Source organism: Lontra canadensis, unplaced genomic scaffold (assembly GCF_010015895.1).
Source record: "Lontra canadensis isolate GAN:19392208 unplaced genomic scaffold, GSC_riverotter_1.0 scaffold3, whole genome shotgun sequence".
In the NCBI taxonomy this organism is placed as follows: Eukaryota; Metazoa; Chordata; class Mammalia; order Carnivora; family Mustelidae; genus Lontra; species Lontra canadensis.
This window is the reverse complement of record NW_022630997.1, coordinates 36,711,031-36,781,120: the sequence shown is the minus strand read 5'-3', so window position 1 is coordinate 36,781,120 and position 70,090 is coordinate 36,711,031. Positions and strand designations below refer to the sequence as shown.

Below are 70,090 nucleotides of genomic sequence, written 5' to 3'. Positions count from 1 at the left end.
TGTGGGAGAGGACAAGAAATGCCTTGCTGGCCCTGCCTATAGGGAAACTGCCTACAGAACTTCCTCCTAGCAGATGAGGCCTTTATCAACACTGTTCATCCAGCAGGATGGGCTGGTCTGTTTCCTACTCTAAATGTTCCCTAACACAGACCAAATCAGTTCCAATCTTGATCCTACTACCCCTTACTTTATGGGAAGAAAACAGTTCTGTGGAGACAATATTACAAGATCCAATGGTGGTCAGGAACAGCTTTTTTGATAGAGAGAAAAGAGCTCTAACTAAGCCTCCAGAACTGGACCACCAATTCACCATGAAACCGTGGGGTCTTCCATTTCTAGGCCCGTTTCTCCATCTGTACTGCATAGCCACAGGCCCCACAGTTTCTTCATCAGGACCAAACCTATAGCCCAGATCTCTGTGTTGTTTTTCTGTCCTCCGTGGGATCAATGCATTGGACATTCCAGGAAAGCAAGGAAGTGTTGATCTTCTTCACTCCAGTTTCCCCAGCTATCACGACAGAGCCTGGTGCTGAATAAATAATAGAATTTGGATGGCATGACAACGATAAGCAAAATCAAAAGACCAATAAACTATTGGGGAAAAACCATTTAACTGGAGCCTAACCTGATGCCCTTTTATCAGAATCTAACTGACCCAGGAAAGAGAAATACAGTAGTCCTCCTTATCTGTGATTTTGCTTTCTACAGTTTCATTTACCCATGGTCAACCACAATCCTGAAGCATATGATCCCCCTTGTTACCTATCATCAAATGGTCAACAGTAAACCAATGCTATATCACATGCCTATGTCAGTGACCTTACTTCATCTCATCGTGTCAGTATTTTATCATCTCATGTCATCACCAGAAGGGTGAGTAGAGGGCAAAAAGATATTTTGAAAGAAAGACACCACATTCATATAACTTTTGTTACAGTAGGGTGTTATAATCATTCTGTTTTATTATTAGTTATTATTGTTAATCTATTACTGTGCCTAATTTATAAATTGAGCTTTATCCTAAGTATGTACGTAGAGGAAAAAACACAGTATATAGAGAGTTCAGTACAATGCACGGTTTCAGATATCCACCGGGGGTCTTGGAACATACCCCCTGCAAATAAGGAGGGACTACCATATCTAACTCCAGCAGGCTCTCGCTTTCCATGAGCAAGAAGGGAAATGTCTAACCACGACCCACTGTGGCCATCCTGTGTCATTTATGGGGGTTGGTGAGGGTTCGGGGACCTTAAGTAGCACTTGTGCGTTCACAGGCCAGAGGCACAGGCTCAATAAAAACCTTATACTTCATCACAGGACTATAGAGCACAGTCCCCTGCCAACACACACACATTACTAAATTTTATCACCATATCACTAAAGGGCTATTACAGCAATTCTTTTACCCACTACATCCTGTCCAGCCATCAAGAAAAAACTACAAGGTATACTAAATGGCAAAAGTCTAGGTCTGAAGAGGCAAAATGAGCATCAGGATCAGACTCAGATACGATAGGGATGTTGGAATCATCTGACTGAGAATTTAGAACAATTACGATAAATATGCTAAGGCTCTAATGGATAAAGTAGACAGCATGCAAGAACAGATAGACAATGTAAGCAGAGAAATGGACATTTAGGAAAGTTTAAAAAAGAAAAACTAGAGATATAAAACGTCGCAATAGAAATGAAGAATGTCTCTGATGAGCTTACTAGCAGACTGGACACAGCTGAGGAAAGATTCACTGAGCTTGCGGATATCTTGAGAGAAACTTTCCAAACTGAAAAGCAAAGCAAAGAGACTGAAAGAAATGGAGCAGAATATCCAAGAACTGTGGGACAAGTAAAAATGAGGTATAACATAGGCACAATGAGAAAGTATACAAGAAAGAGAAGAAACAAGATAACTATTTCAAACTATAATGACTGAAAATTTCCCCCAAATTATTGTCAGACACCAAACCAGAGAATCAAGAAACCCAAGGAAGACAGAGCAGGATGGATGGCAAACAAAAACCACATAAACAATAACAAAAAACCTACAACTGTGTATATCCTATTAAAATTGCAAAGCATCAAAAGGAAAGAAAAATCAGAGGGAAATACCTTACCTATCAAAGAACAAAGATAAGAATTATACCCCACTTCTCTTCAGAAACCTTGCAAGCAAGAAGAGAGTGGAGTATAATTTTTCAAGGGTTGATGTAGAAAAATACCACCAACCTAAAATTTGGTATCCTGTGAAATTATCCTTCAAAAATGAAGGTGAAATAAAGACTTTCTAAGACAAACATAAATTGGGGGACTTTTTGCAAGTATGTCTGCTTTAGAGAGAAGGAAAATGACATAGATCAGAAACTCAGATCTACAGAAAGGAAAAAAGAGCATCAGAGGAATAACTGAAGGTAAAATAAAAACATATTTCTTATTCTTAATTGATCGAACAGATAGGTTTGTTCAAAATAATAGTAACAGTACATTCAATTATATATGCTTATATTTATGCTTATGTATAAGCAAAATGAATGACAATAATGATGCAGCAGATGGGAGGGAGGAATTAGGATTATTTTGTTATTATAAGGTTCTCACAGTGTTCATGAAATAGTGTAGAGTTATTTGAAACTGGACTTGTATGAGTTGCAAATGTATACTTCAAACTCTAGGGCAATCACTGAAAGGAGTAAAAAAAGGAAGAATAACTGATATACTAGGAAAGAGAAAATGGAATCATAAAATGATCAGTTAAAAAATCACAAAAGACAAAAAAAGTGAAAGTTCAAAATAGGAACAAGGACCAAAAAAGCAACAAATATGATAGATACTAATCCAACTGTATCAATAACCACTTAATTTTTAAAGATTTTATTTATTTATTTATTTGAGAGAGAGCACGTGCACGTGCACACAAGCGGGGCGGGGGTAGAAAAATGTGAGAATCTCAAGCGGGCTCTGTGCTGAGTGTGGAGCCCACTGTAGGGCTCCATCTCACCACCCTGAGATCATGATCTGAGCTGAAACCAAGAGCTGGGTGCCCAACTGACTGAGCCAGCCAGGCACCCCTATCAATAACCACTTTAAATGCAATGGTCAAACTCCATCAAGAACAGAGATTTTCTCAAGGATGGCTCTGTATCTGTGCATGAAAAGACAAGACCCAACTGTATGTTTTCTATAAGAGACTCACTTTAAATATAAAGACACATATACATTAAAAGTAAGTAGTGGGAGAAAGACATATTATGCTAACATGATCCAAAGAAAACGAAAGTAGCTGTATTAATTTCAGACATAGTAGACTTCAGAGCAAGGAGAGTTATAGGGATAAAGATGGGTATTACATACAATACAGGCATTCCTCTCCAAAAAGTCAAAAAATCCTAATGTGTATATGTCTAACAAGGGAGCATCAAAACACACGAGGCAAACACTGACAGAACTGCAGGAGGAATAGATGAATTCACTATTAGAGCTGGAGACTTCAACACCTGTGTGTCAGAAATAGACAGAACCTGCAGGCGGAAAACCAGTAAGGACATAATCGAACTCAACGATAATCATCAATCAATTGGATATAATGAGCATCTATAGACTGCTTCATCAAACAGCAGCAAAGACACATTCTCCCCCAGCTCACATGGAGCATTCACCAAGATAGATCACAGCCTGGGGCATAAAACGCAACTTCACAAATCTGAAAGAATAGAAATTATACAATGTCTGGTCTCAGACCACAGTGGAATTAAACTAGAAATCAATCACACAAAAATAGCTGGAAATCCCACAATACTTGGAGATTAAGCAACACGCTTCTAAATAACATATGATCCAACAAAGAAATCTCAGGAGAAATATGAAAATATTTTTAGTTAAGTGAAAGTGAAAACTCAAATTATTAAAATTTGTGAGATGCAGTGAAGGCAGTGATTAGAAGAACTTTATAGCACTGAATACATATATCCGAAAAGAAGATGTAAAATCAATTAATCTAAGCTTCTACCTTAGGAAACTAGAAAAGGAAGAGCAAATTAAATCCAAAGTAAGCAGAAGAAAAGAAATAAATATTAGAGTAGAAATCAAGGAACTCAAAAACAGAAAATGAATAGAGAAAATTAACTAAACCAACAAGCTGATTCTTTGAAACGATCACTAAAATTGGTAAGCCTGTAACCAACCAGACTAAGTAAAAAAAGAGAGAGGACACCAATTCCTATCATCAGAAATGAAAGGATGGACATTAATATAGTCCCTTTGGACATTAAGAGGATAATAAAGGAATACTATGAACATCTCTATACCCACAAATGTGACAACCTACATGAAATGAACAATTTCCACCTAACACATAATCTGCCAACACTCGCACAAGAAGAAACAGACAATTTGAATAGACTTATATTTATTGCAGAAACTGAGTGATCATTAATAACCCTCCAAAACAGAAAGCATAAGTTTCAGCTGGGTTCACTGCTGAATTTCTACCAAATGTTTAAAGAAGAAATTATACCAATTCACTACAATCTCTTTCAGAAGGTAGAAGTAGAGTGAATAATGCCTAACTCATTCTACAAGACCAGAATTCTAATACCAAAACCAGAAAATATATTACAAGAAAAGTACAGTCAAATATCTTTCATAAACATAAATGTAAAAATGTTTAAAAAAAATTAGCAAATTAAATCCAACAGTGTATACCAAGAATTATACATCACAAACAAGTGGGATTCATCATGGGTGTAGAAAGCAGTTCAACATTCAAAAATCAATTCATGTAATCCATCACGATAGGCTAAAGAAAAAAAATTACATGAGCATATCAATAGATGCAGAAATAGCATTTGACAAAATCCAAAACCCACTCATTATAGAAACCCTCAAAAAAAAAAAAAACCAAAATCCTAGTAAATAGGAATAAAGGGGAACTTCCTCAACTTGATAAAACAAATCTGTTAAAAAAAAAAACCCACATAGACAACCACGTCATCAGCTCTCTACTCTGTTCCACTCATCTATATGCCTTTTTTTTAATGCCAGTACTATCCTTTTTTGATTATTATAACTTTGTAATATAGCTTGAAATTAGGAAGTGTGATCCTCTAGCTTTGTTCTTTTTCCTTAGGATTTCTTTGGTTATTCAGGGTCTTTTGTGGTTCCATACAAATTTTAGGGCAGTTTTATCTATATCTGTAAAAAATGCCATTGGAGTTTTGATAAGGATTGCACTGAACCTGGAGATTGTTTTGTGTAGCATGGACACTTTCACAATATTAATTCATGGGATATCTTTCCATGCATTTTTGTCTTCTTTGATCTGTCATTACAGTTTTCAGTGTACAGAGATTTTGCCTCCTTGATTAAATTTATTCCTAAATATTTTATTGTTTCTTGATGCTACTGTAAATGGGATTGCTTTCTTTTTTCTATTATCATCCTTTTATTTCTGAAGTTCATAATAATGGTCCTTCCCTTATTTATGATTTTAATAATTTGAGGTTTTTTTTCCTTTTCTGCATGATCTTGCATCCTGTGACATTACTGAATTCATTTATTAGTCCTAGAAGTTTTTGGTGGAGTCTTTATGGTTTCTTATACCATGTCATCTGAAGAGATAATTTTACTTCTTCTTTTCTGATCTGGATGCCTTATTTCTTTTTCTTGCCTAATTGCTATGGCCAGGACTTCCAGGACTAAGTTGAATAGAAATGGTGAGAGTGGGTGAGTCTTGTCTTCTTCTTGATCTTAGAGGAAAGGGCTTTAACTTTATGCCATTGAGTATGATGTTAGTGGCAAGCTTGTCATATATGGCCTTTATTATGGTGAGGAATGGTCCTTCTATACCTAATTGGTTGAGAGTTTTCATCATGAAATGACATTGAATTTTGACAAATGCTAAACATACTTCTTTCCATTAGTATAAAGGGAGCCCCTGGCTGGCTCAGTCAAAGGAGCATGGAACTCTTGATCTTGGGGTTGTGAGCTCAAGCCCCATGTTGGGTACAGAGATTACTTAAATACATAAAGCTTAAAAAAAAAAACCCAAAAGATATAACCTGAAAGAGGAGCACATCAATTTTACTTACATCCCATTGGTCAGGCAGGACTCAGGCCTGCACTTAACTGCAAGGGTGGTTGGGAAATGTAGTTTTTCTCAAGGATGGCTCTATATCTGTTAAACTCTGGTGACTCTATCCTTAAAAAAAGAAAATAGAATGGATTTGCGGGTTCAACCAGCAGTGTCTGCTGTAACATATTGATGGGATAAGACTTGAAAAACTGGTAACAGGGATGCCTGGGTGGCTCAGTCAGTTAAGTGTCGACATTCAGCTCAGGTCATGATCCCAGTGTCCCGGGATCGAGTCCCACATCGGGCTCCCTGCTTGGCAGAGGAACCTGCTACTCTGTCTGCTTGTGTGTGTGCTCTCTCTCTCTCTCTGACAAATAAATAAATAAAATCTTAAAAAAAAAAAGAAAAAGAAAAACTGGTAACAGTATTTGTCTCTAGGAACAGAGTATGGTGGCTAGGGATACAGGTGGGAGGAAAATGTCCCTTTTAAACTCTCATTTGTTCCATGTGAATGCATTGACTAATTCAACATTTTTAACAATGTACTGAAAAATTTTTGCAAAGTACTGAAAAAGCACATAGTACCCTACGTGCTTAGTAAACCTCAGCAGCTGGTTCACTGACCAGAAGTTTCTGTGCCCTTGCCCTCACCCCCTCAGAGAGGGTTATAGGTGTGGTGTGAAAGTCAGGCCACAGCAAACTGTACAAAATTCGTATGGTTTGAGGAGTCGGGGAAGCCCCATTGGCCTGCACAGGCAGAGGCCTGAAGAGAAATGCAAATTCAGATAAACATGTGGGAGAGCTGCTTTTCTGGAGCCAGTAGACCTAGTTGGCACCCAGCCTTCCTTGTACCTTTCCTGACTGTGCTAGTCTTGCTTAGGGGAGAGAAGCCCAGTTCTGCTGCCAACCCCTTCCCCAGCACTGCTCATGCAGGGAGGGAGAGGGAGACCAGCACCCTTCGGGCTTGAGGGTTGGGAAACTGCGCCTGGAGACATGGCCAGCTCCTAGCGTAGGCAGTGCAGCTTGCCCTTTGAAGCAAGGAGCTTCCGAACCTTCTGCCAGGCAGAGGTCTCAGCTGCCTTTATCTGGCTCTCATCTCCTCCTCAGGCTTCTTGACTCAAGAGAACCATGGAGCCGACTTCAGGGCTGCATGGGGTGAGGTCTGGGGGCGCCACCAGCAGTGAACCCTTCAACTCAATCCACGGCCCAGCTCCTCCCACTGGTCCCAGCTGGGCCAGGTGGCACAGCACAGGACAGACATCCTCCCATCCCCCAACGTACAGACAGTACAGGTCCTGCTCCCTCGACTGGCTCCCAGCACCCCATGCGGCTCCCCACAGCTGTTCTTTAATGCCCAAGGGGCTCCGTGCACAAAGAGAAACACATCTAGCTCTTGTCTAATGTGCCCACCTTGTCTAATGTGCAATGGAGGAAAATGGAAACAGCATATTTTTACATATTCCCATTTGGACATACCTCAGAGATACTGCAGATTTGGTTCTAGACTGCATAGTAAAGCGAATATCACAATAAAACAAGTCAAGTGAATTTTTTGGTTTCCTGGTGCATATAAAATTGTTTACACTATGGTTTATTACTTATGTCTATGAAGGGTGCTACAGCATTATGTCTAAACAAACCAGTGTACATACCTTAATCAAAAAATACTTTATTGCTGGGGAGTCTGGGTGGCTCAGTGGGTTAAAGCCTCTGCCTTAGGCTCAGGTTGTGATCTCAGGGTCCTGGGATCGAGCCCCCGCATCAGGCTCTCTGCTCGGCAGGGAGCCTGCTTCCCTCTCTCTGCCTGCCTCTGCCTACTTGTGATCTCTGTCAAATAAATAAATAAAATATTTTTAAAAAATTCTTTATTGCTAAAGAACATGAACCATCATTTGAGCTTTCAGTGAGTTGTAATCTTTTGGCTGGTGGAGGGTTTTGCCTCCATGTTTATGGCTGAGACTGATAAGGTGGGGCAGCTGTGGCACCTTCTTAGAACAGGATGACAATGAAGTTTGTTACACTGATTGACTCTTCCTTTCACCTGAGCACTTGGAGGCCATTGTAGGGTTATTAATTGGCCTAATTTCTTTCTTTCTTTTTTAAAAAATATTTTATTTATTTATTTGACAGAGAGAGACATAACAAGAGAGGAAATACAAGCAGAGGGAGTTGGAGAGGGAGAAGCAGACTCTTTGCAGCACAGGGAGCCTCATGCAGAGCTCCATCCCAGGACCCTGGGATCATGACCTGAACTGAAGGCAGACACTTAACGACTGAGCCACCCAGGCGCCCCTGGCCTAATTTCAAGGTGGTTGCATCTCAGGGAACAGGGAGAGTGAGGAGAGGGAGAGAGACAGGGGAATGCCAATGAGTGGAGTAGTTAGGACGCACACAACATTTATCAACTGAATGTTCTGTCTTATATGGGAGTGTTTCATGGTGCCCCAAACAATGACAATACTACCATCAAAGATCACCAATCACAGATCAGCCTAACAATCACATTAATAATGAAAAACTCTGAAATATCCTAAGAATTACCAAATGTAACACAGAGGGTGCAAGTGCTGTTGGAAAAATGGCCCCAAGAGACTTGCTCTTTGCAGGGTGGTCACAAAGCTTCCATTTGTAGAAAATGGAGTAAATGCAAAGCCTCACAAAGCAAAACGCAAGATGAGGTATGCCTGTATTATTTCTACAACTAATAAATTGAATTTTTATAATTTTAACAAAGTAGATTTCCCCGAAAACTTAAACATTACATGTAATCAATTATGCTCTTCCTAATTCTAATGATTCAGTCTCATAAATATTTTAACTGCCTTTAAATATCGACTAGTAAGAATATAGTCATCACAAAACCGGATCTGCATACTCATACTAAGACTGGTTACAAAATGTGAATGCATGCATCTAAATTTATTATCTGTAGTCAGCAACCCTAACAGCAGACAGGGTAGACATGTGCCCATATGCCACGCATCACTGCCCTTTCTTGGGGAATCCCAGCGAGCTGGCATGTTATACCTCCCGTGGGAGGCCCCTCACCAGATCCCCATGTCACAAACCGTCCACCCTGGACACAGTGACTGGGCCTGGGGTGGATCGTAGGCTCTAAATCAGGACCTTATGGGCTGGCCAGGCACCTACAAGACTGGCACAAAAGTTCTGCCCAAGAAAGGATGTGGGTGGTGACAGCTGACTGATGCAACAAGCAACTCACTTGGGGAAACTGCATGTGCCTCTCAGAGAAAGGAAGGGGGCAAAAGCCAAAGACAGAGGAGGCAGTGGGCAGAAGCCAGGCAGGAGCCCTGGGCAAGCTGGGGACCAGCTGGCCAGCAGCAGCGTGAGCAGCAGAAACAAAGCAAGACATCAGGATCCGAGTTGGAATGATGCTCTGGGAGCCAGTGATGTGGAGACCTATTCTGAAGAGCCCAATTAAGGGACTAGCCTGAGGGGTTTTCTACTTCCTGCATCTTCACACAGTCAAAGGGAATGGACAGAAGGAGTTCTGAGCTGAGTTGATGACATGTGTGGAGGCCAGGCACATTGGAAACAGAAGTGGATCCAGCAACTTGTGGGCAGGAAGTGGGGGGAAGTGGGATGGGGTATATAGTATGGAGGGGGTGAACTGTGAGGCCATTCCAAGAGAAGCCTCAACTGACCTGGTGCTGAGGCAGGGGCTGGGGTCACTCTTCAGTTGTCCGGAAGTGAGGAAAGGGGGCTTTGGTGAACATTGGGCCCTAGAGCCCGAGGGGAGGCTGCTTCCTTCTGCCAAGGGCAATTCCCTCCTGAGCAATCAGATCCTAACACCTGATCCTGAATGCTGGTGTGTGTGGTCACCACCACACTGGAGGTGGCAGGCGGGGTCAGTGAGTGTGAGGGCGGCCTGTGGTCAGAGATGTGGTCACAGTGACCAGACCTGGTCAGTCTCTATAGAACATTCAGTGAAAAGAACTTCTAATGATTTAGGGGAGAGGGCTGATGGGATCAGATTGTCATTCTAGACAGTCTAGCGGCGGCAGCTCAGGAGAGAGAGCAAGACTGGCAATAAATGTGAAGTATGGCCAGTGTACAGAAGACCTGGAAAGACACAGGAGTGGCTGAGACCTCACAGAGCCTGTAGAGGTGAGGGGGCAGGGGGAAAGGGCTCAGTACAGTCCGGAAGAGCAGCAACCCTTATGGGGCTATCAGGAGACTCTAAGGAGTTGGGTGTGCAATATGCGGTCTTTCCTGGGTAGGTAAATAGGAGAGCCAAGAGAACAAAAGCTCCAGGAAGGAAGGCGGCATCCCCATTGTCAGACAAGGATTGAGAAGCCCTCCTGGCCAGGTCCAACATACACACCCAGCAGTGGCTGGATAATCTCGTTTCAGCCAACTGCCCCTAGATGGCAGTGTGAGCACATGGCAGGAATTGCCCAGCAAAACTCCCCCAGGACAGCAAGTCCCCCCCACCACTCTCTCGATCTCGCTCTCTCATGGGACCAGCAAAAAGCTGTGACAGAGACCCGGAGGCACCCATGATGGCTGCTGCGTCCACCTATGCTCTGCTCTGCTTCAGGGGGTGTGTAGGGGTACCTCTCTCTCCCCTTTCTGGGGTTGGGGGGGGAAGGGTCCTATCAGGATTACTCCTGGCTGGGCCTGAGCATAGAGGTCCCAGGGATGCAACAGCCCCCCAAAGCCCTGAGTTTATGACGCCCTGGGGGCACAGTCTTGGGTGGAAGGTTGGACGGAAAGCTGATGGTTCTGGTTCTACCACTTAGGGCTGCGTCACTCCCTGGGACTATTTCCCACGTTTGTTTTATAAATGCATGGCTTTGTGAAGGTCAGTTCACATGAGATTATTCCCGAAGGAACACTTTTTATACTGTCAGGTGACTTTCACTTTCTGTGTGCGTCCCTTATTTCCAAACTTCCAGGGACAGAGCTGGGGGCTGAATGCAAGCAGTCTCATGGGTCTGTGTCTTAATCTCTCTGATCTGTTCCCTCCCTCTCACGTCTCATCTGGCCACATCAGGGGGCTTCCTCTCGGCAAAACCACCTTCTCTCATTTGAAGTGATTAAGGTATGGGTGACTCACAGAAGGGCAGGGCTGGAAGGGCACGGGAAGGTCACCTCCTGGACAAGCTTCTCATTCAGGTCCCAGGTCTATCCTGTAGGTCTGCTCTGGAGTTCTCTCTACTGTCCTCCTCAGAGCCAGCTTCTGGTCATAAGACGGCTGCTCCAGCTCTACTTCCCACATGCATTCCAGACAGGCAGAAGAGCAAAAAGAACTGAGCAGAAGCACCTGTGTTAGGAAAGCGAAACTTTCCCAGAAATCCCCACAGCTACCTGCTGATGTCTCCTTGGCCAAGTCAGGTCACATGGCAAGTCTTAGCTCCAAGGGAGGCTGGGAAATGTAATTCTGAAAAATTGGAATTTGCCTGGGACTGCGAGATATGTGTAAAAGACCAAGGCGGAATTCTGATAAACACAGACTTGGAGAAGATCAGGAAGAGAAAGAGGACAGGGACCAAGGAGACTGAAAGAGCTGCCGGGGAGGTAGAGGCAGAGCCAGAAGCCAGAACCAGTCAAGGGCGACGGACGTTTCAGGAAGGAAGGAGTGATCCCCAGTTCCCAGTACTGTACTGTGGAGCTCTGACTGGACCTCACCCTGCTTACCTTTAGACTTCAACACCAAGCCCTGCTTCTGCTCAAGCTGCTTCCTCCCTCTTCCCCGCCTGCAGCTGGTCCACAGAGTTTCGGCATGGAGTCCAGGAAGAGCAAAGGCAGCCCTGGGACCAAAACCGGAACTCGACCAAGCCAGAGGGGTAAGGAGGACGTCAGGAGACAATTAAGACCAAGCTCTGCCACTTAACATTTTATTTACAGGTTCAGGAACAGGAGAAGAAACTCTCAGTGGCTTTTTCTTCCTTCCTGCGCTGGTTTTTGTTCCCACAATCCATATCTCAGGCTCGTAGTCTGCACTATATAATTCAGCTGTGTTCTTGGTAATTACGGTTCCAGGGGCTGGTCTGGAAACTAAGTCCCGGGTTATAATACAGCCAGCCCTTTTAGGAACTGGGGCTGTCGTTCTCTTGATTCTTTTTATTTTTTTACACCAGGAAAATAAAGTGGGCCTGCTCTGCTTTGAGTATCCTTGAGGCTCCAAAGCCACACAGATTGCTATAAAATGGGTCAGGTAAAGCCTGGTGGGTCTCTTATGGCAGCTGGGAATGGCATAAGTAACTGTCAGGTGAGGCCCGGTGGGGGCTGGAGGAGGCCATGGGGCCTCTGTGGGCATTTCCTTCACCCTCTTTTTTTTTTTTTTTTTTAAAGATTTTATTTATTTATTTGCTAGAGAGAGAGGGCACGCGTGAGAGAGTGAGCGAGAGCATAAGCAGGGGGAGCGGCAGGCAGAGGGAGAAGCAGGCTCCCTGCTGAGCAAGGAGCTTGATTCGGGACTCGATTCCAGGACCCCAGGATCATGACCCGAGCTAAAGGTAGCCCCTTAACCATCTGAGCCACCCAGGTGTCCCTTCTTCACCCTCTTCCTCTCCTGCTGCAGCGTGGCCAACTTGTCCACAAGGGGGCGGTCTCTCAGAGGCTGCTGAGGCTGGCAGGAGCTCCACGGCTAGTCCATGATGCATCATGGTGGCTTCACTCTCTCCTTCCTCCTGGCTCTAAGCTCAGGACCTCCTTCGCATCTAGAATTCAGCAGATATCATCAGGTGTGAATGACTGCCTTTCTAAGGCCGACTTCACTGGAAACATCTCTGCCTCCATACCCCACTCAATAACGGTGGAGGTGTTCCTCATCAGAGATGTCCTCTCCATTGCGGTCCATGCCCTTCTCCCTTTTTTCAGAGTCCTCACTCCTGCCTTCCATCCTGGATCATCCCTATCACTCCATAAACTTGCTCTAGTAATTTCCATATTTCAACAAACCCCTCAGGATTCTAACAAGAGTTAAAGCCAAATATGGCTACTGGCATCAGAAAACAGAGGATTAAACAAGACAGAAATTTCTTTCTTTGCTAGACAAAGTCAAGACGTAGGTATCCCAGAGCCAGTGTGGTGGCTCCCTGAACATTAGGAACCCAGATGTAGTCTCACTGGTGGCACTAACATCCTCAGCATACGCCGTCCACTTCGAGGTCTAATATGGTTCCTTGAGCTCAGGCCACATATTCATGCTCTCCAGTGAGCGGGGAAGAGCAACAGATGCGGAGAGAGCACCGAAGCCCTTTATAGCTAGTTCTCAGATGCTGTTCGTGGACGCCTCCCCTTACTGCGGGATGGCCGGAACTAAGTCATATGACCACACCCAGCCGCAAGGGAGTCTGACAACTTGCTTTTATTCTAGGGAGCCATGTAGCCAGGGGGAGAATGGCTATTAGGGTCATCTAGCGATCTCTGCCAAAGTCTCCTGTGAGTCCACATCCGTTTCGAGCCCCATCCCAGTTTTCTTGTTCCCTGTTAGACAAGCTGGCCAAACACGATAGTTCCACCATGGTCTGGCTCCCCGTCCCACTTCTCCTGGAACGCTATCCTTTTCACAGTCACCAATGTCCTTCATGTTGCCAGAGTCCACGGATCGCTCCCTGTCTTCATCTTGTCTGAGTTCTAAGTAGCATCTAACACAGCCGGCCACTGTTCTAGAAAGTCTTTCCTTTCTCTGTCTCTGGAATATAGCAGCCTCTGGTTCTCCTCTTGCCTCCTCAGCCTCTCTTGCTCTGTCTTCTTTCTTGCTCTGGCTCCTTTGGCTCCTCGGGATTCCTCTTGAACCCTCTCTTCTGCAATTATGGGCTCACCCAAGTAACTTCCTCAGCCTTCCACAGCCTTTATCATCTGTAAGATGATGCCTCCCAAAGCCCCACCCCCAGCCCAGGCCTCCCTTCTGAGCTCCTAGTCTCAACAATTGAACTGGGTCCCTGATGGGCATCTCAAAGTCAAGGCGGCTAAAGCAGAATTCTTGATGCTTCTCCCTGAGCTCTAGTCCCTTTCTTCTAGGTTACCTTATCCAATCAATGAGGCCCTGTCCACCAGCTTCCTCCAGCCATAAATTTGAAAGTTATCCCTTTCCTCCTGTGACATCCATTCTACCAATAATGTCCTGTTGAGTTCATGTCCAAAATAACTTCTCTCAACTACTCATCTTACTGTGGCCACAATTTGGTCCAAACCAACATTATCTTTGGCCTGGGCTGCCACAACAGTCTAATTGTCTTTTTGCTTTTCTTTCTGCCTGCCACCCACCCAGTGTATTTTTTTTTTTTTTTAAGATTTTGTTTATTTATTTGACAGAGATCACAAGTAGGCAGAGAGAGGCAGGTGGTGGTGGGGGGGAGCAGGCTCCCTGCTGAGCAGAGACCCCCCCCCACAATGTGGGGCTCGATCCCAGGACCCTGAGATCATGACCTGAGTCGAAAGCAGAGGCTTAGCCCAGTGAGTCCCCCAGGCGCCCCTGCCCAGTGTGTTCTTCACACAGCAGTCAACCAGAACATGTTAGTCTTCCGCATAAAACCCTTCAATGGTTTAATAAAAAGCCTCCATCCCCAAACAGTCTCGCATGCCCTGCCCACCTCCCCACTTCATCCTGATCCTCCTTCACAGGCTTGCTCTACAAGCTGCACTGTTTTCTGGCAGCTCCTTCTCACGCCCGAAGCTTACCTTTTTCAGGGCCTCAGCACATACTGCTCTCAACCTGGAAGGTGTCTGCCTGGCTTTCCCCCAGGCTGTCTCCTCATCCATTTGACTTCAGCGTCTCCTTCTCAAAAACACTCTCCCTGCCAGCTCCATGGAAAGTGGCTCCTATTCTCTATCCCAGCCCCTTGCTTTTGTTCCAGCATTTATCTCAACTTGTAATTGTCTTCCCTACTAAAAGTAAGCTTTATGGAACAAGAGGCTTCAGCAGTCTTGTTTACTGTTGTATCCTCAGCATCGTATAGGACCTGGCACAGATGAGGCACTCCATCGAGCACTCAGTTATCTGCTTAAGGGTGACTGAATGGACAAGTTCACCAGGAGGTCCCGGAGCTGCCTGGGATGTCACAGGCAAGCTGCCTTCCTCTTAAAAACAACGGGGAATGGACCAAACAGTCTGCATTGCAAGATCTCCTCCTTGAATACGACTCCACCTGTTGGTTGCTTGTACTAGAATGTGGCTACTTTCCTGTGGCCCACCCAGCTCTTTTCCCCCTGGAAGAGTTTTAGAGTCAGAGTGCGCCTGTGTCTCATTTCAGAGGCGGGAGGAGACCACTGAGGTCCGCCAGTACCTAGCCAGCTGCCTGACCACCCCTGTGCAAGCTAGTGATACTTGGAGTCTCCCATGTTCCTCAAGAGTGCTTTCAGCCATCTCCCCAGGACAGATCTTAGGAACAAATCTCAGCAGGCAGTCCAAAGAAAGGTTGTTATTTTTAGCACCAAGGCAAGAAGGAGCAGGTCTTTGCTGCCCAGTGTGCAAAGAAGTGCAAAATATTAACTTACCGCCCTTCTCTTGAAGCATCCCCCCTCCCCCTCCAGGCCAGGCAGAAGCACCTATTTTCTCTCTCTCTTTTTATTAAGTAAGCTCTATGCACAACGGGGGATTTAACTGAAGACCCCCCCAAGATCAAAAGTCGCTTGCTCCACCGACTGAGCCAGTCAGGGGCCCCGCCTCCTATTTTCAATACGGCCATTTTTCTAATCCTTGTCTCGCCCCTACCCGTCACCCCCGTACCCCTTGAGATGTGGCCTCCCCTCGGCCCCCACAACTCAGGTTTCTTGCAAGCTCGGGGGGATCAGCCGAGTCGTCCGCAAGGCAGTCGGGACCCTGGGGGGGGCACACCTTCGTCGAGCGCTCCCCGCGGCCCCAAAGCGAGACAAAAGGGCAGGCTGACTACCAGGCCCCGCCGCCGCCGCCTCGGCCGCATCTCGGGCGGAAAGGCCAGGCGGCTTGGGGGAGGGGCGAGCCGGAGGCGGGAGGGGCGGGCCCAGGGCGTGGCCTTCCGGGGGTGGGGCGGGGGCGGGGGCGGGGCCCAAGGCGCGCGGGGTGGCCTGTATCGCGCAGGGAAGCGGCGCTTTTTTCTCCGCGGCCCCCCGGCCCCGCCCCTCCGTGCCCCGCCCCCATCTCTCGGACGGCCCGAGTCGCGCCCTCCCACCCCGCGCCTCCGAACTTGCTCTAACTTCCTCGGCCGAGCCGGGCCGAGCCGCCGCCGCCGTCGCCGCCGCCGCCGCAGCCGCCGCCGCAGCCGCCGCAGCCGCGCCCGGGTGAGTGGAGCGCGAAGCCCCCGCTGGAGCGTCGGGCCCTGTCCCCCTCATTGTCTGAGGCAGACCTCCCCCCGCCCCGCCGAGCGCCCTCTGGGGACTAGGACTGCTCCCCAGGTTCGGGCTCGGCCCCTCCGGCTTCCTCGCCTCTGCCCCGTGGGCGGCCCCGCGGGCGGCGCTTGCTTTGTCTGGCCAGATCGCTCGCGAGGGGCTGGAGGCCTTGGCCGGGACCCCGCTGAGCCGAACTCCGGCGCCGGGCGGAGTGGGAACCGCGGCGGGCGACCAGCCTGGCTCTGGGGGTTCTGTCGCCCGCGTCCTGCCCGAGTCCGCGGACTGGTGCGTGCGGGTCCGCGCGGGGTGGGAGAGCTCGGGGAGAGAGGGGCCGGACCGCCGCCGCCGCAGCCTGTAGGGGCTCTGCACCCTGTCCCCGACAGCGAACCCAGGGAGGGGCACTCCTTTCGGCTCGGCCAGGGACCCTCGGTCCCCCCAGAGCTCCGGCCAGGGGTAGAGGGTGCTGCAGACCTGGGAGGACCGTCCCCTCCTCCGCCCCGGGGTGGGTGTGCACCGAGTGGTTCACTTCGGCTATGCGCCCCACTCTGTCCTGCACGGATTTGGGGCGGCCCGAGTTTGAGTAGGTGGTGGGTGAGCCAGCTTCTTCGTGTTGGTCGTGTGAGGTTGTGCCTGGGAGCAAAGCCCGGCTCCTGACCTAACTAGAGCTTCGGTGGAGTTGGGTCTGTGGTTACGGAGTTGTCTGGTCTCGCGCCGCTCCTCCTGCTGGGGAGGGGTGCTGGTGCGGGTGGGTAGGAAGTGTGTGTGCATGGAGGGGTGGTGGTGCCAGCAGGGTGTGTGTTTTTGTGGGTGTGTGTCTGTATAAGGGTGATGATGCAGTGGGTAGGAAGTTTGTGTGTCTAGCGGTGGTGGTGCAAGTGGGTAAGGTGTGTGTGTGTGTGTGTGTATTTGTAGGGACTTCAGTCCTGGCACCTCTGGGACATGCCTGGAGTTGGTCGCCTGCTAGAAGTGGTCCCTGCTGTGGGGATTCTGGGGGAAGGCATGGGCCCTGATACTGGCCTGGCCAATGGCTGCCAGCTGTGATGAGTGCCCCGGTTTGTGCAGACTCAGTGGCTGTCCCGCCCTGGTGGTGTCTGGGGGCTTCAGGTGTTTTTGGGGGGTGAGTGCAGGGTGTTACATGAGAGCCTCTGCTGGTGTGCTCTCTCCAGTGGTCTGCTCTCTAGAGGTCTTCCTTCCTGGATGGGGGTTGCTTGGGCTCATAGGAGTGGGTGTAGCTGCCTGCCAAATCCTAAAAAGTAGCCTTCCTCCTACCCTTTGACCTCAAAGTAGGGGAAGTTAATGCCGGCTGAGTGCTTGGGCCGCTCTTCCCTATTTGTGAAGGGAAACCTGGTGTCTGGGCTCTCGGAGCACCCCCAGCACCCCTAGATCCCTTCTACTTCCAACTAGCCCTGTGGTTGGTGGAGGCACCCTTCCTTCCAGGGATACTCCCGGGCCCTGGCACCCTTAGAATGCATCCTCTCCTGTCTTAGTCTCATAGGCCCTTCTAGCTCCTCTCTCAGTTCTCTCCAAACTTTGTCCCAGTCTGAGGATCCCTAGGGTCTGGGAGACAGGCCGCTAGAGGGATTTTTCGCTCCCTTCTTACTTCATCATCCTTTTTTGTCCCACCTTCAGCTGGAGAATTTCTTGATCTCTCCATCTTTGCATTTTTGAACCGCACTGCTTGGACCATCAAATGTGACCTTCAGGTCATTTAACAAAGCATGTTTGATAGTCTGTGGCATACGAGAGGGGCCAGCTGCTGTTCGCAGGTGCTGTTCCAGGCTCACGACTCCCTCACTGGCCCGTAAGCCCCCTGTGGTCTTGGAACCCAGGCCGGACATAGGTAGTAGGCGCTCTCTGGTGTTTTATTGATCTGGGCTTGATCTCAGCTTAAGCAGCACTATCCAGGCAAGCAGGACTCCAGACCCACTGGTGCTTCTGAAGGTGGCTGCCTCGAGGAAGAAAAGGTATGAAGGAGAAGGGCCTGCAGAGGGTTGGCTACCCAGGGAAGTTTCCTTCCTTTACCAGCTGGGGAGCTGTGATAATCTCTGAGGACAGGTGAGGGTTTCCCATGTTTGAGAATAGGAGGGCAAGCCTCGTGCCCCGCCCTGCAGGTCTTGGTGATAGTGGAGGCCAGGGAGTTCTGGAAGCTCTGGCTTCTGGAGACATTTTCTGAAGCCTTCCTTGGGTCACTGTGAGCTCAGGGATGTGATGGGTTTTCAGTTTGGCGGAGCCTACAGAGTACCATTGTGCCCGTCCTGGGCAGCCTGTGCTGCAGCTAAGACCTAGTGGAGGTTATGGAAAGTTTACAGCCATTCTGTGGAAGGTTTGAGAGTGCTGTAACAGTGAGTTTATTGAATCTTACTCTCTCTCTCTTTTTTAAAACAAGATTTTATTCATTCATTTGATAGAGAGATCACAAGTAGGCAGAGCAGCAGGCAGAGGGAGAGGGAGAAGCAGGCTCTTTGCTGAGCAGGGAGCCCAATCCCGGCCTGGATCCCAGGACCCTGGGATCATGACCTGAGCTGAAGGCAGATGCTTAACCGACTGAGCCACCCAGGTGCCCTGAGACTTACTGTTATGGACCTGTATACCAAGCACTATCCTAGAAGCTTTACTCACATTAACTCATTTAACTCTTGAACCGACATAATGTATCCATCCCATATGATAGAGGAGGACACTGTTGTAGAGAGGTCCCAGAGTAACTTGCTCCAGGTCTCAATGTGAGCTACTCTCGTCATTTCTAATGTAGACAGAGCCTTTGTATGAAAGGTGTTTAGGATGCTGCACAAGGCTGGCCCACAGTGGAGCTGGTAAGTCCTTCGGTGCAGGATCCTTTGATCCCTGCTTCTGAAAGCATCTCATCTGCCTGGGCATGCAGCCGGCATCCCTGACCCCCTGGTGAGGCACTGCTGATGTAGCTTTTGCCTCCCTTGGGCCAGGGAATGGGAAGCCCAGCACTGCCAGGCAGGGAGTCTTGGGGAGTGAGTTGTGGCCTCTGTCTGTCTAGATAGATCAGGGTTTGCTGTCATAACAATCCCCAAATCTCCGAGGTTTAAAGCAGCAGCAGTTTATTTACTGCTCACACTATATCCATTGCATATGTGCTTTCTGTTGTTCTCACTGAGAACCCATGCGGATTAACTGGAACATTCCAGACCCTTGGACAGAGGGACGGAGAGCGCTGTCAGTCTCACCCTGGCTCTTAAAGCTCCTGCCCAGAAGCGGCATTTCAGTGGCGGAAGCAGCCACGTGGACCTACTGACCCCTAGAGTGTGCGGTGAGGAAGAGGACTGGGGACATCTGGTCAATAGCACTGACTCCCTCCCCTCTGCCTGCCACCGTTCCTGCTCTGTGACTTCTTCCCCAGGCCCAGGCCTGAGTGTCACGTTTCTGCGTCATCAGAAACATGGGTCATGAGTTGAAGAAACACTGTTGAGGCTAACGATGAATTGGGGTTCCGTATTTGAAGGGCAGAGGGAGAGTGAGTGAGACTGTGGGTTGGGTTGGTAATGGGTAGTCTGCAGAGGCAGCCCGCTCTCTGACCCTGGGCAAGTTACCGGAGTTCCATGGGTCTTCTTTTGCTCATTCATGCATTCATTTATGGGCCCAAGGACTTGTGGTGAGTCCCAGGCTGTGGATTCTTACTAAGCACATGTTCAGCTCCTAGCCCAGTGCTGAGGGCTATGCACTGGGATGATGACCCCTGCTTTCTGTTGCGGGGTCCTGGTGGCCTTTAAAGAGGGATATTAATGCTGGTCGGGAGGGAAGTGGGCTCCTGCTCCCCCTCACTGCCCTGGCACATCAGCCCTGAAGTTCTTGGACTTCCCCATGCTTTATCCATAGATGGCTGGTAGGAGAGGCCATCTTTTCTAGAAGCAGGAACAGGTAGAAGCACCGCTATAGGCCTTGCTCTTCTTCTTCCATTTTGGAGACTCTGGCGCTGAGCTTGTAAGCCTGTAGGAAAGGTTAACGAGGTCACTAAAACGCATGGAGAACAAGATTGATTGAGTGTGGGACTGGGATGGTTGTCTGGCTGTAGAGGGGGTAGAACCCCTCCATTAATTGCAGTTTTCCACTTGAGCCCCCCTTGAGGCATATTAAAGAGCCAGCCAAGCTATGGAACTGGCTTTTGGGCTTTGTCACCTGCTTTGTCTCTGGTGACTTTCAACAGGGCCAGGAAACCCTAGTGGAGGTAGTGAGACCCCAGGTGCTTCTCTACTGGGTAACTTATTACTATGCTTATTCCTGATTCCTCCTTTTTCAGGTCCTCTCCACTTTCCCATCTGGAATAGGGGGAGAGGTCATGGGGGTATACAGCAATGGCTTCACTCTTGGCTGGTTGCCAGAGTTCCCGGGGTACTACGGAGACTAGTGCTTTGTGAATTTTCGGCCTAGGTGGATGCCAGTGTTCCTGGTTTGTCTTACCTTCTGTTATTGTGGTGTCCTCTCTGAATCAGTGTGGGGTATTGATCATGCCCCCACATTCATTTTCTACCAGACAGCATAGTTTTTGGTTCAGAGAAGGGCAGGCGTCTGTGTTGGAAGAGCACAGTCCCGGCTGGCGGTGGGAAGTGTTCGGTGCCTCTGCCGACCAAGCATGAAGACAAATGACATTGTCCGGCTTGTTGGGTAGACAGCGGGGAGGCCAGCTTTCAGGTCGTGCCCCCTTTCTAGCCCAAGGGACCTGGACAAGTCCTTGTTTTTTTTCCCCCTGCCTGGACTTGATTGTTCTCATCTGTAATGAGAGAAGAATCTGCCCTTTCTGTCTCTCACGGGGTTACTGTGAAGCTCTAGTACACATTTCAGGTCTGAAAAGCAGGACTGAGTCCCAGCGTTAGGCCTGATGCTCTGGTTTGGGACCGCTGCCATCACGTTGACAGCTCTCAGCAAAGTGTTCACCAGCAGCTGATTCTGGGAACCCCACTTCCTCTACTCTTGGGCTTGGTGGGGTGGGGTGGGGCTGGGCCAGGTTCTGCCATGCTGTGGTTTTCCTCTGGGAGGCCTGGTCAGCTGAGCTTCAGTGCGCCTGGGCAGGGTGGGGTTAAACCCTTCCCTTCTCAAGGTCCATTCTGCCTTCCTTGCTGAGAAGCCAGGGAGAAGGCTTGGAGTCCTGGTGTCCATCAGCTGGATAACTGAAGGAACTGGCACCTCTCTCGGTGGACTCTGCCAGCCCGCGCTTTATGGCCCAGCGCCATGGCAACTTGCTCTAAAGTGGCCTCTGGGATCCTGGGTGAGAGGGTAGCTCCTGGTGCTGCCTGAGACTGCGTGTTCTCTGGAATTTGGGAGAGCTGAGGCTGGGCTTTCCTGCAGGGCTAAGGTTTGGGGAGAGGCAGGCCAGGACAAGGGGCCGGGCAGGGCTTAAGCCTGAGCAGAGGTTTGATGACCTCTCTGGGTTTTCCCTGACGACGTGTACCAGCGGCTGGGACCTGTGCCAAGCTACTCTGAATTATTCCTCAAAGCCTTTTTTTTTTAAAAGCTCTCTGGGCGCAGAGAGCTTTTAAAAAAAAAAAGGCTTTGAGGAATAATTCCTAGTCCTTACACCTACGAAAGAGTCCCTAGCAACTGCTGGGATTGAATGTGTGTCCCCTGAAACTCATCTACATCGGGAGGTCTGAGTCCTGAGCCTGGGAGCGCTGAGGGCCACAGCATATCCGAGGACGTGCGGTCCCAAGGCCAGGTCTTGGGCTCACAGCCTTAGAGGGCCTTTGGGGTACCTGAGCAAAGCTGGGCTCGTCGGAAAATGGCATTAAGGGAAAGGGCCACTTCGTGTTCAGATTTGGGCTTCCTGACTCACCTGATGCCTCAGCTCATTCCACCAGTGACTTTATGCAGCAGGAGCCTTGTGATCCCCCGTCTGTGGCACCCTTGCTGTGCTCAGGACTTGGCTCATTCTGTGCCTCCGGCAGCTCTAGGGAGAGGCTCTGGTTGCCCGCTGAGTGGCCGTTGTCATGAAGAGACCTCCACCTTGTCTGGCCAGCCTGCAGATTGGCTGTCTTATGTCAGCCCTTTACCCCAGGGCCAGGCAGATTGCTCTGTCCCCGGGCCTTGGTGGGGAGGCCAGCCCCAGCTCCAGACCAGGTGGTTCCCACAGTTTGGGTCAAGGAAGACTTGGAGCTCTGTTTTGCTAAAGAAATAATTATTCGGACACTTGTTAAAGCGGTAAAGCGGACTTTCTGTAGGATTTGTGCAGTAGATAGGACTTCTGCTTTGGGGTTTTGCAGTGGGGAAGAGAGATTGGGCTCCACTTCAGATATAACCTGGAAAGTGGAGATTAATAGCTGAGGAGCGGAATGGAGGGAGTTGGTGGATGGAAAAGGGTAGGGGGATCCTTTGCTGACAGACCTCAGGATTCTGTCGGAGGCAGGCTAGGGTGATCCACTGTTACCCAAGGGTTGTTGGAAGATGAGGAGCTGGTCAGACATGGAGGGCGAGGGATTCTGGCCAAACGGACTCAGCAGGATTCTTGCTGAGACTGGACTCTGTGAGGCGGGGGGTGGAAGCCCAAGGTCAGGCCTGGCTGAGCGGAGGGCTCCAGAGACCCTGGCTAAGTCTGGTCAGGGAGAGAGACGGTCTGTCAGGGTTCCGAGGCTTACAGCAGCCTGCCTTCAGCCTGGTTCTCACACTGTCCTGAGCTCCTCACTGTTCACGCTTATTTCTCAGGATTGGTGGCTTGCCCCGTTTACAGAAACCTGTGTCCTTGTCTTTTCGGCATCTCCCGGCTTCTTATTTTCGGCCTGTTGGACTGCCCCTCAGCACCCTGGGAATAGTGTAGACCTGGGGCCTGGATTCCCTTCAGCCCCCTACCCTCGGCTTCTGTTGCCAGATCTGTTGGGTGCCAGACCACAGCCCCTTGATGCTGGAGGACCCTCCCTGTTTGACCCTTGTTTCTTGGCTTCTATACCTTGTATTTCTTGTTCTCTCCATCCTGGGCAAACCAGTCCAACAGCTTTGTGGATCTCCCTCCTCCTAGGGACTGGACTGCTTCATTTGTCTGAGCCTGGCCCAGGGAGGTACTGGATTGGGGGGGGGGGTCTCCTTCCCCTCCCGTGACTGCCTTCTGGTGGGAGCCCCCTAGTCTCCTTCCCCTGTTTAAGGCCTTCCCATCCCTGCATTCAGCCAACCAGGCGCGATGCTCCTTGTTTTCTCTCTGCCCCTCCTCTCTACGTGGACAGTCCCCACTGATGACCTTGTTCGGTGTGTCTTCTACTCCTGGGGCAGCTCCTGTCTCAACAGCCAACTTTTTAGGAAGGAGGCCACCCGCTGTTGTGAGACAGAAACGTGTGTGAAGAAAATCTGCTGGTTGTGGGTTGGGGCTCTTCCTCACTCCTAAAGACTGGAGGCCAGAAGCTGGCTCTGTGCCCTCATTCTGCCTGCCACGGTCACTCTCTCCTGTCTCCTAGGTGCTTCCTGTGAAATACAAGTAATGGTGTAAACACAGATACATTTTGAAGGGAGATACATGTTGACATGTGGTGTGGTGGGGTTTTCATTCCCCAGGGAGCAAGGAGGAGGGAGTGGCCCGTACCCACGTGCAGGAGTGGCTCAGGCCCCTCTGGGTTAGGGTAGCCTGAACTGCTGCCTTGTGGGAAAACAGATGAGGTCATGGGGCAGGTGCCAGCTGAGGTGCCCCAGGATTTGGTGTGTGGGAGCATCAGTGCTTCCTTGGGGGTGGGGTCCTTGCCCACTCATGCAGGAAGATCGTTCGAGAGGAGCCAGTCTTGGTCTGTGGGAGGGTTCAAGGATTCTGGGCAAGAGCTGCAGAGGGCTTGTGCCGGGCGCACTGAGAGGGGCAGGGACTTGCTTCCCAGCAGCTGAGGTCTGAGGGCTCCAAGTCAGCCTGATTCTCCCTGTTATGAAATCTCATTTGTGCTCTTTAATTGGGGGGGGGGTACCAGTTGAACAGCGAGTAGTCATCAGAGAGCATCTTATGGCATAGGGGAGCCAAACATCCACTCCCCCTCTTTCTAGCCTTCTTTCCCTGTGGCCTGGGCAGTCTGTGAGCTTGAGGTCATTAGTAGATCTTCACTGTGGTGGCCTGGGGGTGGTGGCACTAAGTGGGGGCCTGTTTCTGTGAGGTAGGGAGAGCTCCATTCATGAACCACTCCCTGTTTTCTAGATGGTCTCGCCCAAATGCTCTGGCCAGTCCTGGTTGTAACAGGCATTGTGTCATACCCCTCCGAAGCAGGAGAGGCTGGGGTGGTTATTATATGGCTCCTCAGGGGGAAGATCACTTGGAGGAAATACATCGGTGCTTCTGAGTGCAGAGTGTTTATTGACATGCAGTTAAGGGAGGCTTTTAAACAACACGTATGTATCCCTTTAGTAAGGAACAAAGATACAGACCCATCTCACTGACTCCATTTTGTAGTTCCCATTTCCCGAAAGGTAAAGACATGGGGTTTAGTGGCTAAGGGATTGGGGTTTTTGAGCTGGGATTTCGGAGAAACTGTTTTTAGCCTGTACTTGGAGTTGGGCCAGGCCTAGAAATCTGTTGAAATAGCTTTCTTTAGCTGCTAAAATTGGGATGGGTTCATACCACTAGGATCTTGAGCCTCACCAATGGCTGGGGAGGGCCCTGAGAAGGGTCCCTGCTGGAGGCCTGAGATGCTTGAGGCTCAGCCTCCCCCACACCTGCACACATGGCCTGAAGCTTGGGGGTCTTTCAGTCTCACCAGGGAGTAGACCTGTCCCCCGGGGGTCCTCCTTGTGAGATCACTTCAAGTTTCCTTTCTGCCTTTGGCAGAATCTGCTCTTGGTCTTCCTGGGAAAACTTCTATTTTGGGACCTGGGGAAGAATTGTGAGCAGGCAGCTCTCTGAGTTGCTACTCTTTCTTGATGACAGAAGCTGCCCCCCCACCCCCTATTTCTCCCCTGCCACCTGCTTAGGTGTTTTAGGGAGATACCAGAAGCTGCATGTGGAGAGTTACAGGTGCGAGTATTTGTGTGTATGCCTTTAGTCACAAACTTGAGGGATTTTATTTTATTTTATTTTATTTCATTTTTTAATTTATTTTTAAACACGAGGGATTTTAAATGTCAGTTTAGGTTTAACTTTTTATGAGATTGAGCGCTACCTACTGCACTAACGAGGCACCTTAGGTTTAACTTTTTAATTAAAAAATGTACACATGATTTAAAAAACACATAAAGATACATAGTGAAAATTAGCATTTCCACGCCTGACCCCTTCAGGTCTGCTCCCCTGAGGCCTCTACCACCAGATGCTGGGCGCCCGGTCACGTGTCTCCTCTCTGTACTCCCCTTGTTTATCCCCTTGCTAGTACACTAATTACTCTGTGCTGTACTTAGTGATTTTTACTCTAAAGCTTATCTTGGGATTGTTCCATTTCAGCTCACAGTTGAGTCCTTTCTTTTTAAGAGCAACACGTTCTTCCGCTGTGTGGTAAACCGTGATTCACTTTGTCAGCCTCTGTTGATGGACATCGAGGTTGCTTTCAGTACCAATTTTGTTTCTAGAAGCCAAGCTGCAGAAATGCCTTGCACATGCTGGTAGGCCTGTAGTAGACGGCTGGGAGAGGAGTCCAGGCATTGAGTGCTTAACGAGAAAAGAAGCACGTTGCTTTGATTCCAAGGGAGAGAAGGAAAGTTTCCAAGCTTTTCTTCCGGAGGGATCTTGTATTTATTTCTGCAGGCGGAGCCCCGAGCTGAAGGGAGCACACCGTGGTGGGGGGGCTGGTGGCCTGGTTCCCACCGGTCTTGTTCTGGTTCAGCTCAGGTTAGCTTGTCTCCGCAAAGCACCTGTTGTTTGCAGCTCTTGACTGTGCCCTGTGCGTACCCAAAAGTGTGATGTAAGAGGAGGTGACCGGAGCCAGACGAGGGCTGGGGAGGGAGGAGAGGCTTTGCAGATGGAGGTTTGAGGAGGCCCAGGAGCGTGCATGACTTGGGCAGGGGTGTGACCCGGAAGTCTTGGCTGAGAAACCAGCAGGGCCTGGGCATCCACTTTCTTCTTCAGTTTTGGGGGTTGGTGTGGGGGTTAGACCTCCTGTCCTGGCCTCCTCGGACCTTTTGTTGCTCTAGGATCCCCCGTCTCCAGGCCGCTCTTCAGCCCCAGCTGCTTTAGGCCACTTTGGGTGTGACTTGCCACCCTTATTTTAAATTTTTAAATTTATTTTTAATTTATTTTTTTTTTATTTGACAGAGATCACAAGTAGGCAAAGAGGCAGGCAGAGAGAGAGAGAGGAGGAAGCAGACTCCCTGCTGAGCAGAGAGCCCGATGCGGGGCTCGACCCCAGGACCCTGGGACCATGACCTGAGCCCAAGGCAGAGGCTTTAACCTACTGAGCCACCCAGGCGCCCCGCCACCCTGATTTTAAAAGCCTGGGTGGAAGGCACCTGGTGTAAATCATAGATGGGTTTTCTCAGGCGGCTTCCTTTCAGAGCAGAAGCTGGGGGTTGAGGGCAGCTAAGATTTTTCTCCTGGGTTGGGCTGGGGTTAGTGAGGGAGGAATGTGAGAGAGGGTCCCTGTGGGAGCCATCTCCTGGCATCCTCCTGGGACTTCTGGGAGCCCTCTGTCTGTTTCTCCATCCCCGTGGTCACTGTGTGCCTCGCAAGTGACCACAGTCTTTCCCTCTGTGGCTCTGGCTGCCCCTCGCCTGGGCAGGGCCAGAAGCAGGGGGATTTTTAGGGCTGGCTGGAGGATGAAAGGGGGCTGACAGGACCCTGAACTGGTGGTGGGTTTGATGCCTGTGCCTCTGCCCCATGTCTCCCACCATTGCCATCACTTGCTCCCCCTGTGAGAAGTCCAGAGCTTCCCATGCCCACAGCTCCGTTGTGTGGGCCTTGGGGCCAGGGCAGCACAGAGGTTACTATTGTGGCCGGGTGGCAGCTATGGCTGACCTGTAGGGCTGAGGAGGTGGGGCCTGGGGCCTGACAGTGGAGCTATTCACAGGCTCTGCCCTGGTTTCCTGCTGCCTCCCATTGTGGATTTTTGAGCTGGGAGAGGGGAAGGGGGGAGGGGGCGCCCAGTGTTGCTATTGTTGGTGGCGGCAGGAGCCCATTATGCTCCTAGAAGTCTTTTGGGAGACCGGTCTTAGCCACTCCAGGGCCCTCTTATGTTTCCTGATGTTGGGTGAGCTGCCCAGCCTGGACTTTGCCCTCTCCCAGTGCGCCCCCGCCCTTCTTGGAGATCTAGGTGGGCCCTGCTTTTTGTGGTTACCTCCATCAGGATCTCCCTTCTGCCCCTCTCAAGTCTCTATGCTGTGCTTGGAACCGCCCCCCTCCCCCCAAGAATTTAGAGCAGCGGGGCAAGGAGTGGGAACGCATGGTGCCTGTGCTCTCAGCCACCTGCCTGCCGCCTCTGTGCTGCCTGAGCTCTCCTGGGCCAGCTATGCTCTTGGGTGGCAGCCAGGTGTGTGCCTGGGATACTGTCAGCCTTGCAGGCTCCACTTCCCTTTGTACCTCGGTGCTCAGCCCAGTGTCCCTTGTTCCTGCCTGGAGTGCTCAGCTACAGAACGGCCTGCTTGCTGAGGGGCTGGCCTGTAGCCTCCACGCTGCCTGAGCCCCGGCCATTTTCCTTTGTTCTGCCGCGTCCGGACTCTTGAATTTCAGGCAGGCGGCAGGCTGGGCGGGCGGCAGGCTGCAGACAGCGGGTGCAGAGCACCAGTGGAAGCCCTTAGGACATGAATCTTCCTATTGAGCCAGTCCCCCGGCTGCTCTCCATTCTCCCAGCTATCTCCCCATCTCCCCAGGGTTGCTGAGGTCTCTCTTTGATTAGAGACAGTCATCCCCTCTTACTGGATCAGAATCCTGGTGACTTGTGCAGTGGGGACCTGGAGAGGTCCCACCTGTTTGTGGCCGTGGAGGAGGTGAGAGAGAAGGGAGGGGGAGAGAACACATAGCACCGTGGGAGCTCTAGCCTCTAGGTCTTTGACAGACAAAGCTACTCCCAGGCACCAGGTGTGGTCTTCCTTTACCTCCTGGCCCTCCTGTGTGAAGTCCATGGAGGATCTCTTGGCATGTAGTGGCAGGGGTGGCTGAGAAAGTTTCTTTTTATTTTGATCTCTGTATGGTTGTGGGAATTTTTCTCCCAGCTGAGGGGACCCATCCCCTGCTCCTTTGTCTCACCTCCACCGGTTTTTGGTGGGCGTAATGAGCTTCCTCTTGGGGGACCGATTTCACCCATGGGGTGGAGTTGCCGGCAGAGCTGAGCGCTACACTCGAGTACCTCTTTCTGGAGTTGAGCCTGCCCCAAACCAGAAGTCTCTTGCTTTGCTTTCTAAACCGCAGCCAGAATCTGTAATAGTCACCTGCCTTTGAAATAGAGTTGTTTTGCATGAGGACTAGTAACTTTCACTATTTTTTTGTGTGTTTAGCATTTTATGTTACCCATCCAAAACCCATCCATCTTTGAGATCAGCCTGGCTCATTGTAGGGGAGGAAAAATAATTTTCCCTCTGCCTTACTGGGTTCTTCACTGAGAGCTCCTGTAATAAAAGGCAGATTAACAGGAGGCAAACAAACAGAAGTTTAGTAACAGGTACACCTCCTGCATACATGGGACGGATGCAGGAGAGCTTGAGGAACTGCCTGAAATGGCCTAAGCCATCACCTTAAATGCGTGCTTTGGCTGGGAGGGAAGACCAGGAACCGGGATAAGGTTGTTAATGCAGATTTAAGTTGGGCTCTGGCTCCCTTGATAAGAGTTTCTTATGATTTAGTCTCATCCTAGTCTTCCTGGTATTGAGAGGAGACCGCCTTACAAGTGGAGACTCCCCCTTGTCAATGTAAATTTCCCTTCAGTAACTTCTCCTTGGTTCTCAGAACTTCTCCCCTGCCTGCTGTCTTTAAAAAATAACTAGATCGAGGTAATCTTTATGCCAGAGAGGTAGATTTTGGGGTGGCAGATTCCGTTCCCTTCCTTATTAGACAGGTCTCATGAATTGAGACCCCTGGACGGGGTTGTACTTTGGAGTGGTGTCATTTCAGCAAATGTATAAGACACAGCAAAAAGCTAAGTTTACTTTTAAATGCATTGAAGCACAGGTGCTGCTTTTAGGTAGTTGGACCCAGACGGGGATGGGAAAGGTCATGGTTGCAGCAGCACGGTGCTCTGGAAGTAGAGGTGGAAGGGTGGGGTTGAGTTCAGCTCCGCCACTGGCTCTTTCCCGGGGACCTTGGCAATTCATTTCCATAGGCACCCGTCTCTGGGAAATGGAAGGGGTGCAAAGATGAACTTCAGGAACATTTTAGCTCTGACTCTGAGCTCTTTGACTCTAATGGTTGGTCACTACCTTGAAAGCCCCTCTTGCTAACTCAGGATCTTTTGGGGAGGAAATGTTATTAGATGGGATTGGCAGAAGGCATTTCTTAGGTTCTCGAGAGGTGGTGGTGATGGTGCCTTCCACAGATGTTTTCACAATGGAAACTCACCCACCCTGAGGCCTAACCTATAATATCAGTTCTCAGGGGCTGGGTGTGGTGTGAGTGAGTAACTCCTCTCTCCAAAATGCTGCATTCCCTCTTTGAATCATGGGGTCAGGGGAGGAAGGTAAATCTCTGCATTTTACCATCCCTTAAAGTGAGGCCAGGCTGTCAAAAGTAAAAACAGAAACATTGACATAAAGACACTCTTTGTACCTAAATATCCCATCTCCTCTTCCTGCAAGGCGGGGGGGGGGGGGGTGGGAGGCGGCAGGGAGGCGGGATGGGGGGGCCTGCTAGGTTTAAATTTTGTCTCCATGTTGTTGTGGATTCCAGAAGGCAAAACCATCCTTTCGCTGGTTCCCCTTTAGGGTTGGTTTCTGGCCCTTTATCTGCCTTTCTCCACCCAGCCGCCATCCCCTGGGCCTCCTGTGCCTGGCGGCCCAGTGGCTTTCCTCCCATTGTCTGCCTGCCTCACCAGGACCGGCCTCTGTGTCACTGCTCTAGGCTGTGCGTTTCTGCCGGAAGTCACAGCAGTCTTTCTTGGAAGATGCCCAAGAGGCAGAGAGTTCAGCTTCTCCAGTCACTGGGTTAGAGTAGCTTCCACAGCTGTGAAATGGGAATAAAAATAACCTGGAAGGATCCAGTGGAAGGCATCGAAATACTGAACAAAGTCCAAAACCCCAGCAAAGCAGATGACATCCCCATCAATCTAGTCACAGTCAAGGTGGGTGGCCTTTCCTCCCACGACTTGCCCTCATGGTTGTGGCTTTTCTGTTAGGCATCTCGGCTCCTCTCTGCTCAACTCGCTGCCCACCGGCCTGTCGCAGGGCAGCATTGGCAACACCTGCCAGCTTGTTGAGACGCAGCATTGACATTTTCACAAAATTCCCAGGTGATTTGCATACACTTTCAAGTTTGAGAAGCCCTGGCTCAGACACCTTTGTCCCCCCCCCCCCTTGCCTGTTGCTCTAGCACCTTCTTTAGTCTGTTTGGTGGTTTTGCAGACCTCGCCCTCTTGCCCTCCTGAAAGCTGTCTACTTCAAACGGGTCTGGGAGCTCTGACAGTCCCTGTCTCTTCGAGTATGCAGTTTCCAGCAGCTCTCCCTGGGTGCTGGGGGTGACGGGGAGGTGGGGCTGGGGACCGAGAAAGCCCCCTGGGCCTGCAAGTGCAGGCACCTCCCCCAAGCCTGCTGGCGAGGTCAGCTTTGGGGCACGGAGCCCTCCTTTGTGAAAGGGTGGCAGGGAGCCTCCCTCAGCCATCTGGTGCCACTCGCCCTGCCCCATCTGTCCCAGCTGGACGACAGGATCAGAATCAGGTTGTAAATGTTGTTTTCTCGTAGAAACACAAACCATTCTGTAGAACGATGTTATGGTGTATGTTGAAGTTCAAAGAAATCGTTCAGAAAGGGGACTGTGCATTACTTTTGTAGCAGAAAAAAGTTTGCTATGGCTTCTCTGATATCAGCAGGATTGCCGGCCCACCTCCTGCATTCTGATGGGGGTTTGTGGGCATGAGTCTGCCAGGCTGGAGGAGACCTGGCTCCCCGCACAGCTGCAGGGGTGGGGGCTAGCCTGCTGGGACTCTGTTTAGGGACTGAGCTGCTAATCTCCTGACAGACACCTCTCAGCCATTTTCGACAGGGCCCACCATTGATTTGCAGTTTTTAAAAAAAATCTCTCCCTCCACCCCATTCCTTTTCTCTTTTTATGTTTTCAGTGCACATAGTTCTATTTATTTATTTATTTTTTTTTTGAGCAGGCTTCATTTTTCTTAGCTTGTTTGGGAAGTTTGTTTTGTTTTCTTTGCTCTGTGACAGCACCCCCCCCCCCACCGCCCTCCCCAGGGCTGTTTGCATTGCTGGTAGGGAGCCAGAAGCCAGGCTCTGCCCTGGCCTTGGAGAGCTCCCACCCCGGACCAGGAATCCCGGGTGCTCCCACTGCTGTCCTTGGGGTGAAGTGGGTTGGTTGTCTTAAAACACAGGATATCATAGCAGACTGTGCAATGTTGGGTACAGAGGTTTTTAACATTTTAAGAACCATAATCTTGATGCATTTCAGGCATGGAAAATTGGAAGAAAAGGAGTCAATATGTGTAATTGTCAGTTCTCTTACGTAGTTTGTGTGTGTGTGTTGGTGCCGAGCAGGACGGGTGTGGGGCAGACGCCTACAAAGAGAACACTTCAGATCTGCGTGAGAGGTGCAGGTCAAATCCTTACACCTCCTGTTACCACCCACCCCCCTGCAGCCCCCCATGGTGGGGAAGGCTCAGTTCTTGGAGCAGAGCTGATTTCTCCCCACGAGTGGGCCCGCTCATCATCTGGAGCATCTGTGGCGGATAGGGCCCCCGCGGTGTCAGCTCTATGGGGACAGCTACGCTGGTGTGTAGTGACACTGTTGGCAGGGCCTGGCCTGGAGCAGGGGACACACCTGGGGCCATGCTGATAATCGCCTTGGGGAGCCTTGTGGGTGAGACGGTTGGTGGCTTCTGTGTCGCAGCAGCTGTGTGGTGTCTCCATCTCAGGGCACGCTGGTGACCGGCTCCATGTGGAGTGCTCGTCTTGTTCACATTTAAAAAGCGGCCTCTCTGTCAAGCATTTCCTGACCAGCTTCCCGCCTCCTCCTTCCTTCCTGTGCAGGAGGATCCTGCCCTCTAGCACCTTCCTGACTCCGCGTTTTGTAGAAGGAAGTGTGTCCCCGGTCCCCTGAGTCAGGCAGCGGTCTCGCTGGGAGTGCTTGGCCTCCACAGCATCATTGTGGGTGCCTTGCACGCAGCAGGTGTCCAGACATGTGCAGTCAAGTTGGTGGTGTTGGTCACCCACCATGAAAGCCTTTTCCCTGGGAGGGACTGGCTGAGTGAGTTGGCACACTCGGGGATTGCTCCTCAAGTCTTCTTCAGTCGAGGGAGCCTGTGCCCCAGGCCCTTAGCTGAGAATTTCAGAGTGGACAGAAGGCCCAGGTGGATCCCCCTGAGGTCTGGAGGTTTCAGTGTGCTGGCCTCCTGGAGTCTTGTCCCTGTTGAAGATGTCACCGTGAACTGGGCCTGGATTCTCCCATCTTGTGTACACCCGGCTTCTGGGTGTAGACATTAGGGCTTCAGAGACGGGCCCGCCGTGCTGATGGGGCGCTGGGCACCGTGGCAGCAGGGGCTCCCCGTCCTCCTGCGAGCCGCCATTGTCACTTTCCACGGCAGAGGGGACAGCCGCCGGGAAGACAGGAAGGTGCCAGGCCTCCTTTCAGCCAGCTTTCCGAGAAGTTGGTGGGCAGTAGCTGAGTGTGACTGGGCTCTGCCTCACCAGGGTGGGCCGGTGGGTGAGCTGCCTGGTGAATCAGCTCACCGTCTCTCTCTGGGCCCCAGGCTTGCTCTTGTTCCTAACGTGGTGTTTGCATTTGTTGTTGTCGCATGTTGGATGGTTTGTTTAAGGAAAATGGCCACAAGCTCTACGTTTTGACTTGAGGCCAGTTATTTTGTAGAATCTCCTTTAACTTGAATTTGTTGGATTTTTCCTTGAGATGAGATTCACATTCTGCATTTTCATCAGGAATACCACAGAAATGAGGTGTCTTCTCAGTATATCCCCTCAGGAGGGACCCGTGTTGGCCTGACTCATTACTGATGATGGAAACAGCGATGACTTAGTTAATAAGGTGGTATCTGCTGGGTTTCTCCACTGCTGAGTTACTATTATGTTCTCTGTAATTAATAAGTGTCCTATGGGGAGATCCTTTGAGACCATGTAAACAGGCTGTTTCTCATCAAACTTTCATCAACTAAATTTAGAGCCTGTTACTGTCTGAATGTTTATGTCCCCCAGATTCACATACTGAAATCTACTGCCCCATTTGACTGCCTTTTGGAAGGTACTTAGGTCTGGAGGGTGGAGCCCTTATGAATCAGATTAACACCCTTAAAATAGACACCACAGAGCTCCATTGCTCCTTCCATTGTGTGGGGACATGCAGAAAGGTACCAGCTTTGAACCAAGAAGAGGGCCCTGACTCGGCCTTGCTGGTGCCTTGATCTTGGACCTCCCCAACTGTGAGAAATAAATTTCCATTCTTTATAAGCTACCCAGTCTGTTTTAGCAGACTTTGTTGGAGCAGCTGTAACAGACAAAAAAAAAAAAAACAACAACAACCCACTGATGATTCCTGACACCAGATTCTTGATGGTTCTTTCTGTCATGGTGGCTGAACAGTGATATTTTAATTCCATTAATTCCTTCTGCATTTATCATTTGGCCTTCTGCTAGGAGAGCTTTGTCTTCTCCCCTTGTTTATTTGTCCATGTATTGGTATATATCTGAGCGGACTCACAGATTTTTATTTTATTCAGTGAGTTAAAATCCATTACTGTAATTGTTAGTCTGGGGCTCAGATTCTTGCAGATTGGCCGGCAAGGGTCCCTTCAAACTGACTGCCGTGAAGGACAGCTCTTAAAAATGTGAATTTCCAGGTCTGTCACAGTCCTATTGAACTATTCTCCATGTGCATTATGGAAAAAGCTCCTTGAGTGATTCTCATGTTCTTTGGAATTTGGGATCCCCTGGACCAGGCCCATCATTTTCAAGTGTGCCCCTCATGGAGCCTCCCCTTTGCTCCCAGACGCCTGAGATGCGTGACCTGCTCTGCCTGTCTCCATGTTGGGTTTCTGGGTCAGAGTTTCTTTGAACAAAACCTCCTGTAGCTTACAAAGTAATAAAAATAGTAAGTTTGAAAATCACTGGATTCGGTGACCTCCATTCTAGGCCCAGCATTGCTCCCGCTGAGCCCTTGCCTCTCCGCTTCCCTCCTCTGACCCACTTCCGTCCCTCCCTCTGCTTCTTTCCCGGTAACAGCACTGAGGTAGACAAAGGTCTCTCCTCTCACCAAGATCAACAAGGAGGCCCCTTGGTGCGCCTTAGACTCAGCAGGTTTTGGGCTGTGGGTTTTGGTGGTGGAAACTCCTAATGCTATGTTTGCTAAGTTCAGAGTTTCATACAGGAAACCAAGCACTTAGAACCCCAGGCACATTGGGGAGCCTGCTGGGGCTCAGAGCTAGCCTGGGTTTCCCTGGACCTCCACATGGAGGCCATCCCTGGGCCTCCAGTCTCTGAACACAGGGACCCTCCCTTTTCCCATACCTGTGTGCCAGGGGCACGCTGTCCCCTTGATAAGTGGGGGTGGTTCACCCTCACCCCTGTGTGGCTTTATAGTGTCTTCCCCAGAGGAAGAGTGAAACGTCTGGATACTTCTGAGTGGCTGCTGCCACCATGTCCAGTTCACACTGCTCCTGGCAGACCCTGGCTGTGAGGAGTTGGGTCCTAAGGGGAATGGGCTAGAATGGGACATAGACACTTTGACTCTGAGCGTGACTCCGAGAGCAGTAGAGAGCCTGTGGATCTGAGCTCTTCCCCTCTCAGTAGGTGGCTGTGCCTTGGGGCTGATTCCACACCATTCCTGTGGGCAATGAGAGAGCCTACTCTGGCCTTAGCCTTTGTGACCTTCCCGCCCACTGGAACCTCCTCTTCTTTCCTATTCACCTATCCCTTCCTAGACTCGTCACCTTAGGCCTGCCTGTTTCTTTGGGCTGAGAATGTTCCCCAGCCCCCAGTGGGCTCTGAGGTCTCCCTTCTCGGGTGCTAGGGATGTCCAGGGCTTGAGGCATGCTACTGGGGGTGCAACAGGGCCCTCAGCTCCTTTGGGAGTAGGGCTGCCCTTCCCTGGGATGGGCCCGTGAGTTTGCCAGGTGTCAGTGCTGGGAGCCTGAAAGCCACATGGAAAGATTGAACCTTGGTGAATGGCCGACTGGAGAGTTGAGTGGGAGAGGAGACAGCAGGGGTGACTAGGGAGGGATGAGGGTTCTAGGTTATGGGTGGATGGTGCTGTCCAGGTACAGTGTAGTTCAGCTGGGATCTCTGCTCAGGGCCTCACATGGGCCACATCTAGGTGTCAGCAGGGTCGCATTCCTCTCTGGATACTCTGGGGAGTAATCTGCTTTCAAGCTCATGCTGGTTGTTGGCAGAACTTAGTGCCTGATTGCTGTAGAACCGAGAACCTGCTTCCTTGCTGACCGTCAGCCAGGGCCGCCCTTAACTCCTGCTCCATGCACGTGGCTCCTGGAGCCCAGATCCAGCAGTAATGCACCGCATCCTTCTTGTGCTTGGAACCTGGCTACTTCTGCCCTCAGCCGATAGAAAGCTCTGCTTTTAAGGGCTCACATAATTACGTTGGACCCACTCTGATAGTTTCACTATTTTAAGCCAGTTGATCAGTCATCTTAACTACATCTGCAGGCTTATTTTGCCCTTCCTTTTATATGGTGATAAATCATGCTTTCTGGTTTTTTGCTTTGTTCTGGAAAAAGATGGCAACTAAAAATATTTTGAAGTCTTAGAGATCTTGGTAAATTGTTGGATTGAGTGGACACACCTAATTTTACTTTGTTACAGAACTCCACAGAAGTTAAGATAGAGGGAATTTGTATTTTTACTTATTTTTTTAATTATTTATTTACTTGAGAGAGGGAGAGAGAGCAAGTGTGAGTACGTGGGGTCGGGGCAGAGGGAGAAAGAGAATCCTCAAACAGACTCCCTGCTAAGCACGGAGCCCGACATGGGGCTCAGTCCCAGGACCCTGAGATCACGACCTGAGTTGAAACCAAGAGTTGGCTGCTTAACCAACTGAGCCACCCAGGAGCCCCAAGATAAAGGGAATTTTTAAAAAGGAATGAGTCTCTGAGGACAGAGGAATGGGAGAAGAAACGACAACAAGAAAAAATTTGCCAGCCAGGAATAGATGCATGAGTGACCGAGTTTAAAATAGAGAAGTTGGTGTCACTACATTGTTACTTCGGGGTTAGCGGGGCAGAGGCGCATCCGAGGTAGCTAAATATAAGAATTATTGGAGAGTAGCTGATATGGTTAGATACCTAGATTACTTTCCTTCCTCCGTGATGCTTGGTGACACCCTTTCCCTTTGGCTGGATATCGGAGATTTATTCTGGAGAAGGAAAAACCTTCTTTAAGGTGAGACTCCAGGCGTTCCTGGAGGTAAAAGTGGGAGATCACATTCATTCCCCAGCTTTCTCCTTTCATTTGGCTTCTAGAACACTGACATCCAGACCCTTCCCTTCTAGGGAGGAGATTAAAATAAAGGAGACCTCACTGGGCGAACCTGACTGGTCTAGGAGGAAAGAGATAATGATGGCGACAGCTAGGATTTCCTAGCAAATGGCAGCCAGATCAGCCTACAACAGAAACTCACCAGCCCCAGGACTCAGCATTTCCAGCTAGTTTTTAGGCATTTACCCTTCCTCATGAGGATTACTTAATTATGGGGATTATCAAGGGTTACTAACATCTGAAGAAGCTGCCTAATGTGAAAGGAAGCAAAACAAAACAAACAACAACAAAAAGCAACTTGAGAGAAACATCCCTATTTAGGAAGAAGAACATTTTGAAAAATATTTAGACATTTTCTCAGAGATAAAAGAAATTTCATATCCATGAAGTAAGAACAGGATACTATTAAAAAAAGAATATTTTGAAAACAAAATGATTAAAAGTTTAAAAACTAAGGGAAGGACCAAAGTATCAGAATGATTAGAAGAAAAAGTTGAAGGAGTCTTCCAGGAAACAGATTAAAAAAAAAAGGTGAAGAGATGGATAATAGAGCAGAAGGATCAGTTAGGGTTCCCGTGTCCACTAATAGGAGTTGCAGAAGGAGAGAATAGAAAACAATACAAGTGGGGAAAATGATCAAGAAAAAGAATTTCCTAGAAGGATATTGGTTTCCATATTGGAAGAGCTCATCAGTTGTTGAGCCAAGTGGGTGAAAATGAACCCAGACCAATGCCCTGAAATTTCAGTATTCCAGGGAGAGAGGGATGATCCTACAACTTTACCGAGAGAAAGAAGTACATCAAACACACAGATCAGGAATCTGAGTGGTTTCATGGCTTCTCGGTACATTGGAATATAGACGATGGTGGAGCGGTGCCTTTGTCATTCTCCGTGAAATTGATTCCCAACTCTGTACACACACTTTTGTTCAAGGATGAAGGTAGTATAAGATGCTTTTAGACATACAGGATCCCAAAACCTTGCCTTTTGCACAGAAGGGTTTCTCCACCCAGTAGAGCCAAGACTGCATCTCTCATGGACTGTATCCCAAATTGAAGTAAAGGAAATTCTGCATACCAGTCCAGCTCGAACTCAGTAAGCTCCAGGAGAGTTTTCTTCTGGAAGAAGAAATAGAATTATAGCATCTGGTGTGAGTCAATGTACTTAGAGGAGACTTGAACAACTGGCATTGAATTTGGGGTTGAATGTTGATAAATTTACAGGAAATTAAACAAAAATAAGAGGATTATTAATTCCAGAGAACAAAAAGTGGGAACAGTAATGGTGGTTTATATGGCTCACTCTGATGGCTGAAGAGATCATAATAACGTAAACTCTGAAAATCACCCCAGCCGTTGCTGGAGTTTAACTGTAATTGCGGTGGAGATACAGAAAAGGAGAAGAGTAAGGAGTATCAGGGGGACAAGCAGTTTCCACGGGAGTAAAGAGAGTTACATCCTTGGGGAGCCTGGGTGGCTTAGTTGTTAACCGTTTGCCTTTAGCTCAGGTCATGATCCCACCAGGATCCTGGGATCAAGCCCCATGTTGGGCTAACTGCTCAGTGGGAGCCCGCCTCTCCCTCTTCCACTCCCCCTGCTTGTGTTCCTGCTCTCACTATCTCCCTCTGTCAAATAAATAAATAAAATCTTAAAAAAAAAAAAAAAAAGAGAAAGAGTTACATCCTTGCCTTCCAGGGTAGGAAGTGGGTAGGTAACATCTAGAACTGAAAAGCCGGGGAATAGTAACACTGAGTATGTTGTGTACAGAAGTTTCTAAGAGCTATTGTATGGGGGTATAAATACCAAGATCAGCTGGAAGTTGAAAAGGTCCCAAGCCGTGGCCCAGGATCTGCTCTTTTTGTCAACACAGTTTTTACAGTGGTTGCTTCTTAGGTAATTGTGCAAGCATGATCTTGAAAAAAACCCAAAAAAACAAAAAAACGGAAACAGCAAATCTAGAACGCAAGGAACCCAATGGGGGAGGGATGGTTTCATGAGGCTCAGTTGCGCATGCGATTATGTGGGCATTGGCTTGATTTTGTTAGTGTGTTTCTTATTATGGGTCATGGTGAAAATGTGAAAAACAGTGTTTAGTGGTTTCTCATTGCCAGTTCACTTTTCATCCTACTGAATTGTTCAGATATTTTATAGCTGAGCATGTGCTCCTTTTTTAAAAATTGAAAATGAATGAAGAGTTCGGGCACCTGGGTGGCTCAGTCGGTTAAGTGTCCAACTCCTGGTTTCGACTCAGGTCATGATGTCAGGATTGTGGGATCCAGCCGCTGTCAGGCTCCATGCTCAGTGGAGAGTCCGCTTGAGAGTCTCTCCCTCTGCCCCTCCCCACCCCACGCACTCGCACGCGCGTGCTCTCTCTCTCTCTAATAAACAAAATATTAAAAATAAATAAATAAACAGCAAGAGGGAGAAAGAAGGACTCTTACAGGTTGAAATGATCCCAAAGTAGACAAGCCTGGTCTACAGTCCCAGTAAAGCTCATCACATTTGGGGGCCAGTAACCTCTGAGGTAGGCCCGCCCACCCTTTCCCCCCAGCAGTGGCCAGTTTGCATGTATAATGCAGAGGTGGTAATGGTGAGCACAACAGTGGAAATGTTTTTAGAGAATCTTCCGCCCCATGTAGCCATTTCCACACTCTTCTATTCCGTTTTGGCCTTTAACCACATGCTTACAAATTGTTCCCTAATTGCAAACCATGATGTTCAGATTTCATACTTAATGCATATTCCTTTTCCTCTGTTGGTTTATTTTCTGGAGGCAAGTTCTTAGTCATGACTTTATTGGATTAAGGGTATGACTTTTTTTTTGGTTTTGCATATCTCTAAACATATTGCTTGCCCAAGGGTAGTCACGGTCGACTCTGCTGCCAGTGACCAGGTACGAACTTGCAACCCTCACCAGGGGCTTGCCTGGAGTAGTGCCGGAGTTGTTGCTAAACGGTGGTACATGAAATAGTGTCTCTGCGTTGTCTTTCGGTGTCCGTCGGTGGTGTTGGGCCTTTTGGCATGTTAGTTATATTGTCTATCCATTTCATATAATGTCCATATCTTTTGTCCTTGTGTCTAACACTGGAGTCTTTTAAGTATGGATTTTTATATATTGTAGATTTTTACCCTTTGTCATAGCTGCTACAGCTGCTGAAAACATCATTTGTATTTCTTTTGATGTTTATGTTATTTTTAATTGTATGGGAATTTGAAAACTATTTATCTGTTTCATAGTGATATTTTTATATTTTGTATTTTTTCCCTGTTGAGTCAAAAGTGAAGGAGATTTCCTGAAATGCTCTGTTATTTTGTGCATGCTTGCAACCTTAAATATTTGGATTTATTTTGGCTTATTAGTTAGCTCTCAGACTGCTAGCCAGCTCTCTCAACACTATGACGTGATTGTAACCTTCCCCTTTGTTTTGAGATGTACATGTTTTGACAAACACTTTGTCATGTAAATGCTTTCTTCTGTTTTAATAAGTTTGGGAACTGAGACAGTTTCAGGACTTGGAATTAAATTTTTCTGATCGTTGTTTTCTATGTGTTTCTATAAAATATGAAAGCTACAGAATAGCTTTTGGAGATCCTTCTCTGTTGCAATGATAATTAGCATTTGTGAAAAGTTTAGCTGTCTTTTAAGATATTTTGTTAAAACAAGATTCTTGGTGTGTGTGTGTGTTTTAAGATAGATGGTCTTGGTCAGATTTTTTTGTTTGCTTTTTAAAAGATTTTATTTTTAAGTAATTTCTACACCCAACATGGGGCTGGAACTTACAATGCTGAGATCAAGAGTTACCTGCTCTAACCACTGAGCCAGCAGGTGCCCTGGAACAGTGTTGGTTTTCGTTGAGTTATTTAGTTGATGGGGAGCAAAGTTCTGCCTTCCTCTGATGTGACTGGTGAACTGTCAGGGACCACAGTCACTTCGAAGTCGTTTTGGCTGAGTGTTGAGTCAGATCTGGGTTCTAGTTTCAGTACTGATGCACTTGTCCCCTTCTTGGGGTTCCGTGTCCGTGTGGATGACTCTCAGGTTGGCAGCTAAGGTGTACTCGTCAGTCCTTTTTCCTTCACTGATGCAGTGAAACCGCCCAGCCAGACCTTGGGAGCTCAGCGCTGGCTTTGTACTCCAGATGAGGGCCGAGAACCCCATGTTGGAGGGTGTGGTTTAGGCTGGGGTCCAAACCTTTCCATCACCTCCTTCCCTCGTTACCTCCTTTAATTTATACCCTGGGATGCACCCGTGTGGAGACAGGATCTCTCCGTGACATTGAGGTTCAGGATCTGCCTCTCTACCCTCCGGCCAGTGGGATAGAGAGCAGTGCAAGGGTGAGAGGCAGCTTTTCCTCCCTGCTCCACAGGTTCACGGTGGGGTAGGGGTGGGGAATGGGTGAGCTTGCCCCACCTCGTGGTTAGTTGAGTGCCTTATCTTCCCGTAGGGAGGAATAAACAAGGGGGTGGACAAAGACTGAACTGTTTCCCCTCCACAGTTTCCTCATTCATGAGTTGGATGGGGAAATGCTGTCACTGGACAGCCCCACCCCGAGGCCACAGAGGGTTATCTTGCTTGGTTCAACAGAAATGGTGTGATGCCTGGTGTGAATGCTCTGGGTTGTGCATGGCAGGTGTGTAGGAGACACATAGGAGTGTGGTACACTGCCTCGTGGTTGCTTAGGGTGCTTCTGGTCCTTCCCCGGTGTGGACCTGGCTAGTGTAATTCCAGATGTCTGAGTTTCTAGGAAGTGAGGGCTGGGAGGGTATGTCCTGGGTGTGGAGATTCTCTGGGTGTGGATTTGGACCCTGATGTCTGTGAAAGCAGTCTTACTTGAGTGGCTTTGTGTCTGTGGAGTGAGGCCTTCTGGGCCACATGAAAGGGGGTGAAACCTATGGTGAGGGTGGCCAGGAGCCCTGTGGAGAATTCCCCCCTCCAGAGCCTGCAAGCCCATGGGGTTCCTGTGACCTTTCTCTGTTCTCCACGGTTAATTGGCCAGAGCTGAAGAACAGGGATCTCCAGGTTGAGAGTCCCTGTATCACCTCAGGGTAATCATTTCCCAAAGGCTCCAAGCAGGGGGCAGGGATGAGGTCTCCAGTACTGAGGAAAACGGATAGACTTGTGCTATCAGGTTTCTCTGGAGGAAGAAGGGAGTCTGACTTTGCTTCATAGCTTTTAAGAGAAAGCTTTACCATGGTTAAATGATGCCCAGGGAGTACTCTCTGGGATTCCTGAACTTTGGGGTACCGTGCCTGGGCAGCCTTCCCCAGTCTGTGGAATCCAGTTCCATGGGAAGGGTATGGCCATCCTTCCAGGCTTCTCTAAGAGCCATGAAGAGGAGGCTGTGTTTGACGATTCCAAGAAGTAGGATTGTCTTGTCCGTAAAAAGGAACAGGGTTTCTACCATTTAGAACATTTTCCTGACTTCTAGGCCATTTCTGGCCAAGTTGACAGTTCTCTGTCATAAACTTACCTGAGTTTTAAGTTAAAAAATGTTTTTTCTCTATATGCATGAAGCCAGTCACCTGTAGTTAGAGAAAAACCCAGTGCTTTGGGGGTTTTGTCTTGTGTGAAACACAAATGAGTGAATGTTGGTTCCCTTTAGTTAGTTGCCTACCGCCAGGCATCCCGACCCTAGCCCTGGTCTGTGTGCTGGGCTGTGGCTAGCACAGTCCTTCTACCTTTGCAGGTGGCCCTTGGTGCCCGGGCTGCTACCTGGGACGTTAGGCTTGTCAGAATCACCAGGGAATTTATCAAACATGCCAATTCTCTGTCTCAACCTGCACCTACTTCTCAGGACCTGCAGAGGGTAGAGCCCTCAGATCTGTATTTGGAAGGAGTCATGTGATGCTGCCAGCAGGGTCCCTTAGCACTAGGGACACTAGGGATCAGTTTGTTGAGGATGCTGAGGCCTTGAGAGGGCAGGAACTTGCCCAGGGGCCTCTTGTGTGTCCTGTGTCCATGGTGTCCCTTGGTGCCTGGGATTGCATTCGTACTCCCTTCTTGAAGGGGACTTTTGTGGAAGTCCTGTGCTGAGGACGGGGCGGGGGCTGCTGGGTCACTGTCACCTTCCTGGCTGGTTTTGGAGGCCGGATGGGCCAGACTCTCCCATCACCCTCTGAGGGAGGAGGTGAGCAAATGGTGGGTCCAGGCTGCTGCGCAGGGCAGCACAGGCACCTCCTGTGGCCAGGAGGGTGAGCGGTCACAGCACCCATTCCAGAAGTGTGTGGTTTGCTCGTCCCTGCTTGGCATCACTTGCTCAGAACATTACAAGCCCGTGGCCAGTCCACCGAGGCCACTCCCAGGAAGGGATTTTGCAGCAGCCCTTTCTCGACAAGGTGGCAGCTGCTGGTTTCTTCCTGGCAGTTGTGGGTGGGTTGTGTCTTCAAGGCCTGAGTAGCCTTTTCTGTTTTGGCCTCCCCCCACCGCACCCCCCACCGCCCGCTCAGCCCCAGAAAGTGGGAGGAGAACAGGGGGCTGGGGTGAGTATTCCCCTGGGAGCTCTAGGTCCTGCCTGCTCCCCAGGGATCAGCCCATCCCCTTCCCCACCACCGAGCCACTGTTTCGGCAGCAGGGGGTGGTGGAGGATAAGGGCCCACCTGGATTGCTGTTGGGTTCCAGAAGGAAAGTAGTAGGGGCACCTGGGTGGCTCAGTCGGTTGAGCACCTGCCTTCGGCTCAGGTCATGAAGAGGAGGCTGTGAGGGTCAGGTCATGATCCTGGGGTCCTGGGATCAAGCCCCACATCGGGACTCCCTGCTCCGTGGGGAGCCTGCTTCTCCCTCTCTCTGCCTGTTGCTTCCTCTGCTTGTGTTCTCTCTCTCTCAAATAAATAAAATCTTTAAAAAAATAAATAAAAGTTGGCATCCTCCATTCTTTAAAAAAAATTCTCTTCTTCTTTTGGCTGTTTTTAGAAAGTTGACTTAGCGTGATTCTTGCCCAGTCTGTAGCTGCCACTGATAGTAAAGTGATGCCTGGACTCGTGCAGGAACACGGGAACAATTTGGAGACTTCTAGAGTCTGTGTGTGAGCCTCACCTTGGCTCTTCCTGGGGGAGGAGTTTTGGGGGGTGTTTTGCAGCCGCATGTGTCGTCTCACCACCCCCTGTCTGCCCACAGGTCCCGCTTCTCGGAAGATGCACTATTATAGATACTCTAACGCCGAGGTCAGCTGCTGGTACAAGTACCTGCTCTTCAGCTACAACATCGTCTTCTGGGTGAGTCCCCGAGAGCAACCTTGGTCCCCTGCCTTGTCCTTTATTCAGTGGATCGCGTTCTTCATGCACTGCCGATTGGCCAGGCCCGCTGCGAGGCTCTGGGGGAGAAGGCGGGCAGGGCGAAGAGCCCCTGCCTAGGCAGAACCAGTGACAAGTTAATGCTATACAACAGGCTGCTAAGTACTGTGACGGGGATAGCCGGGATGATCAGAAAGCAGGCTAATGGACCCCTACCCCAGCCTTGGAGGCTCAGGAACACTTGGAGCTCTGGCCCACATGCAGGTCAGCTTTCTGCCTTCCCTGCCCTGGGGATGCTCCCAACGAGACCTTGGCAGCGGGGCGCTTTGTGCCCCTTTGACTATGGGCCAAGCGCTGTTCTGCGCTTTGGGAGGTAAGAGTGTGCAAGGGCAATAAAGCCCTGTTCCTTACGGTGCTTGTGTTTAACCAGTAATGACATTAACCTCCTGAGCAACAGAGCAGGGAGGGAGAAGCTCCTTGGCTAGGGAGGTCAAGGAAGGGCACTCCAAGGAGGTGACTTAAGGGCTGAGACCAGTGTACCCGTGAAGAGACAGCCAGTAGGGGTCTGGGAAGAAAGCTGCAGGCAGGAAGAGCAGCATCTGCAAAGGCCCTGAGGCAGAAATGCACTTGGCATGTGCAGGGGACAAAGAGAAGACCATGTCACTGGAGCTCAGTGAGTACAGGGGGAGGGGACACAAGTGAGGACAGAGACATGAAGGAAACAGGTCATGTAGGACCTTACAATGCTCAGTAAGTAGGTGGAATTATTTTCTACTTCTTTTAGTAATTCTTGGTAGGTTACGAGTTTTGGAATGATTCCGCAAAGTGAAGGGATGGGTGGTGGTACCATGTTCTGAGAATTTGGGGACAGAATTGTTAGAATGGTCTCTTGGCCACATGAACATGTCCATCTCCCATGTCTGTGACCATCCTAGAGATGAAAGTCTTGGCCACATCAGAGAAGGTTGTGGGGGGGGCGGCTAGATGAGATCATGGAGGGGGAATGTGTTGACTGAGAAGAGGAGAGGTGTGAATATGGAGTCCTGGGTTGCTAGGGGTGAAGCAACCTCTTCCTTGAAGGGGAAAGTCTGCTCCAGAGTTGGCTGTGAGTAAGCGGGCTGAGGGGAGGCCAGGAGACTCTGTATTGCAGAAGCCTTCCAGGTAGAGAGGAACAGTTAGCTGTGCACAGGGAAGTAATGTAGGATGAGGACAGAAAATTGGCATTGGCTTTGAAGAGGTAGAGGTTGTTGGTGACCCTGGTCAGAGCCGCTGTGTGTCCTGGTTGGAGGGATGGAAACCCACCTGGGGTTGGCTGGGGGGCCAGCGGGATGTGAGGCAGTGGAGACTGTGACTCAGGACGGTTCTTTCAAGGACTCTTGCCTTAAAGAAGATCAGAGAACTTGGGCACTGGCTGGAGATGGTCAGGGCATCAAGGGAGGTAGCACAGGGAGGTAGCACAGCATGTGTGTGTCACCAGTGGGCTCGGTCCAGGGAGAAGCAGATGCTGAGTCTGTGCGGGTGGGTGAGGGGACGCGATTGTGCACCTGCAGCAAGCATCACTGGTCAGCTTCAGGGTGTGGGTGGGGGCGCACAGAGAAGGAGGGACAGAATGACCGTCCGTCACGCCACATTTTGCTTCTACTGAGGGTGTTGGCATGCCCTGTTTGGACTGGAACTCTTGCAAACAGGGCAGATCACTAAGACTTCTCAGCTTTTACCCTTCATTTCCTATAGCATCATCAACTCCTGATGATTTACCTCAAAGTTTTAGAGGGTTTCTGTTCTGGAGAAACAGGGTGGGTTTCAGTGGCTTGGCCACTCACCCCACATCTTTTTCTTTGCTTGGACAACCTGTCACCAGCAACTTCATCATTTCTCTTGAAATAAGGCAATATAGGACAGTCGATGTGGTTCCTGTGGGATTTTCCTAATAAGAGGCCTTTGGCTGCCTCATTCGTGCGGTGTATGGCTTCCTGGACCTGCCCTGCTCCCTCCCTGGCCCCACCTGGAGGCCCTGCCCACCAGCCCAGTGTATGGCAGAGGGCCCCCTGGCCTTGGCAGTCAGTCTGACACTTTGGACAGTTGGACACCCAGATGACATGTTGTTCTCTCCCACCCCCAGGCGCTGCTTACTTGGTCTTGTGCCTGTCCTCTGAAGGTCATCCTGAATTTTGCAGTGAGAGCAAAACTTCTTACTGCTGTGGCTGAGGGCCCGCTAATCTCCATTTCTTCACATTCTTTTCAGAACAGATTCTTTGCTCTTGGGAAGCTTTTCAACTTGCCCAGTAGTAACAACTCTGCAGCACCAGATTCTAATACTGGAGCTCCTGGGTCCGGAATCGTAGCAAGTTTGCTTGAGCGAAGGGTGCTGCCGTGTTACTGCATTCTGCAGGATTGACAAGTGTGTGGTCAAGAGTCTGTTTCTCAGTTGGTGTGCCCGGGGGCCAAGCAGGAAGGGACAAAAGGAGCAGTCAGGGAAATGAGGCACAAGAGAGCTTGGGGGGAGAATGACCCAGATGCCTCCCTTCTGGGTCCTTGGCACTGATTGCTCTCTTCTTCTGCACTGGAGCTCAAGTGTGTGGTGAGGCCTGAGAAGCGGGGTGCAGGGCCCTCTGGGAGACACAGGGTAGGTGCAGTGGGAGGCCCGCACCCAGGTGCGGGGCTGGACTTGCACGCACACTGAGTGGTCCTGAGGAGGCTTCGTGTTTTGGTGAAATGCTGATGTCACAGGCCTGCCTCCTGCTTCCCAGGGTCGCTGGAAACATACAGTCATATGCCAAGCCTTACTTCGTCTGAGAAGTTTTCTCTTTGAAATGGAAGAAATAACCAAAATCAAACGATCTAACAGCCCCCCCCCCACCATGTTCCCATCACCTTGCTTCAACATCGATCAACTCCTAGCTGATCTGGTTTAATTTATATTCCCTCCCCACACCCCATTCCGCCCGTAATTTTGAAGTAAAGCATAGATAATCATTTTGCACAGAGAGTTTTTGTGTTTGTTTTGTTTTGACGAAGGAATAATGAACAGAGGGATGGGATTGCAGCTTTGCGGGCAGACCTGGGCTCAGCAGGCAGGTTCAGATACACGGACGGCAACCTGTCATTTCTCTGACCCATGCTGGGAGCCAGAACAAACAAGGCTGTATTGAGCACTTTGCCCCATTCAGAATTATTTGCACACTGACATACTTCATAGCCAATACCTGCACACTCTACCAGGGTTTTTAAAGCTCTCTCCCTCGGTTCATGGTTGAGATTTTCCCAAGGGACTGTTAAATACTCTCTTGAGAGGACAAATGGGGATGCAGTCGGTGTCTCTATATGGGGTAAGCAGGGAGCTGGGCTTCATAGGTTCATCGGGGAAACAATGCTTCTAGATGACGGAGTGTTGTGAGGGCACTAGCACTTTCTACTTAAAAAAATGTATTTATCGATGTATGTATGTTTGTATGTATGTAGGTTTCATGCCCAACATGGGGTTTGAACTCATGATCAAGAGCTGTGTGCTCCACTAACTGAGCCAGCCAGGTGCCCCTCTGCCTTTTTTTTTTTAAATCATAGTCATTCTTTGGTTTATTAGTCAGCCCTGTTTCAAGTGCAGAATGTCATTTTGTCTTAAGAAAATGTAAACCAAGGGGTGCCTGGGTGGCTTAGTCGGTTGAGCATCTGCCGTTGGCTCAGTTCATGGTCCCCAGGTCTTGGGATCCAGCCCGGGGTCTGCTTTTCCCTCTCCGTCTGCCCCTCCTCCCCGCTTGTGCTCTCTCTCTCTTTCTCTCTCTGTCTCTCTCCCTCAAATAAATAAATTAATTAATTAAAAAAAAGAAAATGCAGATCAAAACGGCAAGAAGATACCATTTTGCTCCCATCGGGATGGCTATTATTAAACACACAAGCAAACACACGACGCCCACCAAAATAACAGATGTTGACAAGGATGTGGAGAAATTGGAATCCCCGGGCACTGTTGGTGAGAATGTAAAATGGTGCAGCCACTCTGGAAAACAGTATGGAGGTTCCTCAGAATGTCAAAAAACAGAATTACCATATGATCCAGCAATTCCACTGTGGGCATAGACCCAGAAGAATGAAGAAGCAGGGTCTCAGAGAGATGTCTGCTTACCTGTGTTCACAACAGCATTATTCACGACAGCCAAGAGACAGAAACGGCTCAGGTGTCTACCGACAGATGAATAGAGAGACAGAACACGCTCTGTGCGTGCAGCGGGATCTTTCTCCGCCTCAAAAAGGAAGGAAATTGTGACATACATGCTACAGCACGGGTGAGCTCTGAGGATTTCATGGCAAGTGAAATAAGCCCGTCACAGAAGGACAGATCCTGTGTGGCCCCACTTAGAGGTAGTCCCGAGAGTAGTCCGGTTCCCAGAGATGGACAGGAGAGGGGGGTTGCCAGGGGTGGGGGGAGGGGAGAAGGGGAAGTCAGTGTTGAGGGGGTACAGAGTTCCGGTTTTGGTGGCACTGTTGCTCAACACTGTGGCCATGCCGAGTGCCACTGAGCCGGCCTCGATCACATGGTTCAGATGGCTTGTTCCCTACCATCTCTGCTTTCCCACGATTCAGATTAGAAAGCCGTCTCCTCCGACTGGCAGAGGACTGGCCGCTGGGAGAGGGATACCCTAGAGGAAGGGCTGTGGGGGATCCTGTTTTTTGTTCTCACCCCACCTGGTGCCACCAAGAATTCGAGCCTAGTGAATCCCCTGGAGGGGACGATTCAGAGGATGTCTGTGACCGCAGGATCGCTTCCCACCGCCAGCTTTGAGTTTGACCTGCAAAGGTTCAGATGAAGCCCTTGCCTGGATCTATTTCAGAGGTGGATGAACGGAGAAGAACTGAGGCCCCTTGTGGCACAGACAATGAGCCTGTGTTCTGCGGACCGGAGAGCCCCCTGCCCCTGGCCTTCTCGAGACGCAGGCAGGTCTGAGCCGAGCCGCTGTTTTGCTGTTCAGGGAGTGCGGGAATTAGCTTCAGAGCCCAGCGGGCAGCCTGTGTGTGAGAGGGGAGCCATGGGCGTTTGTACTCTGTGGCCAGCATGGCTTCAGGTCCCTTCCTTCAAAGCCACAAAGACCTCCCAGGAGCAGGGCGACAAGTCAGGAAACTTTTTTAAGAGTGAAAAAGCGGTTATTAAGAATTCTGCCTGAATGACAGGTGTGTCCCAGGATGGTCCCAGGCAGACCGGGACAGGCGGTCACCCTACCCAGGAGAGGCAGAGCAAGTCTGACGGGGTAGGTGTGAAAGGTCAGCTCCCTCCCCCTGCCCCCAGCACCTTTGTGGATAGAGGATCTAATTCTCTTTGGCCTATACGGTGTACGTCCTTTGATAGGGGGCTCCCCACATCCCGTGGTGAGCTCAGGTCTCTGCATCACTCTGATCTAGAATGGCCCTTATTTGAGCTGAACTCTGTCCATGTAACACCACATCCCAAGGCCTGATTGCCTGGTCTCAAACGCAGTTTCTCTGCTTCTGTCTCTGGGTAATGAGTGCAAAGAGAAAGTCTAGGGCTTTAATAATGTGTGTAGTATATTTTCACTTCCATTGCTGAGAAATGATAACCGTTTCTCTTCAAGTTTTAACAAACTTTTGTAGTTGCATGGAAATTCTAGAAGACTGCACAAGGCACCCCAGCTTTACCCCGTCCTGTCCACGTGCTCCATCCTGTCTGCAGTCGAGGACACTTTCCCATCTTTGTGAGAGCAACCTTGCGGTCATGAGTTCTGTGTTTTCATGTCAGCATCTGCTAGCATAGAACGTTCTAGGTTGCCACACAGTCTTCTTGATTGTATTTTTGGAAATTCCCATATTGGACATTTCGGTTGTTTCCAATTTTTTTTACTATCCTAGATAAGGATGCAGAGATTAGTTTGGTATAATACAGATTCTTCCATTTGGGCAAGGGAGGGAAATTATTTGCTGGGATAGATTCCCAGGGGTGGGATTAAATGGGTCAGAGAATGTGTATGTTGTTTTGACCTGGCTGACACATTTATACAGTCAAAATTACTTCTCTAGAAGGGTTGCCCCAATTCATAGGAAATAAATCGCCTTATCTCCTGGGTGTGTGTATGTGTATTTTTCCATAGTTGCATTTTCCAAGGCCGAGGGCAAAGATTGCTTAATCAGGGATTCCACTAGAACACCCTAGTGCTACCCGCTGCGGGGCTTTAGCTCCTGCTCTCACTTGGGCATGTGGGAAACCAGGATCATCAGTAGAGTTTTCCGACAGAGGCTGTTCACAGTGCACTGTGATCATTGCCAAGTGCACATGACTATTATACAGTACTAGGATTGGGGTCAAGTCTAGCCACCAGTGATGTGTGTAACTCTGCATCCTTCCCTAGTAGGTAGCTGGCATGACCCAGTCTACTGATTTGTCTTGCATGCAGGAGTGCCCTCTGTTCCCATCTTCCCAACTTCTTCTCTCTCTCTTTTTTTTTCACCCAGAAACACTTTTAAAAATACCACCTCTATTGAGGTGTAAATTTGATAGAATAATACTTACCCACTTGCAGTGTGTAGTTCGGTGAGTTAAGAGCTGTATACTCCCATGGAACCCCTGCACCCCAGTGAAGATAGAAAACCTGTCACTCCCAAAACTGTCCTGGGCCCCTCTGTAGTGATTCCCTCCCACCCCATCCTCAGGAAAACCATCCACCTGCCTCCCATCGCTCTGTTAGGATGGACTCTTGAATCTGACTTCTTTTAGTTTAGATGATGCTTTCTCTGTTCTTTTGTTCTGAATTTCATTGATATCTTTAAAGACTTTAAAAAGTATTTTTAAATTTTATTTTTGGAAAATTATAGTAAAGCATACAGAACGATTTAGAATGTAGCCATTTTTCTGTGCACAGTTCAGGGGTGTTAGGTCCATTCACATTCTCCTGCAGTTGTTACCACCATCTATCTTAAGTCTGTTTCATTGATTTCTGCTCCTATTATTATTATTATTTTAAATTTTTTTAGAGAGAGAGAGAGAGCCTGTGCAGGCAGGTGAGGAGGGGCAGAGGAAGAGAGAATCTTAGGCAGACTCCCCATTGAGCGCAGATCCCGACACAGGGCTTGATCTCACGACCCTGAGATCATGACTGGAGCCTCAGTCAAGAGTCAGAGGTTTAACTGACTGAGCCATCCAGGCGCCCCTGCTCCTATTTTTATTTCCTCACTTCTACTTTGGGATTACTTTGCCTTTTTTCTAGCTGTTTAAAATAGATTAGATCATTGATTTTAGATCTTCTTTCCTAGCATGGGTATTTGATACTCTTTTCTGCATCTCACTCATTTTGATACATTTTCTTTCATTTGGTTAAAATATCTTGTGTATGTGTACTCTGTATGTAATGTGTCCTTTCTTCCCCCTCCTGGCTCCCTTCCACAGTTTCTCTTTATTACTGGATTTCAGCAGTTTTCTTATGATACGGGCTGGTGTCGTTTTCTTTGTTTATTCTGTTTGGCGTTCATTGGGCTTTTAGGTTTGTGGGTTTATAGTTTTCATTAGATTTAAGACTACTTTGACCATTATTTCTTCAAATATATACCTCTCCCTTTTCTTCAAATATACATCTCTCCCTTTTTCTTCTCAGATTGCTTGTTGTCTTGTAGGTCACTGAGGCTCTGTTCAATTCCCCCACCCCTACCCTTCAGTTCAAATAGTTTCTATTGCTTTGTCTTCAAGTTGACTGAGCTTTTCTCCTATAGTGTCTAATTGCTGTTAAACCATCTAGTGAATTCTATATTTCCACTGTTGTATTTTCTATTTGTAATAGTTCATTTGACCTTCTGTTTCTCTTTCTTTCCTCATTATGTTTATATTTCCTTTTAAATCCCCAAGGGTGTGTACAATAATCTGTTTTCATGTCTTAGCTAATTCCACCTTCTCTGTCATGTTTGTGTCTTTTTCTAGTTACTGAATATTTTTCCTTCTTATAGATCACATTTATTTCCCTTCTTGCCTATCTAGTAAATTTTTGTATTTTTTTTTGGTAAATTTTTTATTTTAAGTAGGCTCCACACCCAACATGGGGCTTGAACTCACAGCCCTGAGATCAAGAGTCCCACACTCTACCTACTGAACCAGCCGGGAACCCTGTCTAGTAACTTTTGATCAGATGCTAGATATAGTTTCTCCATTTAAACATCCTCCTGTTTTGGTCAGCTCAGGCTGCCATACCAAAATACCATCAATTCATTGACTTAAACAACAAAAATGTAATTTCTCACTTTTCTGGAGGCTGAAAGACTGAGATCAGGGTGCTAGCATGGTTGGGTTCTGGTGAGGCTCTCTCCCTGGCTTGCAGATGGCTGCCTTCTTGCTGAGTCCTACGTGGCAGAGAGAGGTCTGGTCTCTCTTCCTCTTAATAAGGATACTAATCATGGAGGCCCCACCCTCATGATTACATCCAACTCTAAATACCTCCCAGAGGCCCACCTCCAGGCACCACCACATTGAGAGTTATAATATTTCATCGTGGGGGTGGATCACTTGGGATTTTGTTCTTATGGTTTCAGGCTATTTATTATGACCTGTTCAGGCCCTATAAAGATGACCAGGTTGGAGACTTGATTTATAGGGATGCCCAGGGTTTGTAGGACCAAGCTGAAGGAAATCTTGTCTTTGGTCCCGAGGTCTACGTGGTTTTAGTGTGAAAGTTCAGCGCAGCGCTCATCAGACTGTGGCTCACAGGCCTGGCTGGCTCTTGGCCAGGTTTTGCATGTACAGTTTTATTGGAACACAGCCCTGCCCATTCGTTAACATGTTATCTGTGGCTGCTTTTCTGCTATAAAAGCAGAGTTGAGTGCTTGAAACAGACATCAGCACAAAGCTGAAAATGTTTACTGTCTGGTCCTCTACAGAAATGTCAATGCTGGCTTCGTATTTCGGTTTTGCCCCACTGTTCCTCACTGAACTGTGCCGGCAACTGTGGAGACTGGGGTGAAGGTGGGGCTGAGGCTCAGTTGGGGTTCCTTCTCTCCCTTGCCTGGAGGGCTGCTTCTAACATCCCTCAGATGACTCTGCCCTTCTCCTTCCTTCCTCTCGAAGGCCTTGACACAGTCATTCCTGGGCGGGGCTTGGTGGGGGTGGGCTGTCTGTTATCTGGAAACTCAGAGACATCTGTGGAAACTGCCCCCAGAGCCCTCTGGGTAGTCTTACCCCTCCTCAACAGGGCCCCTAGCATCTGTTTGCTGGCTGTGCTGGAAAGGGCACACACACTTCTTATTCTCAGAGCCACCCTTCCGGCAGGAGGAAAGCTGGTGTGTGATAGCTGTGTGACCCCATCTGAGGCACCACCCGGCCTGGGCTCCGCTCCCCACTAATGAGGAAGCTGGGCTCCAGTGTCCCTTCCGGCTCCGACCTTCCAGACTCCCACCAAGAAGTGGCTTAGTTTTTACTCTTTGAATGTGGGACTGTTTGAAAGTGGCCTTCCCTGGACTCTATAGGGCTCAGAGTGGCTACAGTCTTGAAGGGCGAGGTTTCCTGGCCTCGAGAGAAGTCTTGAGACTCACTCTCAGCCCCCTGGGCTCTCAGGGTCAGGTTGGGTATAGAGTTGCTGTCTTAGAACAAAGGCTAGGGCTGGGTTACTGGGGGGTACGGCGCAGAGAGTCAGCAAATGCTGATGGCATCTGGAAGGCCCCTTGATGTCTCTGCTTTGCTCCCCTCCCCGCCCTTGCAGGAGGGCAGGGCTCCCCTGGACCAGCTCCATGCCCTGGGGTAAGCATATCACTTGTGATACACTTCCTCCAATCCCTGCAACCCTCCTATGACCCAGGAAAGGTCGTCTCTGTTTTGCAGAGGAAATCATAGGCACAGAGGAGTTCCTGGGCTTGACACAAAGTCCAGTCGCCGGGAAGGTGCAAAGTAGAGACGGGAACCAGGTCCAGCCGACTTGTGCTGTGTGTTCAGCACTACTCTGGCCTTGAGTCTGGCTTACTCTTGGATCTCCTTCTGGTCCTTTCTCTGGGACTCCCATAGGCAGCCCTGTGAATGTCAGCCTCTGGCAACCAGGGGATTTACAAGAACTAGAGGCCAGGGGGCCAGAGCTGAGAGGGTTGCGTTGCTGTTGGTGGTTTGCCTTGAGCTCCCTGCTGGAAGGCCTCTGAGGCCTACAAGAATTGCCCAAGGCCTTTTACATACACCGAAATGCAGTCTTGCAAGAGGCCGTGGCCATTAAACTGTGAGTGATGACAGGATGCTTTTAAATTGCTTGGTGTTGGAACCCTCCCCGTCCGGCAGGTGTCCGGCAGGGCCTGGACAGGTGTCTGCACTTCTGCTGTTGCTTGAACTGTTGGGTGCAGTGCCACAGGCTTGCTCACATGGTGAGTGGATTCCGTGGGGCTTCTAGCCCAAAGCAGCCCCAGAATAAGGGGCCTTTGCCTTGTGGGGAGAGGTCAGTAATGTTTACAGTGACACCCAGGGAAGCCCTACTTCCTGGCCACAGAGTGGGACACAGAGTGACCCTCACCACCTGCGGATATGGGTTGTGGGCTCAGAGTCACACAGCCCGTAAGCCCCTTCTGCGGAACTCCCATGCCACAGGTGCCCATCCTAGCCCCTCTCGGTGGGGACTCCGACTGCTACTTGTCTTCCTGGCCCCTGTGGGCGGTGGGATAAAGTGCTGTCAGGAGGGTCGGAGACACCCAGTTAGGTTTGAACTCTGCCACTGGCTCGCTGTGTGCCTTTGGGCACAAAACCAAGTCATTGTACCTCTGAGCTTTCCTGTTTGATAAAGGGGGTAATAGTACCACACACCTGTGATGGGGTTTGAGAGGGGCCCTTTGAGCATGAGAAGTGTTGAATGCTGGGCTTGGCACCCAGGAAAGAGTGGTACCACCTGCCATGGTGACCACAGTGGACGGCAGACCTGATGGCCCAAGGCCAGCCTCCCTTTGGGCTTAGCGGCAGTCCGCCCTATCCTTTGGGAGGGGATTTATTCAGGTCGTAAAAGAGAGACAAAGGAGGTTACTCTGAGGCTGGAAAGCACCCAGCTGAACTGTCGCTCCCAGATGGTTGGCCGCCAGGGACAACAGCCCAGCCCCACAGACCATCTGCCCCAAAGAGATCCAGGGAAGGGGCCCCACGGGGAGCTGGGTGAAGCTGGTGCGTGTCCTGGCCTGGCTCATTCACAGGGCTGTTGAGTGAGCTCCCAGACAGGCCACTTCCCCTGTCTGGTCCTCCCTCAGTCTTCTCATCTCTGGAATTGGTCCCCAAAGTTCCTGCCTTGGGCCAGTGTTCATTGAAGCCATGATCTGACATGTAACCTCCTCCCCCACCTTGCCGGTTCCTGTCTTTTTGGTGCTAGTTCATGTTAGTTCTTCCTTTAAAACAGAGTGGAAAAAACCACGAGCCCTTTTCTTAGTGCCCAGTCGTTGGGAGAGAAGGGAATCTGGGCTGCGGTAGGAGGGAGCTGGCCGGGACTCAGCTGGGGGTCCTGGATGGGCAGATTTTTCTCAGGTTTCTCTCACCGTCCACCATGGTGCCAGGTGGGAGGGAGGCTGTCATGGGAATAGGTAAGGCAGTTGCTGCAGTGCTCTTGGGGACACAGGGAGGCACAGGGAAGGACAGCCTCTAGGACATCCTCCTGTTCTGATCCTGAAGCCTCTGTGTAGGGCTTGACCATGGACGTGAGCCAGGCTGGGCTTTTGCTCGGCCCCCATTTGCTCTGAACGCATTTGGAGGGCATGAGGTGTAGGTTTTCTGATCTAAACAACCGAGTGAGGCGGCCGTGGTGCCATCTAATAAGGACAAGAGTTGGCAGGGGCGGGTTGGGGCTGGGAGAGCAGGGCCCCATCTGGGACATGCGAAGACTGCAGTGTTGTCAGCTAGGTTCCGTGCACGTCACATGGACATTAGGTGCAGAGATTCGGGTGTGTGGGTCAGCTGTGTAGAGAAGGTCTTCCAAGCCCTGTGATTATGGTCTCATCTAGGGAACTCGGGGGACGGGGAGGGGTCCCGAACAGAGCAGTGAGGCTCACCAGTGCATAGAGGTGCCTGGAGGAAGGGGAGTCAGCAGGAGAGGCTGAAGAGTGACCAGTGCTTCGTGTCCCCAGAGCTGACCAGACCAGTGCAGGAGGGAATGACCAGCTGTGTTTGGTCAGGTCAGATAAACAGAAAGAAGACTTGACCTCCAGCTCTGGCGGGAGGCTAAGTCACTGGAGACCTTGAGGAATGGCAGGGCGGGAAGCCTGCTGGATTCAGTGGGCAGTGATGGGTCACCTTCGGGCTTGCCTGCCGTGCAGTGTCAGATGCTTGGGGAGGGAAAGGAAGTGCTCGTATACCCCATCAAGAAGAACCAAGGCCTTCAGCCACGAGTTAATTCAGCAGGAGGCTTGAGGAGTTGAGAAACCAGCATGGCATGTACAGGACCTCGTGTCATTCCCTGAAGTTGAAAGTCCAAAAGCATCGGGGGCTTTGCCTGCGTCCTCTGTGCCAACCCCAGTGCTGGAGAGGGGGCTTGGTGCTTAGGAGGGCCTCAGGCGGTATTTGCTGAATGACTTGGGATCTAGGCCCTTCGCCTCCACTGCTGGGTGTTTTGATCTTGGCCCTCTTGGGCTCGTGTTCTCCTTTGTGAAATGGACAGATCAGGTGCAGGCAGGGCTTCTGTGGGAGCCAGTGATCAGGGGTCTGCGAACCCTCTGAAATCCCATCCCAAATATTGGGCACGTAAGCATTCTCTGAAAGTGGTCTGTGATTCAAAAGAGGGTGTGATCTCCCGGGGTGAGGATCGGGGCTTTCTTTAAAGGTCCAGTAGTGAACAAAGGAGGCAAGGAGGTCTTAAAGTGTGAGCATATGCCTTGGAGAGGTGAGTTCTAGGCAAACCTAGCCCCATTATTTAGCAGGAGGGGCTGACGAAAGGCAGGCAGATGCCAGCATGGTGTAAAGAACTTACACAGAAAAATAGGCAGCTTCATCTGCAGAGACAGGTATTTTGTTTTATACGGAAGAAATCGTGTCTGGTTTAGAAACTTGTGTTGGTGGGGGGCTTCCCATTATGGTACAGGTGAGTCAGCCTGGTCCCAGTGAGGTGGGGGGTGCTCCTTTTCTGGGGTGAGTGTGTTGTTTTGCACAGGCTTATTTTAATTCTGTAATGAATAACCCAGTAACTAGTAACGCGAAGCACATGTGTACCCCTGGTGCCACGGGCTCTGTGTCCCCGTGGCGGTGCCCAGGGCTCTGGAGAGAGGCTCTCTGGCCCTGGGAGCCCATGAGTGTACCGGGGGGGCTGTCACAGGGGGTCATGTCTTCCTTACACCGAATCTTGCACTGAAGAGATTTCAGGGGCTTTGGGAATGTGGAAGAAACAGGGCAGGGCTGTCATGATGTCTCTGACTCCAGTGTCGGGGGCAGACTCTGCTCGGAGATCTTGCTTTCTGCTCTTTGGAGCGTGGGGGACCATTGGGGTAGAAGGAGTTTAGCCAGATGTTAGGAAGGTAGGTGTAAGTTATCCCAAACGCCTGGCCATCCCTTTGCTCTGGGGCGGAGTGCGTGTCATCTGCAGGGACCGAGGGCCTGCCTTGCCCCTGGTCGGCCTCCATGGACGTGAGCCAGGAACGTCCCTTGACTAGTCGTGCGGATGCTCCTCAGAGCCTGTTCGTGGTCCTGGTTTTTGAACTAACTCTTTCCCTCTCTCCCTCCTTGCCCACTTCCCCCCCCCCCCCCCCCCGCTTAGCTGGCTGGAGTTGTCTTCCTTGGAGTCGGACTGTGGGCATGGAGCGAAAAGGTAGGTGTCACTGTTAGCAGGGCTGGAAGCATCAGGGAGCCCAGCCGGGTGTGTTCAGCTCTCATTGCTCCTTCCTCCAGACTCCCCTGATAAGCGTTCTTGCCTGGGGCAATGGTTTGTAGTTTTGTAGCCATCGGTTGTGGTTGTCTCAGAGGCGGCTCTGAGAAGTGGTCACTGAGCTGATCATGAGACCTCCTGGGGCCCTGGGACTGGCTCTGTTTCCCTGTGGTGGGGTCACTGCTAGGGGCCACCACGGGTGGGCTGGGCTGGGCTTTTGAGATCCATGAATGCGGAGAGCCCTCTCTGCTGTTCCCAGAAGCCTCAGACAACCCGGGGGCTTGTCTGTGGTGGAGTCTGGGGTGGGCCTGGGGCCACCTTCTGCTCCTGTCTGTGCCTCTGGGAGCCAGCAGCTCCCTGAACACAGTCGTGTTTGTTCCCAAAGCTCCGTCCTGAGACTGGGAGCGGGTCTGTGTTAAATCCCCCTGGGTGCCCTATGGGGCAGGGCAGGGGCTTCCACACCTGTGAGCCTTCTTGCCCAGCCTGTACAGGAGACGGGGGCGGGGGGGGGGAGACCGGGCTCTTCTGTGCAGCGGGACAAGGGGCAGTGGAAGCTCTGAGGGGACTAGACTTAGGAGCTGTGGCCCTCTTCTGCTCTGCTGGTGGGTGCATGCCAGGGAGGTGTGAGAGCCTGGGAGGACCCTCTCTCCAGCGAGAGCGGAAGAAGGGAGAGAGAAGGAGCAAGGTGGAGTAAGGTGCACTGAGCTGGGCGGGAAACTGTGGGAACTAAAGCATCCTCTTGAGCCCGAGGCCCTGAATCCTCTTATCCCTTCAGTGGAACCTGCCTTGGGTTCTGGGAGATAGAGGCAGGAGCGCTTAGATCTATGGGCCTTCTTGCCATGGTCTTTGGAGCTGAATAAGGCCCGCCTTGGGGTTTGGGTATCTTCAGGGTACCCTGGAATCCCCTAAAGCGCAGGAGCTGGAGTGCAATGTCCCTTCGTCCTGCGGACAAACCCCACAAGCCTGCTCAAACTGTGACTCATATCGCCACCATGTGGCCATCTCCCGAACAGCAGCAGCTCTAGCAGAGCCCTGAGTAGAGGCCTGGCTACCTTGGGGCCCTAGAGGTCCCTGGGGGCCTGGCTGGTGGCTCCTTTCTCCTTCCTCCTTTGAATCCTGTAGAACTTTTCTGTCACTTTTGGTTCTCACTAGCCACATGTGACCGTATGTATTTAAGTTAGTTAAAATGAAACATGAGCTCAGATGCTCAATAGGACATGGGGCCGGTGGCTACCATTTGGGACAGCGCAGATAGAGAACACCTCCCATCATCACAGAAGGTTTTATGGACAGCGCTGCTTCATCTGCCCTTGGTGGGTGTTTCAGAACAGTGTGCATACTGAAGCTGTTTTCAGCTCAGGGTCGTGGGGTTCTCTACAAACTGAGTGCAGAGTTAGCTGTCACATGGCCCGAGGCCAGGGTGAGCCTCTGGCCCTAAGGTGCCTGGACCAGAGAACACAGGGTTCCCCAGGGCCCCCCTGCACTCTAGGCCTGGCACAGGCACCCTGCAGTCTCCAAAAAAAGCATGGGGTCGGCCTGGGAGGGACTCAGAGCCAAGGTGCCGCCCAGGATTGCTGCGTGCAAGGGCCCTGGGAGCTGAGGCTAGCAAGGATTTGTGGGCAGAGGGGGCCCTTAGAGGGCAAGTGGGCAGGGGCCACGCTCTGTGCTCTGGCCTGGATGTTAAGGACAGGACTGAGTCTCAGGAGACAGGTCCCTGTCCTTATTTTATCTCTGGACATAACCTAGGTCCCCCTTGCCCCCCAAGGCACCCTTGACACCCTTGACTCCCTGAACTCCCTGAAGCTGATGCTTTCTCTGCCTCTTTCAGGGGGTGCTGTCTGACCTCACCAAAGTGACCCGGCTGCATGGAATCGACCCCGTGGTGCTGGTCCTGATGGTGGGCGTGGTGATGTTCACGCTGGGGTTCGCGGGCTGCGTGGGCGCCCTGCGGGAGAACATCTGTCTGCTCAAGTTTGTGAGTAGCCGCGGATGCGGGGGCGGGTGGGAGTGTGGACTCTGCTGGGCAGGCTCACCCCTTATCTGGCCGAAGAGGGTCGTAGCTCTTACAGGGCCCCCTGGCCCCAGCCGTGCGGGGAGGAGGCTGCCCGCCGACTGGGAAGATTTCAGGAAACAGTCAGCTAAGCCGGCTGCTCACCCCTGGAGAAGTTGGGCCACTCTGGTGTTCCGGTTCTGGAGGGAAGAGAAGGCTCCTGTCCCTTCCCTTGCCTCTTCCCTCCGAAGTTCTGAGGGAATTATTTGTTTGCTACTCGCCTTTGCCTTTCTTGGCTAAGATCAAAAGAAGTTGCCAGTAAAGTTAGGAAACCGTTTTCCTCCTCCAGGGGGGTGTGTGTTGGGATCTGCAACACAGAATCCTTAATTTCCTGGCAGAACTGCCAGTTACTTAGGGTTTGGTTTTATATTTAGATAAAAATTCATGCTGAAATGCGTTCAGTTAAAATTAAATAGCACCTGGTAGGGAAAACCCATAAACGTGTTTTGCAATATATTATTTGTTGAATTTATTAGATCAAGCCTTCTCTTCCCTGGGCTTAATTTAAAAAGCAAAACATGTTTTTGGTTCTTTTTTTCTTCTTCTTCTCATTTTTTTTCCTTTTAAAAAATATATTTAGTATCTTCCTTCTGTGTGAATGGAGGTTAGGTTTTGAAGGGCCTGGTGTGTATGTGTGTGTCTGTGTGTGCGCACGCGCGCGGGTGTTTCCCGTTGTCTTACCCTGAGACCTTCGCCTGCCGTGGCCTCCCAGCTTAGAGCCCAGGGTGACCACTGGTGGTAATGGGCAGGGGAACTCACGCACTGCTGGCTGGAAGTCTGCTGGATGGGAGGGGTGCAGCTGTGGGGGGCCCTTGCGGAGGGCCACCGCTGTGGTGGCCAACGGTGCTGTGCTTCTGGAGAGGTCTTGCCACGTACAGAGGCACTCAGATGTCCTGCATGAGCTGCGTGACCTCAAGCAAGCCATGTGCCAGAGTGAGCCTGTTTCCTTGTCCCTAAAGCGGGGGCGACAGTAGATTTCTAGCAACTTGGACAGTTGTGTGTGCGAGGAGAGTGGTTAGGTGTTGTGTCTGGGGCACAGGCTCTGCCCTAGAGTTGCTGGTGGCCTGGTGGGGTAGGTTAGCCCTTCCTTCCTGGGATGGGGCTTCCTTGTTGGGGAGGGAGGCTGCCTCACAGGAAGTAGGGGACATAGTGGCTTGGAGCTTTCTGGTTCTTTCACTTGTCTCTTCCCAGTGGTGCTGTGATGGGGGTGGGGGTGCACCTCTCCATTTACAGAGGGGGCGGGGCTGCCAGCCAGTCACATGGGATTCCCAGGGGCTCTGGCCCTCATGTCGCAGGGGTGGAGCTCACCCTCTTTGCAGCAGGCATCGATCCCTGGTCAGACGAGGCTTTGTGCCTGGCTGGAGACCGGAGGTGTGATGACTCTCACCTCTGTTCTTGCCACCACGCAGTTCTGTGGTACCATCGTGCTCATCTTCTTCCTGGAGCTGGCCGTGGCCGTGCTGGCCTTCCTCTTCCAGGACTGGGTGAGGGACCGGTTCCGGGAGTTCTTCGAGAGCAACATCAGATCCTACCGGGACGACATTGACCTGCAGAACCTCATTGACTCCCTTCAGAAAGCGGTAAGGACCACATCCGTGCTGGCCTCCTGGCTAGAGTGTGGGCTTCCCTGGCCATGCACGCTGCCCAGGCCTCGGCTAATGGGGAACCCGGGGTGTCCCTCCTCCGCATGGCAGGTGGCGGGGAGACTCGTTGGGGGTGCTCTGGCCTCTGGTCAGTTTGACTCTGTCCGTTTACTGTTGCCTGGCCATGTAGGCGTGTTCGCAGTGTGTCCTCTCCCATTTGCGTGGGGCAGGCCGTCTTGCTGCCCCCGCAGGCACCCTCCTCCAGGGGCCCAGATTTCTCAGGTCCTGGCCACACAGGCGGCCTCAGGTCCCCAGGCACTCTGGGTACCCCGGGGCAGAGCGTCCCCTCCCCGGTGCATGACTCACCGTCTGAGGCTATTCCTGTCCCCTTCCTCCCTGGGACCTTTTCCCCTTCCTGTTCAAGAAGGCAGAGCTGCCTGGAGGAAGCTTCCCCAGATGGGGAGGAATGTGACCTCCTTGGAATATGTCCCCAGGGGGCTGTCTAAGCCATCCCAGGCCTTGGCCTTGACTCCATCTGGCCTCTGCCTCCCCTGTGTGCAGCTGCACCTGGAGGCTTGGACCACTGCCGTCCCTGCCCTGGGGGGGCCCGTTCCCCGCCACCGGCTGGGGCAAGGCCGTCGTGTGGTCCGTCTGTGAGCTGCCGGAAAACCTCGCTTCCCCAGGGACTTCACGTGGAACACTTGGATTCTGAGGAGAAAACAAGCAAGCACGCATTAAAAATAACTCTGGTCCACTCTCATGTTGACTAAAACTTGTTTACCCTTACGTTGTATCGCCTGGGACCCAGCAAAACCCACTTTATGTGACCAGAGACACTTCCTGTGTCATAATAGTGACCAGCATTTGTCTTCGAAAATCCCACCTCAGCCATTTCCTCCTGCCCTCACTGAGCCTTTCCGCCGTTCCCCGCTGTCCCAGAGCCGTGGCGTGCCCGGGTGTTCCTGCCCCCCCCGCTAGCCTCGAGGACAGGGCACTCTTCTCCAGTGCCGTCCTTTCCTCTTGAAAATACACTCTCCAGAGGCATTCAGTAAATTGTGGAGATTCCTCATGCTGAAATATTTGGGAGTCATGAGAGAAGCTGGAACCACAGCAGGGTAAGGGGTCGGGGGCATGGGATTTTAATCTTAGAAATAAAAGACAGCCAGGAACCCTGGTCGTTTATTTGTTGTGATCATGGCCAGTGCCATGTCAGCAGCCAGGACAAGTGTGACAACAGAGACAACGGAGTCTGCTCCTGGTCTAGGAGACCCTTGACATCCCTGTGCCATTTTCAGTGTTTGGTTTTACAAGTTTGTAGACGAGCGGCGATTCTGTTTGCAACTACATCGGACAGTGGGGGGTGCAGAGACCCCAGGTTAGGGGGGCTGAGCTGTGATTGTGTTAACTGTTCACCCTGCTCATGATTCTGGCCTTGGGAGTAGACGTCTAGCAGCTGTTTTTTGTAAAGAGGCACGTAAGGGAAGTAAGGCCAGCTTGGACGTTTCTCTGGGAGGAAGCCCCACTCACTGCCCACAAGGAGGGGTTCTCTCGGAGGATACGAGAGAACTGCATCGGAGATCCTGAGGGTCTCCACGGAGAGTGAGGAATCCACTTTGGGCTGAGGCAAGGGGAAGAAGGAGAAGCCCCAGGGGGAGGAGGGTCTGGACCTGAATGGTGTGTCCCCGGGGAGGCCAGGGGACACTGCAGAGGCAGTCCTGCATGCTGCACCCCGGTGTGTGTGTGGGGGAATCTTAGATGAGGTTTCCTGGTTTCCTTCTTAAAGGCTGCCTAGGTTACCATGCTTAGCATCTGTGCATGTGGGAGGTCAGTGGGGCGGGGGGCTGTGCTGGATTTCTCTGTGTGTACATGGAGCAGCGCTTCCCCTCATGTCCCCAATCCCCTGTGGGGGGGTGGTCACAGCCCTGGCTCAGAGCCAGAGCCCCTGACATTTCTCGGCTTTTGTGACCCCAGAACCAGTGCTGCGGGGCATATGGGCCAGAAGACTGGGACCTCAACATCTACTTCAACTGCAGTGGTGCCAGCTATAGCCGCGAGAAGTGTGGGGTGCCCTTCTCCTGCTGCGTGCCGGACCCCGCGGTGAGTCGGCCTGCCCGGGGGGCATGTAGCTGTTCTGGGCTCCGGGCTGCTTCTGTGCTCCCTCTGCACACCACGCCAGGGTCTGCAGCTCCCAAGTCCTCTGTGTGTAAATCCCAGGCACATTTTTGCATGACCTGCCCTTGCTCTAGTGTTCTGGGTGAGGCAGGAGAAAACCAGTCACGTCCTTCCCTTGAGGGGCTCTCACTTAGGGTGCCTGGACGAAATGCTAGAAATGTGGTGAGCCCTGGGCCACCCTCTTCACCATCCTCTGGAGAGAATGCCCCGTGCACAGAACTGGGGGGTGGGGGGGTTACTCACCATCTGGGGGTGGTGGAGGCATCTCGCTTTTCTTCTTCACCTGTTCTTATTCCCAGCCCATAGCCCGGGTCCGTGGGTTCCAGAACCAGGGCCCTTGGGGTGATGTGTGAAGGAGCACTGAACATTTGCTAGAACTGAGCCTTTTACAGCTCTTGGTGTGCTCACAGGTGTCCAGTACGCGGCCCCAGGGCTCAGAGCAGGCAGGGCAGAGCCGCTGTCACACGACCCACTTCCCAGACCAGGAAGCTCTGGTTTGCTGCGGCCGCACAGCCAGCGCCTGATATCCCCACCGTGACCATGAAATACTGAGCGAGTGGAACTTTCATCTCCCCGCTCGGGCACTGCCAAACTGTGACCCATGGGCCAGATCCAGCCTCCTCTCTGTTTTTGTATGATCTGCGAGCCGAGAGTAGTTTCAGCCATTTGTAAATGGCTGACCATAAGTGAAAGGAAGAATAATATTTTGTGATGGGTGAAAATCATTTGAAATTTAAATTTCAATGTCCATAAATGAAGTTTTACTGAAATGCGGCCATGCACATTCATTTATGTATTGTCCGTGTCTTTCATGCTCCGAGAGCAGAGTTGAATAGTTGCTACATAGATGGGTCTCCTTCACACACATGGTTGGTCAACCTTTGTCCTAGTGTGAAAGGTTAGTCGGCATTGCGATTAAAGGATGTGAGCTCTAATGAAATTTGTACAGGTGTTTGCTGATGTTTGGTTGGGACTTTTCTAGAACCTTCTACCACTGGCTTCCCAAGAGAACAAAAATGACCATTTTTTTTTCTGCTTTTCTTACAGCAAAAAGTTGTGAACACACAGTGTGGATATGACGTCAGGACCCAGGTGAGTGCCCGAGGCATGCAGCTTTGAGTTTATCAGGTTTATTCCCTGTGGTCCAACTTCCTGATTTAGCACAAGTGCAAATTGGAGTGGGTGAGACTCGGGGAGGGGCCGTCTAAGCTGGGAGTGAGCTGGGTAGGAGCCGCTGGCAGCAGGACTCCAGGGAACAGCGATGGGGGTGATTCCCAGCCTGGGAACTGCAGTCACAAAGTCTAGCAGTTGCTGCATTAGTGGAAAGAGGTCAGATGAAAGTTTTGGGAACAAGGGCTTTATTTTTAATGGCTCCTTGGAGTTCCGTGGGTTTCTGTTCGGTAGGAGCTCAGGGTGACGCTGCAGGTGCACAGGGCTTGGTTTAGCCGCCATATGGAGGCACGGTGACAGTGAGGAGGGAGACGGGTCTTGGGGCGGGAGGAAGGCTCAGTTCTCCTGGGGTTTCTTCAGGCCACAGAGGGTGTGAGGGAGGAGAGAAGTGAGGGTCCCCCTCCCCCCAGGCACTGCTCGGTGGCCTTTGGTGGTACGAGTGACTGCTATTCTGAAGGAGGGAACTTGGGGAATGTACGGGCACCTTTCCTATTGGCCATGGATGCCAGGGATGTGTGCCTCCGGTTTGGGAGGCCTAAAGCCCTTCTTCAGGGACCTCCGCCCGTTACCCAGGGACAGGCCTGTACCAGCATCGTCCTTTCGTTGCTGCTTATGTTAGATTCTAGGGCTGTCATAACCAAGTACCACAGACTGTGGCTGAAACACGGAAACTTCTCTCCTCAGAACTCGAGGTTAGAAGTCCGACATCAGGGTGCTGGCAGGGCTGGTGTGAGGCCTCCCCTGGGCTTGTAGGTGGCTGCTTTCTCCTGTGTGTGTCCCCACATGGTCCTCCCTCTGTCTTTTGCTGTCCTGATCACTTTTTATAAGGACACCAGTCATATTGGATTGGGGCCTATCTGGTGACCTCATTTTAATTTGTTTACCTTTTTCTCCATATAGTATTTCTCTTTCTCTGACTGACTGACTTTGCTGTTGCAGATGGCAAGATCTTACTCTTTTCTATGGCTCAGTACTAATCTGTTGTAGATATGTAGCACATCTTTTTTTTCCCTCACATTTAGAGTTTGGGTTCGGTTTAGGGCCAGCATAATGGGGGTTAGGGCTGGGGACAGTGTGAGGATATGTGCCTATTATCCTGAAGTTCAGAGACCTGTCTGGGGGGATAACTTTAGAATTAGGGTTAGCGTTAGGGGTAGGGCTTAGGGGCTAGGGTATGTGGCTGGTGTCCTGCTGTTCAGAGACCTCTCCGGATGATTCAGGTTAGGGTTATGGGTTATAGTCCCACTTCAAACACCTTATCTCCAAGTGCAGTCACATTCTGAGTTTTAGGGAGACACAGTGCAGTCCCTCACCCCACTAAAATGGATTACTGTTCCACCAGTATTGCCATGAGCGAGGCTGTATGCGGTGGGTGGGGGTGAGGATGGACTGTGTGTGCTGGGGGTTCTCCGGTGTGCGTCCTGAGCCTCCACTAGGGGTCAGGGTTGGAAGGTGCCTGTTGGCTTAGGACTGTGACTCTGGCTCCTGGAGCCAAGCTTCCCTGGCTGGGGGACACACTCTGGGAAGCCACTGTCCCCTTTTTCCGCAGCCAACTTCTCTGACTCAGAAGATGCTGAAGGCCCTTCTAGTTTTTCTCTTTAAAGCCCCATCTTCCTCCTTGGAGGCCTCACCAGGAGTGGGTAAAGACCACGGCCAGGAGCCTTCCTCTGGGCAGAGCAGAAGATGCAGACTGCCCAGGGAGAAGGCAGAGACTGCAGCAGGTGCAGGCAGTTCCCCTGGAGGGTTCTGTCCATCCTGGGCACCTGCCTTCTGGCCCCCCGGCCCCCGCTGAGCTCCACCCTGCCTGCCAGGGGAGCCTTCTGGGGAATCGGGGTGGGGACGCCCCGCATGTCTTGGGCTCAGGTCACTGTGCTGTTTCCCTTCAGCTGAAGAGCAAGTGGGACGAGTCCATCTTCACAAAAGGCTGCATCCAGGCGCTGGAGGGCTGGCTTCCACGCAATATTTACATCGTGGCCGGCGTCTTCATCGCCATCTCCCTGCTGCAGGTTTGCTCCCCCTGCCCTTTGTGGCTTCCTTTGTCCTTGCGGGTCGCACCTGTTCATCTGAACCAGATTTCACACATGGGGAGACTGGGGGCCGAGCTGGCAGCTGCCCAGAGAACGGGGAGGGGCAGGGGAGGCAAGAACTCTGCCAGTCAGAGAGACCGGTTCTCCGGGGTGCCCAGGGCTTGGGAGGAGAAACTGGCAGCCCCCAAGCAGCCTCTCGGACGGCCATCACCGCCGTGCGGAAGGTGCATTGTTCGGCTCTGACGCTGCTGTCAAGAGGGTGCCTGATGCGGCCCGGGGGCTGCAGACCGTCCACACTCCCCTTCCTCCTTCACCCCGCCAGTGTGTGTTGAGTGATCGCAAGGGAAGCTTAGACACAGAAGCATCTAGAAAAGGAAAGAACAAATTTACTTGCCAAATGGGCAAAGCCTTTAGACTTCAGAAGAACTGGCTCATAAGATATAAACCACAACAGGAATTTAAAGGGGAAATTAGCAAAATTCCAAGATTTCCGAGTGCACATTGGTCTGTTCCTGGTAAAAAAAACAGTGATGATGCTGGTCACCAAAGTGGGACGGCAGCACAGCTGAAACCAGGGAGAACCTTGTTTTTATCATGGAATCCTGGTTTACAGGAAACATCAAGACTTATTATTTTACGTCAAAACCAGTCAGGTGACTGTTATTTTTGGGCTAACTGTGGGTACAAAGTGTGTCCCAGCGCATGATATGTGACGTGCGTGGCCCTGTTGGAGGCAGGCCTTCTCTGCTGCTGGCCGTTTGCCCCACACTTCTAGGCCCCAGGGATAGAGCAAAACAGACCCCAGGACTCCCTGTTTACTGGCGGGTGCGTCCGCTGTGCTGCATCCTCAGGGTCTGCAGAGTGGGCCCTGCGCACCCTGCCCTCTGTGCCTGCCGTCTCCTGTCGGGCCCCAGCACTGAGAGCCTCCCCTGGCTTTGGTTTCAGATTTTTGGCATCTTCCTGGCGAAGACCTTGATCTCGGACATTGAGGCGGTGAAGGCAGGCCATCACTTCTGAGGAGCAGAGGTGAGCAAGCAGAGCTGAGCCACGCCGTGGAGGCCGGAGCCCTTTGCTGCTGTCAACCCGACATCCAGAGGGAGAGAAGTGGACACACCCAGCCAGAGTCAGCACCCCGTCTTCGGCATCAGCGTGACGCGACCTCCCTGTTTCTGTTTGCTGGTGCTGAAGACCAAGGAGCTCCTCTGACCTGCACGGACTTGTGACAGAGACCCGCCCGCTCGGAATTTACCCAGAGACGGAGACCATGTCTTTAAGCAGGGTAGGGACTCTGAGGGACAGAAGGTTCCCATGGCTGTGAAAAGGGCCTGACTCAGTTTTCCTGGAGACTAAGTGTGTCTGCAGGGCACCCTGGCCTCCCCACTCGTGTTGTCAGTGCCGGCCTGGAGGGTGGCCATATCTGCTATGAGTGGGACCTGGGTGGGGGCCCAGCAGACACGGACGAGGCTTCTCCCAGCCGCAGAAAGGTGTCGCCTGGAACTGGGGAGGGGACGGGGAACAAGGGGGATCGTACCAGCGGAGCCTGTGTGTCTGCACAAGCTGGGGGGTGTTTGCGGGTTCCTCTGCCACGTCCAAGGAAGCCTGAGCCATGTGTGGACAGGCACCATGGAGTGCCTCCTTGACCGCCCCTACCAGGACAAGACCTGCCTCCAGTTTCCACAGTATCAGGTCCTGATGACACGGGGGGGAGCGGGCCACGGGCAGGGTGCTCCTCTGAGAGTCGGCTCTCCCTTTCTGAAAGTGTGTAAATAGTTTATTTATAGGGATAAGAATGTTCTCACACCATTTCTTCATTTCCTCTGGCATTCCCTCCAAGCAGCCTTACACGATGTCTGGGACTGAAGCCATCCCTCTCAGTTCCCTCATGTGTCTCAAGAACCAACCCCCTCAACTTCTTTTCATCCCTCACAGCCCAGGTGCACACACGTGCTCTCCCTTCCTCTGTGCACCCTAGCTCACATGCACCCACTCCCTTCCCCAGCTAGGCCTCACCATCTTCTGGTCTTGGTGCTACTGAATCCATCACCTGGAACTTGAATCCTGACCCCACCTGCCATTCCCCCTGCACCCCCCCCCCCCCCCCGTAAGGCCAGGGAGCCCCAGCCAGAAACGTCCAGCCTGGAACCTGTGACCAGGGCTTCTATTGAGGCTACATGCTAAGGGCCGCTGGCCGGCCTGGTGTTTGCCTCTCCCTGGAGAGCGTAACTGTGGCTGGGCCCCTGTGTCAAGCCCGAGACCCCAGCCTGCAGCTGGGTAGAAGGTCAGGATGGTTCTTCTTTGGCTAACTTTTGTGGTGACTCCCCCCTCCACTGTCTCCAGTCAGGGATCTGTGGTGATCACATCCCCCCTCCCTGGTAGGGCTGTCTTGGGGCTTGCTCTTGGAAATGAAGTCTGTCTTATGTACCGAAGGTCCCCCCACCGGGGGTGGCTGGCGTGTCTGTGCATCTTTGGCTGGGCTCCTCTCTAACGCTTCTCTGGACCCCGTACCAGTTCTGTCCTCCTCGTTCAGGGACTTGAGTGCTACCTTCACTGACTTGCCGAAGTGTACATGCTAGTGTGGTGTATACTGGTGGGTGTTTGTGGATGATGTTACGATATTTGTTTCTGGGTTTGTTTGTTTGTTTTTTTGTTTTTTTGTTCTATTTCTTTATAATTTTCTCTGTAGACTAGAGGAAGAAGAATGCTTGTGTTTTCAGGAAGTGTGATGCTTTTCTTTGACTGCCAAACTCTTTTATGGAATATATCTTTATATTAATGCTGTTGTCTTGGTCGTTTTTCTTTTGAGTGACATCAAGATGGCATGAAATGTCACGGTGGTAAACTCGGCTGCTAAGGGAACTGGGGACACTGGGAGTGACTAGACAGGACAGGACAGTGGAGGGTAGAGGAATCCACGGACGGCACAGTTTGAAACAACTTCCGTCAGGTGATTTGTTTTAGACTCCGCGCGCCACTTTCCGTTGTCCTTGGTGTGGAGGTTACACCCGGAACAAGCGGGCTTGTGGCTTGCTTACGCCTGGCTGGGAGCACGAGGCAGAACTCTGACTCTGCAGCTGGGCAGGAAAAGCATTAGGCGCCCTCTGTCCAGCCTCGGGTGGTGTGATCCAGGTGGGAGAGTTTGGGGACACTGGGTGGGGAGCCGGGCCCTGCTGCTGCATGAGTTTGTCTGGACCCGCAGGCCATCTGAAGGGTTAATAGCATTGTCCACCTTGCCGTGTGACTCTGAACCAT

At 50.8% G+C, this 70,090-nt stretch overlaps 1 protein-coding gene across 2 annotated transcripts; it reads left to right on the top strand.

The window, feature by feature from the left end:
* Window positions 1–16,244: 16,244 nt before the first annotated feature.
* Window positions 16,245–68,927, top strand: TSPAN14 (tetraspanin 14). Of its 2 annotated transcripts, XM_032838716.1 has the most exons (9): window positions 16,245–16,294; window positions 43,940–44,037; window positions 57,732–57,782; window positions 59,668–59,814; window positions 61,299–61,469; window positions 63,444–63,569; window positions 64,692–64,736; window positions 66,701–66,820; window positions 67,787–68,927. In XM_032838716.1, exons 2-9 carry the CDS (start codon window positions 43,957–43,959, stop codon window positions 67,856–67,858), a joined length of 813 nt encoding a protein of 270 aa, XP_032694607.1. In that variant the 5' UTR covers window positions 16,245–16,294; window positions 43,940–43,956; the 3' UTR covers window positions 67,859–68,927. The 2 variants fall into 2 exon arrangements, with proteins under 2 accessions (XP_032694607.1, XP_032694599.1); XM_032838708.1 differs by lacking the exons at window positions 16,245–16,294; window positions 57,732–57,782.
* Window positions 68,928–70,090: the final 1,163 nt, after the last annotated feature.

Coding starts and splice junctions, on each gene's coding strand:
- TSPAN14 (XM_032838716.1), top strand. CDS start 43,957: ATGCACTATTATAGATACTCTAACGCCGAGGTCAGCTGCTGGTACAAG. Junction 61,470..63,443: donor TTGACTCCCTTCAGAAAGCG/GTAAGGACCACA, acceptor TTGTGACCCCAG/AACCAGTGCTGCGGGGCATA. Junction 63,570..64,691: donor GCTGCGTGCCGGACCCCGCG/GTGAGTCGGCCT, acceptor CTTTTCTTACAG/CAAAAAGTTGTGAACACACA.